The 69,529-nt window shown below is 54.1% G+C and overlaps 2 protein-coding genes across 7 annotated transcripts in view; one reads left to right on the top strand and one right to left on the bottom strand.

Annotated features, from left to right (window-relative positions):
* Window positions 1-968, bottom strand: part of LOC137319265 (WD repeat-containing protein 5-like) — a gene marked incomplete at its 3' end in the record, with an annotated part of 10,989 nt that extends 10,021 nt beyond the window's left edge. Inside the window, exon 1 of the mRNA XM_067981558.1 lies at window positions 809-968. The remainder of the gene's footprint in view (window positions 1-808) is intronic.
* A 28,326-nt stretch (window positions 969-29,294) lies between these two features.
* On the top strand, window positions 29,295-58,186 carry LOC137319264 (bromodomain-containing protein 3-like). 6 transcript variants are annotated; one of them, XM_067981552.1, is made up of 11 exons: window positions 29,295-29,392; window positions 33,684-33,813; window positions 34,693-34,892; window positions 36,478-36,849; window positions 38,653-38,781; window positions 39,726-39,962; window positions 42,688-42,989; window positions 44,665-44,963; window positions 47,613-47,711; window positions 52,119-52,247; window positions 57,537-58,186. In XM_067981552.1, the coding sequence occupies exons 1-11, from the start codon at window positions 29,345-29,347 to the stop codon at window positions 57,662-57,664; spliced, it is 2,073 nt and encodes a 690-aa protein (XP_067837653.1). In that variant the 5' UTR covers window positions 29,295-29,344; the 3' UTR covers window positions 57,665-58,186. The 6 variants fall into 6 exon arrangements, with proteins under 6 accessions (XP_067837653.1, XP_067837654.1, XP_067837655.1 ...); XM_067981553.1 differs by having other exon boundaries at window positions 39,726-39,926; XM_067981554.1 differs by lacking the exon at window positions 47,613-47,711.
* Window positions 58,187-69,529: the final 11,343 nt, after the last annotated feature.

A 69,529-nucleotide genomic window follows, 5' to 3' on the forward strand; every position in this document is an offset into this window, starting at 1 on the left:
CCACCACTCCTCCTCCTCTTCTCTCCAGCCCCCCCCCACCACCACTCCTCCTCCTCTCTCCAGCCCCCCACCACCACTCCTCCTCCTCCTCTCTCCAGCCCCCCCCCACCACCACTCCTCCTCCTCTCTCCAGCCCCCCACCACCACTCCTCCTCCTCCTCTCTCCAGCCCCCCACCACCACTCCTCCCTCCAGCCCCCCACCACCACTCCTCCCTCCAGCCCCCCACCACCACTCCTCCCTCCAGCCCCCCACCACCACTCCTCCTCCTCCCTCCAGCCCCCCACCACCACTCCTCCTCCTCCCTCCAGCCCCCCACCACCACTCCTCCTCCTCTCTCCAGCCCCCCACCACCACTCCTCCTCCTCTCTCCAGCCCCCCACCACCACCACTCCTCCTCCTCCTCTCTCCAGCCCCCCACCATCCCCCAAACGCAAGGGCACTGAGGCCAAATGAACTCTCCATACCCAACCCAGCCCCAGGTGGGGTCCGGACCCTCCGTTGTCCGCCTAACCAGGCAGGGTCTCTACATGGGCTTTTACACTGGGCTGGGAGCCATGGGGTCCCGAGTGCGGGGGCCGGGGGGTCCGGACGGTTCTTTCTAGCGGCTACAAAGCCGAATGTAAAGCTGGCCAGACGGGACAGAATCTCTTGCGCGAACCCGGTAAACAACGGGCCCGAGACTGGGGGGCTCGGGTAATTGATGCCCGGGCCGCAGTCCCTGGTCACAGGCGGAGCCGGGCCTGAGCCTCGGGCCCTCACACCGGGCCTGCAGCGGCCTCTCCTCCTCCCCCAGCCGCCGCTCTCACCTGGTGCTGGGCCCGCGCAGCCTGGGCCTGGCGCCGCCGCTCTCCCCCCGCAGCCTGGGCCTGGCGCCGCCGCTCTCCCCCCGCAGCCTGGGCCTGGCGCCGCCGCTCTCCCCCCGCAGCCTGGGCCTGGCGCCGCCGCTCCTTCAGCTCGATGTGGCGGGAGCACCCAGTGCGCCTGCGCCGCGCCAAACCCCGGGGCCCCGGCCAGCGATGAAGAGCCGAAGCGGCCAAGAGGAGACCTGTGGGCGGTGGCTCCCGAGACAGCGCCCCCCGCAGCTCCGGCAGCGCCAGGGAGCTGAGCCAAGTGGTCAGGTTAATTGCCAGATGTGGCCCCAGTTGTTCTGATCTGGAATGCGCTGCCTGAAAGGGCGGTGGAAGCAGATTCAATAATAACTTTCAAAAGGGAATTGGAGAAATACTGGAAAAGGGGCAGGAATGGCAGCTGAACATCCTGTTTACAGAGTTTTCAGACGAGATAGAGAGGGGGATAAAAAGGAGGGGGGGGGGGCTGGCAATATTAGTTAAAGAAACAATTACAGCTGTGAGGAGGGATGATATGTTAGAAGGATCGTCAAATGAGGCCATATGGGTTGAGCTAAAGAACAAAAAAGGGGCAGTCACACTGCTGGGCGTGTACTATAGACCCCCAAACAGTCAGAGGGAGATAGAAGAGCAAGTATGGAGGTAAATTTCTCTGAAGTGCAAAAACAGTAGAGCAGTAATAGTCAGGGATTTCAACCACCCGAATATTAACTGGGACACAAACAGTGTGAAGGGTATAGAGGGTGCAGAATTCTTCAATTGCATTCAGAAGAACTTTTTTAGCCAGTATATAGCAAGCCCAACAAGAGAGGGGGCAGTTCTGGATTTAGTTTTAGGTAATGAAGCTGGGCAGGTGGAAGGAGTATCAGTGGGAGAGTATTTTGCTGATAGTGATCATAATTCAGTTAGATTTAGCATAGTTATGGAAAAGGACAAAGATAGAACAGGAGTAAAAGCTCTCAATCGGGGAAAGGCCAATTTTACTAAGCTGAGAAGTGATTTAGCAAAAGTGGACTGGAAACAGTTACTTGAAGGTAAATCAGTGTCAGAGCAGTGGGAGGCATTCAGGGGGGAGATTCAAAGGGGTTCAGAGTAAACATGTTCCCACAAAGAAAAAGGGTGGGACTGCCAAATCTAGACCCCCTGGATGACAAGGAGCGAACAGGGTAAGATAAGGCAGAAAAGGGAAGCTTATGTCAGACATTGAGAGCTCAATACTGCAGAAAGCCTAGAGGAGTATAGAAAGTGCAGGGGTGAAATTAAAAAGGAAATTAGGAAAGCAAAGAGAGGGCATGAAAAAATATAGGCAAGTAAAAGCAAGGAAAACCCAAAAATGTTTTATAAATACATAAAGAGCAAGAGGATAACTAAGGAAAGAGTAGGGCCTATTAGAGACCAAAAAGGTAACCTATGTGTGGAGGCGGAAGATGTGGGTCTGGTTCTTAATGAATATTTTGCGTCTGTCTTCACAAAAGAGGGGAACGATGCAGAGATTGTAGTTAAGGAGGAGGAGTGTGAAATATTGGATGGGATAAACATAGTGAGAGAGGAAGTATTAATGGGATTAGCATCTTTGAAAGTCGATAAATCACCAGGCCCGGATGAAATGTATCCCAGGCTGTTAAAAGAAGCAAAGGAGGAAATAGCGGAGGCTCTGACCATCATTTTCCAATCCACCCTGGATACAGGTGTTGTGCCGGAGGATTGGAGGACTGCTAACATTGTACTGTTGTTTAAAAAGGGAGAAAGAGATAGACCGAGTAATTACAGGCCAGTCAGTCTAACCTCGGCGGTGGGCAAATTATTGGAATCGATTCTGAGGGACGTCATAAATCATCATTTAGAAAGGCACGGAGTAATCAAGGACAGTCAGCATGGATTTGTTAAGGGAAGAAACATAGAAAATAGGAGCAGGAGTAAGCCATTCGGCCTTTCGAGCCTGTTCCGCCATTCAATATGATCGTGGCTGATCCTCTATCTCAATACCATATTCCCGCTCTCTCCCCATACTCCTTGATGCCTTTTGTGTCTAGAAATCTGTCTAGCTCCATCTTAAATATATTCAGGGACTTGGCCTCCACAGTCTTCTGTGGTAGAGAATTCCACAGGTTCACCATCCTCTGAGTGAAGAAATTTCTCCTCATCTCAGTCCTAAATGTCCTACCCCGTATCCTGAGACTGTGACCCCTCGTTCTGGACCCCCCAGCCAGGTGAAACATCCCTGGTCGTGTTTGACTAACTTGTTTGTATTCTTTGAGCAGGTAACAAAGAAGGTCGATGAGGGTAACACTTTTGACGTAGTGTACATGGATTTTGGCAAGGCTTTTGACAAGGTCCCACATGGCAGACTTTCCACCATCGACAAGGCACAAGTCAGGAGTGTGAGGGAATACTCTCCACTTGCCTGGATGAGTGCAGCTCCAACAACACTCAAGAAGCTCGACACCATCCAGGACAAAGCAACCCGCTTGATTGGCACCCCATCCACCACCCTAAACATTCATTCCCTTCACCACCGGCGCACAGTGGCTGCAGTGTGTACCATCCACAGGATGCACTGCAGCAACTCGCCAAGGCTTCTTTGACAGCAACTCCCAAACCCGCGACCTCTACCACCTAGAAGGACAAGGGCAGCAGGCACATGGGAACAACACCACCTGCACGTTCCCCTCCAAGTCACACACCATCCCGACTTGGAAATATATCGCCGTTCCTTCATCGTCGCTGGGTCAAAATCCTGGAACTCCCTTCCTAACAGCACTGTGGGAGAACCTTCACCACACGGACTGCAGCGGTTCAAGAAGGCGGCTCACCACCACCTTCTCGAGGGCAATTAGGGATGGGCAATAAATGCCGGCCTCGCCAGCGACGCCCACATCCCATGAACAAATTTTAAAAAAAGACTGGTCAAAAAAGTAAAAGCCCATGGGATCCAAGGGAAAGTGGCAAGTTGGACCCAAAATTGGCTCAGTGGCAGAAATCAAAAGGTAATGGTTGACAGGTGATTTTGCGACTGGAAGGCTGTTTCCAGTGGAGTTCCGCAGGGCTCAGTACTCGGTCCCTTGCTTTTTGTAGTATATATTAATGATTTGGACTTAAATGTAGGGGGCATGAACAAGTTTGCAGAGGATACAAAAATTGGCCATGTGTTTGATAGTGAGGAGGAAAGCTGTCGACTGCAGGAAGATATCAATGGACTGGTCAGGTGGGCAGAAAAGTGGCAAATTGAATTCAATCCGGAGAAGTGTGAGGTAATGCATTTGGGGAGGGCAAACAAGGCGAGGGAATACACAATAAATGGGAGGATACTGAGAGGTGTAGAGGAAGTGAGGGACCTTGGAGTGCATGTCCACAGATCCCTGAAGGTAGCAGGACAGGTAGATAAGGTGGTTAAAAAGGCATACAGGATACTTTCCTTTATTAGTCGAGGCGTAGAATATAAGAACAGGGAGGTTATGCTAGAACTGTATAAAACATTGGTTAGGCCACAGCTTGAGTACTGAGTGCAGTTCTGGTCACCACATTACAGGAAGGATGTGATTGCACTAGAGAGGGTGCAGAGGAGATTTACGAGGATGTTGCCAGGACTGGAGAATTTTAGCTATGAGGAAAGATTGGATAGGCTGGGGTTGTTTTTGAACAAAGGAGGCTGAAGGGAGATTTAATTGAGGTGTATAAAATTATGAGAGGCCGAGATAGAGTGGATAGGGAGGACTTATTTCCCTGACCAGGGGGTAAGGATTTAAAGTAATTGGTAGAAGGATTAGAGGGGAGCTGAGGAGAAATGTTTTCACCCAGAGGGTGGTGGGGGTCTGGAACTCACTGCCTGAGAGGGTGGGAGAGGCAGAAACCCTCAACTCATTTAAAAAGTACCTGGATGTGCACCTGAAGTGCCGTAACCCACAGGGCTACGGACCAAGTGCTGGAAAGTGGGATTAAGCTGGATAGTTCTTTTTCGGCCGGCACGGACACAATGGGCCGAATGGCCTCCTTTTGTGCCGTAACTTTCTATGATTCTATGAAAAGGAGAAATTTCCCGGGCTACAGGGAAAGGGCAGGGGAGTGGGACTAATTGGATAGCTCTTTCAAAGAGCCGTCACAGGCACGATGGGCCGAATGGCCTCCTTCTGTGCTGAAAGATTCTGCGATGATCTGAGGACTGGTCCCCACCCCCAACCATTAACCTGTCCTTCACTTTATAGATGTTGACCTGCCTGCCCTGCACCCCTGGCATTTTCTGTTTTAAATTCCAGATTCACGGTTTGTACGTTTTATTGGCAAGAATCAGGCACTCATGGAGTTGGCACCTTCCCACAGGGAAGGCACGTTACTGTCACTCGGAGCCAAAGTAAGAATTCTTGGGACCATGGGCGCAAAAACATTCAGGGGACCCCTTCACACAATCCCCCTCCCCCTCACCGCCCCCGACCGTACCCACCCCAATGGAGATGGATGGGCTGCAAATAATGTGCCTCGACCGTCACTCCGTCCTCGACCGCCACTCCGTCCTCGACCGCCACTCCGTCCTCGACCGCCACTCCGTCCTCGACCGCCACTCCGTCCTCGACCGCCACTCCGTCCTCGACCGCCACTCCGTCCTCGACCGCACTTTTTTATTTTCCTGATTAGTTAATTTTGGAGTTTTGATATTTTAATTGCATCCTGTTGAGGTGATGAACCCCGTTGTATTTGAAATGTTTTGATTTAATCAGTGCCTTTCGGCCCGTGTGGAGGTGGTGCCTCTTTCACCCGAGTCCCTGTCTGTCCTCCGCCTGATGTACAGCTCACCACACCCTTCTGCAAAATGAAACTCTTTTCAGTAAAGCGCAGAACCTTATGATTGGAAAACAGTTTTGTGTAATGTCAGCCGGGGCTCAGGGGGTGTCACTCTCGTAGCCGAGTCTGACAATCGTGGGTTCAAGTCCCACTCCAGACACTTAAACCCATAATCCAGGCCGACACTCCCAGCGCAGTACCGAGGGAGCGCTGCACTGTCGGAGGGTCAGTCCCGAGGGAGCGCCGCACTGTCGGAGGGTCAGTCCCGAGGGAGCGCCGCACTGTCGGAGGGTCAGTACCGAGGGAGCGCCGCACTGTCGGAGGGTCAGTACCGAGGGAGCGCCGCACTGTCGGAGGGTCAGTACCGAGGGAGCGCTGCATTGTTGGGGGGTCAGTACTGAGGGAGCGCTGCACTGTCGGAGGGTCAGTACCGAGGGAGCGCTGCACTGTCGGAGGGTCAGTACTGAGGGAGCGCCGCACCGTCGGAGGGGCAGCACTGAGGGAGCGCCGCACTGTCGGAGGGGCAGCACTGAGGGAGCGCCGCACTGTCGGAGGGGCAGCACTGAGGGAGCGCCGCACTGTCGGAGGGGCAGCACTGAGGGAGCGCCGCACTGTCGGAGGGGCAGCACTGGGGGAGCGCCGCACTGTCGGAGGGGCAGCACTGAGGGAGCGCCGCACTGTCGGAGGGGCAGCACTGAGGGAGCGCCGCACTGTCGGAGGGGCAGCACTGAGGGAGCGCCGCACTGTCGGAGGGGCAGCACTGAGGGAGCGCCGCACTGTCGGAGGGGCAGCACTGAGGGAGTGCCGCACTGTCGGAAGGGCAGCACTGAGGGAGCGCTGCACTGTCGAAGGGTCAGTACTGAGGGAGCACTGCACTGTTGGAGAGGCCATCTTTTGGATGAGACGTTAAACTGAGGCCCTATCTGCCCTCTCAGATGGACATAAAAAATTCCACGGCCAGTATTTGAAGAAGAGCAGGGGGAGTTCTCCCCAGTGACCGGGGCCAATATTTATCCCTCAACCAACATCACTCAAGCAGATTATCTGGTCATTATCACATTGCAGTTTGTGGGATCTTGCTGTGCGAAAATTGGCTGTTGTGTTTCCTACATTACAACAGTGAGTACACTTTAATAGTACCTCGTTGGCTGTGAAGTGTTTTGGGATGTCCTGAGGTGGAGAGATGAACGATAGAAGTGGGAGTTCTTTCTTCTAATGGATTTATTGAAGGACATCTGATGCTTTCAGTAAAGATAAATGCACCTGTGCCATTGGTTGAAACTTTCAACCGGCACCTGGAGTCAACGTGAAAAAAAATCCCGCTGCTCGTGTTGGTAAATCTGTCCGGCTGCCAACTCTACACAGAGATCTGGAACACGGACCAGGAATGGCCCATGTTGAATATTAGACCTGTGCTGATTCCACGGACTGCAGTAACGGTGCCCGAGGTCCAGCAACAAAAATGGAAGAATCAGTCTGAGTTCCCACCACTGATCACGATCCAGTGAACCCAGAATCATAGAAAATTTACAGTACAGAAGGAGGCCATTCGACCCATCGTGTCCGCGCCGACCGAAAATGAGCCACCCAGCCTAATCCCACTTTCCCGCACTTGGTCCGTAGCCCTGTGGGTTACAGCACTTCAGGTGCACATCCAGGTACTTTTTAAATGAGTTGAGGGTTTCTGCCTCTACCACCCTTTCAGGCAGTGAGTTCCAGACCTCCACCACCCTCTGAGTGAAAACATTTCTCCTCAGCTCCCCTCTAATCCTTCTACCAATTACTTTAAATCTATGCCCCCTGGTCACTGACCCCTCTGCTAAGGGAAATAGGTCCTTCCTATCCACTCTATCTAGGCCCCTCATAATTTTGTACACCTCAATTAAATCTCCCCTCAGCCTCCTCTGTTCCAAAGAAAACAACCCCAGTCTATCCAATCTTTCCTCATAGCTAAAATTCTCCAGTCCTGGCAACATCCTCATAAATCTCCTCTGTACCCTCTCTAGTGCAATCACATCTTTCCTGTAATGTGGTGACCAGAACTGTACGCAGTACTCAAACTGTGGCCTAACTAATGTTTTATACAGTTCCCTACTGGGAACTGTGCCATCAGGTGGGGACTGGATCAGGCTCAGATGTGATGGCCCCTATAGCTGAATAGCCAGCCTGTACTTACCTTCTCGGCCCACACACAGCTGCTGACCACTCGTGTGTGGTGCTGAAGAGTGACCAAGGACCTTCCAGGAAGGATTAACACCTTCAGGAGGGAACTGGAAAAATGACTGTACTAGGATAAGCTCATCATAACAGAGCATGTCTTACAGTGCTCGTTAAATGTTTGAGTAACTGGATAGTTCTTTAAAAGAAGGTCTGTGTGGATCTGAATCTCACATAATCCGACACCTTCTAAAGGGACAAAGCAGTACACACCCCAGGGCCTCATTAACTCAGTCCTCTCTGGTTCCTTTGTTTTGTTTTAAAACCATTTTGCAAAGGGAACTTGAGAGGAGACATTTTGTGTAGAATTTCCCTGCAGTGACAGTGAGTGGAGAGTGCTCTCCTCCACCTTCAGTCTCGGAAGCAGCAGATCAAAGCATAAACCTCAGGAGCGGAGCCTCAGTCACTGCACAGACACCTCCTTTATAACACTGAGGAACCAGACCAGTATATTTCATCTTAATCTTTAAATTCCAAATTGATAAAGTCTGCAATATATTTGTTTCGGAAAAGACTGAGATCAAACAAGATTACAGGAACAGGAGGAGGCCATTCACCCCTCGAGCCTGTTCCCCATTCGATTAGATCAGGGCTGATCTGTATCTTAACTCCATTTACCCGCCTTGGTTCTGTAACCCTTAATCCCCTCACCCAACAAAAATCTATCAATCTCAGTTTTGAAATTTTCAATTGACCCCCAGCCTCAACAGCTTTTTGGGGGAGAGAGTTCCAGATTTCCACTCCCCTTTGTGTGAAGAAATGCTTCCTGACATAAAAATAAAATCATGCATAATAAATCCAACAGGGAATTCAGGAGAAACTTCTTTGCCCAGAGTGGTGAGAATGTGGAACTCACTCCCACAAGGAGTAGTTGAGGCGAATAGTGTAGATGGATTTAAGGGGAAGCTCGATTGGCACCCCATCCACCACCCTAAACATTCACTCCCTTCACCACCGGCGCACAGTGGCTGCAGTGTGTACCATCCACAGGATGCACTGCAGCAACTCGCCAAGGCTTCTTCGACAGCACCTCCCAAACCCGCGACCTCTACCACCTAGAAGGACAAGGGCAGCAGGCACATGGGAACAACACCACCTGCACGTTCCCCTCCAAGTCACACACCATCCCGACTTGGAAATATATCGCCGTTCCTTCATCGTCGCTGGGTCAAGATCCTGGAACTCCCTTCCTAACAGCACTGTGGGAGAACCGTCACCACACGGACTGCAGTGGTTCAAGAAGGCGGCTCACCACCACCTTCTCAAGGGCAATTAGGGATGGGCAATAAATGCCGGCCTCACCAGCGACGCCCACATCCCGTGATTGAATAAATAAAAAAACACATGATCGAAAAAGAAATAGAAGGAGATGGTGATAGGGTGAGATGAAGTAGGGAGGGAGGAGGCTCGTGTGGAGGATAAACACCGGGATAGACCAGTTGGGCCGAATGGCCTGTTTCAGTGCTGTAGTTTCAATGTAACTCGATGTAACCCCTGAACCGCCTGGCTCTAATTTTAAGGTTCTGCCCCCTTGTTCTGGACTCCCCCCACCAGGGGAAATAGTTTCTCTCTATCGACCCTATAAAATCCTTTAATCATCTTAAACACCTCGATTAGATCACCCCTTAATCTTCTACACTCGAGGGAATACAAGCCCAGTCTGTAAGAAAATAAGAAATAGGAGCAGGAGTTGGCCATTCAGCCCCTCGAGCCTGCTCCGCCATTCAATCAGATCATGGCTGATCTTCAACCTCAACTCCACTTTCCTGCCCGATCCCCATATTCCTTGATTCCCCCCGAGTCCAAAAATCTATCGATCTCAGTCTGGAATATACTCAACGACTGAGCATCCACAGCCCTCTGGGGTAGAGAATTCCAAAGATTCACCCTGCAACCTGTCTTCATAATTTAATAATTTATTTTATATTTATAAATTATATTTCATTATAAATTATACATATATGTAAAAATATAAATTATAATTCATAACTTAACCCTTTTAGCCCCGGTATCATTCTGGTGAATCTGCGCTGCCCCCCCTCCAAGGCCAATATATCCTTCCTGAGGTGCGGTGCCCAGAACTGAACCCAATATCTCCAGATGGGGTCTGAGCAGGGGTTTATATAAACTGGAACATCACTTCCTCCCCTTTGTATTCCAGCCCTCTGAGATAAAAGCCAACATTCCATTAGCTTTTCAAATTATTTTTTGTTCCTGTCCACTAGTTTTTAGCTTTTCCCCATAATCTCTCTGCTCCTCCACAGTTCCTGGCTTCTCACCATTTAGAAAATACTCTGATCTATCTTTCTTAGATCCAAAGTTATTCTCCATTCATTTAGTTTTTAGTGGTTCAATTTCATTCAATTGGAATTCAGTAATTTTGCTGTTCATCTGCAGGAAATCCAACAGCTGGTATTTAAATAGCACCTTCCACACAGGAAATCGCCGGAAACGTTCCACAGAACAGGAGGTCAGTGGATCGCGACCTGTGCAGGAGGGAGACTGTCCTGAGTTTGGGTTTTGCTGCAGGTGCCAACGCGGGCTCGGTGGGGTCAGTCACTCCCTTAATTGGACAGGTTGCCAGTTTCTAACGGAAGTTGGCTCCCGCCAGGGTGGATCTCTGAATCTTACTCCTTCAATCTCTCCATAATTCAAACTGGGATTGTCCAAGTCTTTTCTGTGGAGAAATGACCAAAGAATCCGAAACTCTTGGTATGTGTTTTAAGACAGCTTTTCAAGGATGGGGGATGGAGGTGGAGAGGTTTGGGGAGAGGCGGCCCTCAGTCAGCTGAAGGCTCTGCTACTAAAGGTGGGCAGAGGGCAGGGATGCACAGGAGACCAGGGTCAGAGGATGTGGAAAGGGACAGAAGGCTGTAGAAGGTTTGCTGAGATGGGGTGGGTGAGGTGCTTGAGGCATCGTCGATGAGAACAAGGATTTTAAAATTCAGTCAATTAGGGGAGGGGGAACCAATGAAGGTGAGCGGAGAGAGGCGAGGCCAGCTAGTGCCCAATGGGATTGGGGCAGCTGTACTTTGGACGATTTGGAGTTCATGGAAAGGAGTGACAGAGAAACCGGCGAGGAGGGGGCAGGGAGAGAGGCGGGGGGGGCGGGGGAGGGGGAGAGGCGGGGGGGCGGGGGAGGGGGAGAGGCGGGGGGGCGGGGAGAGAGCCGGGGGAGAGGGAGAGGCGGGGGGGCGGGGAGAGGGAGAGGCGGGGGGGCGGGGAGAGAGCCGGGGGGGGGGGGAGAGAGGCGGGGGGGGAGAGAGGCGGGGGGGGAGAGAGGCGGGGGGGGAGAGAGGCGGGGGGGAGAGAGGCGGGGGGAGAGAGGCGGGGGGGGGGGGGGGGGAGAGAGGCGGGGGGGGGGATGGAGAGGCGGAGGGGGGGGATGGAGAGGCGGAGGGGGGGGGGATGGAGAGGCGGAGGGGGGGGGGATGGAGAGGCGGAGGGGGGGGGGATGGAGAGGCGGAGGGGGGGGGATGGAGAGGCGGAGGGGGGGGGGATGGAGAGGCGGGGGTGGGGGGGAGGAGAGGCGGGGGGGTGAAGAGAGGCGGTGGGGGGGGGGGGGAGAGGCGGGAGAAAGGTGGGGAGGGGGCGGGGGATGCAGATTAGGGTTTTGACGGGGGGGGGGGGTGGGGAGGGATTATTCTCGTATTCCCGCTCTGTGTACTTCACCTCCTGTTGGCCGTGTCGATTGCTGCTCTGGTTATTTGGACATGTTGAATGTTGATTGAGTCAGAAATCTCGATTCACTTTCAGTTTCTTCCTTCACGACTTCCACTCCACTCGTGGAATTCCTGGGTCCCTATTTTTCCTTCCTGTGTGTAGCGCTTTACGCTGTCTGCATTAAATTCCATCTCCCCTTGTTCCTCCCACTTACATATTCTATCCAACTCATTCTGGCATTTCTGATCTCACTGCCCCTCCTAGTTTGTGATCATCTGCACATTTGATCAAACTGCATCGAATTTACAAATCCATGTCATTTATTTTAATTAGAAACTACAGTGATCCCAGCACCAGGCCCCGGGGCATCCGACTCAGTACACCAACAACAACTTGCATTTATATAGCGCCGTTAGCATCCTAAAAACATCCCAAGGAACTTCACAGGAGCCTTTAATAAATACTCATTTTTCTATCTTTTATCTTTTTCTTAGTGATTCCCAAGGTTTATCCCAGAACTCCACAGCTTTGAGCTTAACTCATTGCCTTTCATGTGGAACCTAATGCCTTCTTTTTGAATGATCAACGTCACAAGGAACAGGAGGAGGCCATTCAGCCCCTCGAGCCTTTTCTGCCATTCAAATAGATCATGGCTGATCTGTATCTTAAGTCCATTTACTCTCTTTGCTCCATATCCCTTGATAGCCTTACCCAATCGATCAATCTGTTTTGAAATTTTCAATTGACCCCCAGCCTCAACAGCTTTTTGGGGGAGAGAGTTCCAGATTCCCACTCCCCTTTGTGTGATGAAGTGCTTCCTGACATCACCCCTGAACGGCCTGGCTCTAATTTTAAGGTTCTGCCCCCTTGTTCTGGACTCCCCCCACCAGAGGAAATAGTTTCTCTCTATCGACCCTATCAAATCCTTTAATCATCTTAAACACCTCGATTAGATCACCCCTTAATCTTCTATACTCGAGGGAATACAAGCCCAGTCTGTGCAACCTGTCCTCGTAATTTAACCCTTTTACAACACATAGTAACTGGAGCAATTCATGTCGATCAGCTCCCAGGCTGCCTAGAGCAGGGTGACTGGGATGGGAATGACCACATCACCGTAATTTGAATATTATTCTGTTCTGTTTCTCTCCCCACCGTTTGCATCTTCACCAGCCAGAAAGGGGGGGATGCAAAATCCATGCAGAACCACAGCCAGTCACCAGATGTATAAAATGGTCTCGGGGACTCACTCTAGAAGTCATATAACCTGCTGACATGGACTATCTCAGCCAGGCAGTACATTGCCTGCTTTGGTCCTGACTCCTACTGACCAGGAAGCTGCCAGGTTTGATCACTGGTTTATTGAGTTACTTGTTGTTAGCCTGATGAAGGGGTTCATTTCTAGAGAAATAGAATTGAAAAGCAGGGAAGTTATGTTAAACTTGTATAGAACCTTGGTTCGACCACACTTGGAGCACTGTGAACAGTTCTGGTCTCCATATTATAAAAAGGATATAGAGGCACTGGAGAAGGTGCAAAAAAGATTCACAAGGATAACACCAGAACTGAGAGGTTATACCTACCAGGAAACATTGGACAGGCTGGGGCTCTTTTCTCTAGAGAATCCTGATGCCTGATCAGGAACAATCCCAGAATCCTTGTTTACAAGAGGAGTGGTACTGGATTCATCCAAAAATTCAGGAACGTTTAATCTTTTTTCTAGTTCTCTCCCCTCCTCTCCCTATAAAGTTGACATGGTGGAATGCACTGGTCCTAACCACCCCCAATACCTCACCAAAGTGGCCATGCTTGATGTCCAGAGAGCATGTCAGCAGGCCACTCAACCATGGAGGGCATCACATCGTGCATATACATTTTCCAGCAGGTGTCACTAGATGGCAGCCTGGAGCAGGACCCTGACCCAAACTAGAAATTAAACCTGGGTTAAGTTTGGGTTTGGACAGTGTTGGTCGGTCAGTCACTGCTTTAACCAGCTGAAACACAGCGTGAGCACTAATTCTGCTTTTTAAAAAGAATCAAAACTGAAAGCCGCAACAAAAATTTTTTTTTAAATAAAATAAAAAACCCAGAACTGAAATGTCCTAACAGCTTCATAGACTGCAGCTCCAGGAAAGGAACTGGCCCCAAACCTCCCTGATGAGAAACACGACTCCTGGAACAATGGGAGTGTCCGTCGCAGCCTGCTTTTCTGATTGCTCAGATAGAAGGTAATTGATCCAGAAAGTCCCCTGTCTACCAATCACTTTTTGGTGAATTGTTCCCCCTCCCCGGGAAATACCCCCCAAATAACTAACAATGATATTGATTTGCTTGCTCTTTGTAATTTCACAAGCTTTAGTGTTCTGGTCTGTCAGTCATTAAGAGCACTTTAAATCCCAGGAGGACGCTCAAACACTAACTTATACAAAGTCTATCCATCTATTTATCTATAACCTTTGCAGAGAATCCCTGAGGAGTTGTTGCAGGAAATGGAGAATTGCAAAGTAGGAAAACTGGAGAAAAGATGTAAAACAGGGCTCCCAATGCCCAGTGCTGTCCAACGAGTCACAAAACCACACAGGTCCCTATCCCATTCCTGGTCTGCACTGATTGTAATCAGGGCTCCAAAGGGTCTCAGCATTCCTGGGTTAGTGACTCCCACTCAAAACCGAGACCAAAACTTGCATTTATATAGCGTCTTTCACAACCTCATGACGTCTCAAAGCACTTTACAGCCAATGAAGTGATTTTGAAGTGCAGTCCCTATTGTAATGTAGGATAACGTGGCAGCCAATTTGTGCACAGCAAGGTCCCACAAACAGCAATATGGTAACGACCTGATAATCTGTTTTTGATGATGTTGGTTGAAGGAAAAATATTGGCCAGGACACTGGGGAGAACTCCCTTGCTCTTCTTCAAAATAGGGATCTTTTTCGTCCACCTGAGAGGGCAGACATCTCATCTGAAAGATGGTGCCCCTGACAGTGCAGCGCTCCCTCAGTACTGCACTGAAGTGTCAGCCAAAATTATGGGCTCAAGTCTCTGGAATGGGGCTCAAGCCCATGGCCTCCTGACTCAAAGACAAGGTTTATACAAGGAATAGTCACTCTGAAGGGAGCAGAGGCTGTGGAATGTTACCCCAGCAAGAGTTCCACCTTCAGGAGAGTAGGTGACAAAATTGGAGGGAAAAAGATTCAGAAACTTCAAACCTGACACAGTCATGACGAGCTTCAAAATTAAACAGAATATTCGAACAGGGCTATGGGTGGGGAGAAAGAGAGCAAGTCAGAAAGCCAGCACAGACACGATGGGCCGAAAGGCCACCTTCTGCGCTGTGAACTTGCACAATTCCACTGGCAGGAACTGGCTGCAAGAAACAGGGAGAGGAGCAGACCCGCCATCATGTAATGGAGCCGGGACTTGGCGCCAACACCACGATCCGAACGGACGGTTCGCATTCAGCCCGCACCGCACCCCACCCCACCGCGGAGCGGCTACCCCGGGAGCACCGAGTCCGGAGCACGGCCCCTCTCGGACCCCAAACCGACTCTTTTCCCCCATTTTCTTGCCGCTGCTTCGCTTTTTTTTTTCGCAGCTCCAAGCCTCCGGCGGGAGAGCCTGCGCCTGCGCGGCAGTGGCATGCTGGGAGTTGTAGTCCCCGCCCGGGGCGGCGCCGCTCTCCTGACCTCTGCCCCCGGGGCCGGAGAACTACACCTCCCATCGGGCCGCGCGCGGCCGGCGCAGGCGCAGTGTCTCGGCGGGCTCTGTATGTCGCCCCGGAGGATGCACTAACATTAGACCGGAGCCAGCGAGGCGGCCGCTCGGCACAACGCTCCGGAGCCGCGGGGGGAAGTACGGAATCTTACTCTAAACGTGTCTGCGCGCCCGGCGCCCGCTCTGGGCACAGCTCCAGGCGGGGGGTCCGTGCCCGGAGCCCGTGGGCCGCCGGCCGGCTCCAGCCGATACATTGTATCCCCGGGCCGCCGTGTAACAAAGCGGCCGATACATTGTATCCCCGGGCCGCCGTGTAACAAAGCGGCCGATACATTGTATCAGCTGCAGCTCCTCCGCTTCCAGGAGCCGGCCCCCGGCCCCCGGCCCCCACACCGCCCCCGGGTAAAGCTGGCAATATAACCCGGGCAATGAGGCCCGGGGGCCGGCGGCGGCAGCAGCGAGCGAGCGCCGGGGCCGATCCGCGGGAGGTGGCCGTCCCGCCCGCCATCTTTCGCAGCCGCACCGAGGGTGGGTGGGAGGCCCCGGTTACCGGGCTGCTCCACAACCGCTTGCTCCCAGTGGGCGGAGAGGAATAATCGCAGCTGGCCGCTGCGGGCGGGAGGGAGGGAGCCGGGCGACCGCGGCCCGGCAATGAATGAAGGAGGGAGGGAGGGAGCAGGCTGGGGATTGAGCCTCCGGCATCGGCTGCAAACAAACAAACATCTCGGTGTTTTCGGGGTAGCGGAGGCCTGTTCAGGTTAACAGTAAAACAGGAGGGAAAGTTTCCTCTTGTGTCCCATCTCCTGTCCTCATTTCAGACCAGCAGCTTCGAATCGATGAACGAACCCGACTGGTGAATAAAAACAAATCCCAAGTTCCAGGAATTTTGAATCCGTGACCAAACTTTTCAAAGAACAATAATTCTCACCGGTTTTCCCCCCTTCCCTTCTCCCTGCCTGGGACTATTGGAGGCTGGGCATCCCTCCTCAATCAGTGGTCAGTCTTCATGTGTAACCCGAGGCCAAGGTATTCGGCTGTGGGGGGAATCACTGTGAATCCCTGGGTCCACACATGCACGGTCGGGCAGGAGTCACTGCACGGTGATCAGGAGCTCTGGCTGATTCCACCGCCCCCCCCCCCCCTCCCTCCCTCCCTTTTTTTCTTAACGCCGAGGAGTGGAGACTTAACTGTTGTCCTAGCTGAGATCAGCGACCACCAGACTGGGGCTCGAATCAGGAGCCTGCCAGTTCTGTACAGCTGAGTGACTCACTGAAGGATTGGAGAATCTATCATTGTGTGTGATGTAAAATAATATGCAGCTTACTCACCCCTTCAGACTGATGCTGCCTTTAACTGCTGCTAGGCTCTTATTTTGGTTGCTGATTCCTGCACCCACACCATGATGTTTAGTTTAACGAAAAGTTTGAGGAATAGGCACAGCTTTGTTCAAACTATTGCAGATTCTGACACCATCACTGCACCAGAACTTTCCCCAGAATCACCCTGCTGTTTTTAAGGAATTTGTTTCTGTCTAAAGTAGGAAATCAATCAGAATGTCGCCTCTTAAGCAGGAGCTCTGTTTGGGGGGGGGGGGGTCTTTGACCATCTACCTGCTCAATAGGGACAACTGGATGAAGGGAGCATTTGCCCTCCCTAGTGAGGGAGGTGAGATCTCTTCTTTGTGATTGCTACTGGATTTCCAAATATCTATGAATGGGAATGGTTTTAATTGTAACAATTTAATGCATAGCAACAGGAGAAAGTCATTCAGCCCCTCAAACCTGTTCCACCATTCAATAACTGATCTGTATCTTAACTCCATTTACCTGCCTCGGTTCTGTAACCCTTAATCCCCTCATCCATCAAAAATCTATCAATATCAGTCTTGAAATTTTCAATTGACCCCAGCCTCAACAGCTTTTTGGGGGAGAGAGTTCCAGATTTCCACTCCCCTTTGTGTGAAGAAGTGCTTCCTGACATCACCCCTGAACGGCCTGGCTCTAATTTTAAGGTTCTGCCCCCTTGTTCTGGACTCCCCCCACCAGAGGAAATAGTTTCTCTCTATCGACCCTATCAAATCCTCATTTGTCTTCACTTTAACTAGATGAGAAAAAAATGGGAAAGTCTTTTTATTTTTAAATACACTTTATAAACCAAATGGGTTTTAATTAAAAATCCATGGTTGTGTTTTAGACAACTAACTGCAGGTAACAATTTAGATGATAAGCAGATATTGTGTTCCCTTGTTTCTTGGCTCTGGGTTCTGGAGGATGAGGAGCTGTGGGATTTGACTTGGATCCCAGGAGTGGGTTGCTGACACCTCGTTTGCAGATTTAGTTCTCGTGGGTTGACTCAGAGCCAGGACTAGAATCAGGGCCACTGGTTTACAATCAGTGAATGAGTCAAATTCCACGCTTATAATGTGAAATTGTATGAATTTATAAAAAAAACTGATGTTTTGCGATCACATTCTATGATTCAGTTCAATTTTCTATGCACAGGACTGCTGAAAACTATAATATCGATTGTACCCTGTGCATTCATATCACACCTTGAAAAGTAATAGAAATTTAAATGGGACCGATGATGCAGTATGTCAGGCACCGTGTTTCACAGTGTGGGTTCTGCGGTGCATCTTGATGGTGAATTGTGCGGTGTTTTGCGGGGTATTTGGCGGTGTGGGGTATTTGGCGGGGCATTTGGCGGTGTGCGGTGTTTTGCGGGGTATTTTGCGGTGTGCGGTGTTTTGCGGGGTATTTTGCGGTGTGCGGTGTTTTGCGGGGTATTTTGGCGGTGTGCGGTGTTTTGCGGGGTATTTGGCGGTGTGGGGTATTTGGCGGGGTATTTGGCGGTGTGCGGTGTTTTGCGGGGTATTTTGCGGTGTGCGGTGTTTTGCGGGGTATTTTGCGGTGTGCGGTGTTTTGCGGGGTATTTGGCGGTGTGCGGTGTTTTGCGGGGTATTTGGCGGTGTGCGGTGTTTTGCGGGGTATTTGGCGGTGTGTGGTGTTTTGCGGGGTATTTGGCGGTGTGTGGTGTTTTGCGGGGTATTTGGCGGTGTGTGGTGTTTTGCGGGGTATTTGGCGGTGTGTGGTGTTTTGCGGGGTATTTGGCGGTGTGCGGTGTTTTGCGGGGTATTTTGGCGGTGTGCGGTGTTTTGCGGGGTATTTGGCGGTGTGTGGTGTTTTGCGGGGTATTTTGGCGGTGTGCGGGGTATTTGGCGGTGTGCGGGGTGTTTGGCGGTGTGCGGGGTGTTTGGCGGTGTGCGGGGTGTTTGGCGGTGTGCGGGGTGTTTGGCGGTGTGCGGGGTGTTTGGCGGTGTGCGGGGTGTTTGGCGGTGTGCGGGGTGTTTGGCGGTGTGCGGGGTGTTTGGCGGTGTGCGGGGTGTTTGGCGGTGTGCGGGGTGTTTGGCGGTGTGCGGGGTGTTTGGCGGTGTGCGGGGTGTTTGGCGGTGTGCGGGGTGTTTGGCGGTGTGCGGGGTGTTTGGCGGTGTGCGGGGTGTTTGGCGGTGTGCGGGGTGTTTGGCGGTGTGCGGGGTGTTTGGCGGTGTGCGGGGTGTTTGGCGGTGTGCGGGGTGTTTGGCGGTGTGCGGGGTGTTTGGCGGTGTGCGGGGTGTTTGGCGGTGTGCGGGGTGTTTGGCGGTGTGCGGGGTGTTTGGCGGTGTGCGGGGTGTTTGGCGGTGTGCGGGGTGTTTGGCGGTGTGCGGGGTGTTTGGCGGTGTGCGGGGTGTTTGGCGGTGCGCGGGGTGTTTGGCGGTGCGCGGGGTGTTTGGCGGTGCGCGGGGTGTTTGGCGGTGCGCGGGGTGTTTGGCGGTGCGCGGGGTGTTTGGCGGTGCGCGGGGTGTTTGGCGGTGCGCGGGGTGTTTGGCGGTGCGCGGGGTGTTTGGCGGTGCGCGGGGTGTTTGGCGGTGCGCGGGGTGTTTGGCGGTGCGCGGGGTGTTTGGCGGTGCGCGGGGTGTTTGGCGGTGCGCGGGGTGTTTGGCGGTGCGCGGTGTTTTGCGGGGTATTTTGGCGGTGCGCGGTGTTTTGCGGGGTATTTTGGCGGTGCGCGGTGTTTTGCGGGGTATTTTGGCGGTGCGCGGTGTTTTGCGGGGTATTTTGGCGGTGCGCGGTGTTTTGCGGGGTATTTTGGCGGTGCGCGGTGTTTTGCGGGGTATTTGGCGGTGTTTTGCGGGGTATTTTGGCGGTGTGCGGTGTTTTGCGGGGTATTTTGGCGGTGTGCGGTGTTTTGCGGGGTATTTTGGCGGTGTGCGGTGTTTTGCGGGGTATTTGGCGGTGTGCGGTGTTTTGCGGGGTATTTGGCGGTGTTTTGCGGGGTATTTTGGCGGTGTGCGGTGTTTTGCGGGGTATTTGGCGGTGTGCGGTGTTTTGCGGGGTATTTAGCGGTGTTTTGCGGGGTATTTTGGCGGTGTTTTGCGGGGTATTTTGGCGGTGTTTTGCGGGGTATTTGGCGGTGTGCGGTGTTTTGCGGGGTATTTTGGTGGTATGTGGGCAGCACAGAGTCTATGAAATGCCTGAAAGTTGGGGGCACCTATGAAATACATCATCATCATCCCCTGAAATCAGTTAAGCCCCATCAAATTGTGAGTTCCTCCTCACCTCAGACTGTGCAACCTGTACCCGGAAACCAGCGCTAATGCACCAAAAATCACTCCAAACCCGATGGCCAAACCTGGTGCCTGTTTCTAAAGCCGAATGTATCGTTTATGGAACAAGGATTCTAATTGGGGTTTGCAGTTAAGGATTTGGATAAGTTGCATAACAGGGTTAAAAATGTCAAATGAAATGTCGAACTGTGAGATGAGAAGTAATGGCACATTGGATAAAAATGTGTTTGACACAATTATATAATGAATGGAATAGAATCAGCAGTGGGAGATTTAGGACAGGGAGTCACGAGGATGAATGTCACAGTTGAAGTCTAGATCTGTGAGGTAGTTAAAAAAGCTATCCCACCATTGGCGGCCGTGCCTTCAGCTGCCTGGGCCCTAAGCTCTGGAATTCCCTCCATAAACCTCTCCGCCTCTCTCTCCTCCTTTAAAACCCTCCTTAAAACCTACTTCTTTGACCAAGTTTTGGTCGCCTGTCCTAATGTCTCCTCCTTTGGCTCGGTGTCAATTTTTGTCTGATAACACTCTTGTGACTTGCTTTGGGACGTTTTACTACGTTAAAAGGCACAATATAAATGCAAGTTGTTGCAATAGGTTGCTGTGATATTTCGCCAAACAGTGGGATATAAGTGCAGAGGTTGTCCCATACTTTATAATGCACTAAACTGAGTTGAGCTGGTGTGCTGTGTTCCACCCTGGTCACTGTGTTACAGAAAGGACATTGGTGAGGGCACCAAAAATGATCCATAGGAACAGGAGGAGGCCATTCAGCCCCTCAAGCCTATAACATAGGAACAGGAGGATGTTTAAGAAAGGAGGGAGAGAGAAAACAGGAAACTATAGGCCAGTTAGCCTGACATCAGTCGTCAGGAAAATGCTGGAATTATTATTAAGGAAGTAGTAACAGGGCACTTGGAAAATCATAATATGATTAGGCAGAGTCAACACAGTTTTATGAAAGGAAAATCATGTTTGACCAATCTTAGTTTTCTGAGGGTGTAACCAGCAGGGTAGATAAAGGGGAACCAGTGGATGGAGTATATTTGGATTTTCAAAAGACATTCGATAAGGTGCCACATAAAAGGTTGTTACACAAGATTAGGGCTCATGGGGTTGGGGGTAATATATTAGCATGGATAGAGGATTGGTTAACGGACAGAAAACAGAGAGTAGGGATAAACGGGTCATTCTCAGGTTGGCAGGCTGTAACTAGTGGGGTGCCGCAAGGATCAGTGCTTGGGCCTCAGCTATTTACAATCTATATTAATGAATTAGATGAAGGAACCGAGTGTAATGTATCCAAATTTGCTAACAATACAAAGCTAGGTGGGAAAGTAAGCTGTGAGGAGGACACAAAGAGGCTGCAAAGGGATATAGACAGGTTAAGTGAGTGGGCAAGAAGGTGGCAGATGGAGTATAATGTGGGGAAATGTGAGGTTATTCACTTTGGTTGGAAAAATAGAAAAACAGAATATTTTTTAAATGGTGAGAAACTACTAAATGCTGGTGTTGAGGGATTTGGGTGACCTCGTACAAGAAACACAAAATGTTAACATGCAAGTACAGCAAGCAATTAGGAAGGCAAATGGCATGGTGGCCTTTATTGAAGGGGATTGGAGTACAAGAGTAAGGAAGTCTTACTACAATTGTACAGGGCTTTGGTGAGACCTCACCTGGAGTACTGCGTACAGTTTTGTTCTCCTTACCTAAGGAAGGATATACTTGCCTTCGAGGCGGTGCAACGAAGGTTCACTAGATTAATTCCTGGGATGAGAGGGTTGTCCTATGAGGAGAGATTGGGTAGAATGGGCTTATACTCTCTGGAGTTTAGAAGAATGAGAGGTGATCTCATTGAAACAAATAAGATTCTGAGAGGCTGTTTCCCTTGGCTGGAGAGTCTTGAACTAGGGGGCATAGTCTCAGGATAAGGGATTGGCCATATAAGACTGAGATGAGGAGGAATTTCTTCACTTGGGTTGTGACTCTTTGAAATTCTCTATCCCGGAGGGCTGTGGATGCTCAGTTGTTGAATATATTCAAGGCTGAGATTGATAGATTTTTGGACTCTAGGGGAATCAAGGGAAATGGGGATCGGGCGGGAAAGTGGAGTTGAGATCGAAGACCAGCCATGATCTGATTGAATGGTGGAGCAGGCTCGAGGGGCCGAATGGCCAACTCCTGCTCCAATTTCTTATGTCCTTATGTAAGAGGAGGCCGTTCAGCCCCTCAAGCCTGTAACATAGGAACAGGAGGAGGCCATTTAGCCCCTCAAGCCTGTAATGTAAGAGAGAGGGCACAGGTGTGATGGGCCAAATGGGGAAAGGGCAGGAGAATTGGACGTTGGGGAGAGCTCTTTCAGAGAAAGGGCACAGGTGCGATGGGCTGAATGGCCTCCTCCTGTGCTGTAACATTCTTCAATTCTTTAATACTTCATAGTCAGACAGAGGACATGTCTTTAAATTAGTGAAAAGTTAATTAGGAGGAACTCCTTTATCTGGAGTGGCAGAGGCAGGAACATCAGGGACTTTCAAAACACAGCTGGGTACCTCGGTGAGAGATTGGAGTGCTAATGGGAGGAGGTGGGTGAGGTGGGTGGATGGGATTTAATTGTCCCAAACTTCATGTCCCATGTCCAGTTTCCCCTGCGGAGTAGCATGTGTGTAGCTGCAATATGCAGAGACAGACGCAAGTCTAGACACTGAGCGTCAGTGGGATACTGAACTGTGGGAGGCTTCGCTGCTGACACTGTCCTTACCCGACTCCCACACACGGTCGATCAGCATTCAGGAGCAGCAGCCCTGGCTGTTCCCCTGCCCCACTCCTAGCCAGGGCACTGAGGCCGATTACGGCATTCCCATTGGCCAGCCCAGGGGCATCGGCCCGTACTCTGGCACTCCGGGTTACGGTGATGATTGCTGTTGCTAGGCGATGAGGTGACCCCTCTGACCAAAAGGGGAGGCAGGGGGGGAAGAGAACTGAGCAGGAAGCTATGGAATATTGCTGGGTGGGGGGATCGGAATCCTGACATAGTGAGAGTGAATGTTTGGACCAGTCTTCAGGCAGGAGGTGGGAGTGAAATGCAGAGTATCCGAGCGCACAGGTGCAGAGAGGCCTGGATGGTGGTGTCAGTGAAGGGGAAAAATTATCTTCAGATAGAAAAACAACTTTGGAGCAGCAGAGAGAGTATTGTCGCAGGGTGGAGTCTGACCTCAACACTTCCCATTCCCTAATTCACAGTTGCTGAGGCCAATTACAGCCAGCCCGCCCCCTCTTCTCCCCCTCTCCTCCTCTTCTCCCCCTCTCCTCCCCCTCTCCCCCTCTTCTCCCCTTCTCCCCCTCTCCCTCTCCCCCCTCCCCTCCCCTCCCCCCTCCCCTCTCCCCCTCCCCCCCTCCCCCTCCCCTCCTCCCCTCTCCCCCTCCCCTCGCCCTCCCCTCCCCCCTCTTCTCCCCCTCCCTCTTCTCCCCCCTCTCCCTCTTCTCCTCCTCTCCCTCTTCTCCCCAAATACAGTGCCCCATTACCCTCCCCTTCCCCTCCCCCTCCCCCCATTACCCATCCTGGCTGAGATTGGTGAACAACACAGATTGGGGATTTGATCTGGGATGTTTGCCCCGGGTCCTTGCAGTGCTGCTTCTCTAGATGAGTTTACGAGGGTTCCTTCCCCTTTCAGCGACTACTTTGGGTTATTTTTGGTTCTGTGTGTTGCGTGTCTCTGTGTGTTGCGTGTCTCTGTGTGTTGCGTGTCTCTGTGTGTTGCGTGTCTCTGTGTGTTGCGTGTCTCTGTGTGTTGCGTGTCTCTGTGTGTTGCGTGTCTCTGTGTGTTGCGTGTCTCTGTGTGTTGCGTGTCTCTGTGTGTTGCGTGTCTCTGTGTGTTGCGTGTCTCTGTGTGTTGCGTGTCTCTGTGTGTTGCGTGTCTCTGTGTGTTGCGTGTCTCTGTGTGTTGCGTGTCTCTGTGTGTTGCGTGTCTCTGTGTGTTGCGTGTCTCTGTGTGTTGCGTGTCTCTGTGTGTTGCGTGTCTCTGTGTTGCGTGTCTCTGTGTTGCGTGTCTCTGTGTTGCGTGTCTCTGTGTGTTGCGTGTCTCTGTGTGTTGCGTGTCTCTGTGTGTTGCGTGTCTCTGTTGCGTGTCTCTGTTTGTTGCGTGTCTCTGTTTGTTGCGTGTCTCTGTGTTGCGTGTCTCTGTGTTGCGTGTCTCTGTGTTGCGTGTCTCTGTGTTGCGTGTCTCTGTGTGTTGCGTGTCTCTGTGTTGCGTGTCTCTGTGTGTTGCGTGTCTCTGTGTGTTGCGTGTCTCTGTGTTGCGTGTCTCTGTGTGTTGCGTGTCTCTGTGTGTTGCGTGTCTCTGTGTTGCGTGTCTGTGTGTTGCGTGTCTGTGTGTTGCGTGTCTCTGTGTTGCGTGTCTCTGTTGCGTGTCTCTGTTGCGTGTCTCTGTTGCGTGTCTCTGTGTTGCGTGTCTCTGTGTTGCGTGTCTCTGTGTTGCGTGTCTCTGTGTTGCGTGTCTCTGTGTTGCGTGTCTCTGTGTTGCGTGTCTCTGTGTTGCGTGTCTCTGTGTTGCGTGTCTCTGTTGCGTGTCTCTGTTGCGTGTCTCTGTTGCGTGTCTCTGTTGCGTGTCTCTGTGTTGCGTGTCTCTGTGTGTTGCGTGTCTCTGTGTGTTGCGTGTCTCTGTGTGTTGCGTGTCTCTGTGTGTTGCGTGTCTCTGTGTTGCGTGTCTCTGTGTTGCGTGTCTCTGTTGCGTGTCTCTGTGTTGCGTGTCTCTGTGTTGCGTGTCTCTGTGTTGCGTGTCTCTGTGTTGCGTGTCTCTGTGTTGCGTGTCTCTGTGTTGCGTGTCTCTGTGTTGCGTGTCTCTGTGTTGCGTGTCTCTGTGTTGCGTGTCTCTGTGTTGCGTGTCTCTGTGTTGCGTGTCTCTGTGTTGCGTGTCTCTGTGTTGCGTGTCTCTGTGTTGCGTGTGTCTGTGTTGCGTGTGTCTGTGTTGCGTGTGTCTGTGTTGCGTGTGTCTGTGTTGCGTGTGTCTGTGTTGCGTGTGTCTGTGTTGCGTGTGTCTGTGTTGCGTGTGTCTGTGTTGCGTGTGTCTGTGTTGCGTGTGTCTGTGTTGCGTGTGTCTGTGTTGCGTGTGTCTGTGTTGCGTGTGTCTGTGTTGCGTGTGTCTGTGTTGCGTGTGTCTGTGTTGCGTGTGTCTGTGTTGCGTGTGTCTGTGTTGCGTGTGTCTGTGTTGCGTGTGTCTGTGTTGCGTGTGTCTGTGTTGCGTGTGTCTGTGTTGCGTGTGTCTGTGTTGCGTGTGTCTGTGTTGCGTGTGTCTGTGTTGCGTGTCTCTGTGTTGCGTGTCTCTGTGTTGCGTGTCTCTGTGTTGCGTGTCTCTGTGTTGCGTGTCTCTGTGTTGCGTGTCTCTGTGTTGCGTGTCTCTGTGTTGCGTGTCTCTGTGTTGCGTGTCTCTGTGTTGCGTGTCTCTGTTGCGTGTCTGTGTGTTGCGTGTCTGTGTGTTGCGTGTCTGTGTGTTGCGCGTCTGTGTGTTGCGCGTCTGTGTGTTGCGCGTCTGTGTGTTGCGCCTCTGTGTGTTGCGCCTCTGTGTGTTGCGCCTCTGTGTGTTGCGCCTCTGTGTTGCGCCTCTGTGTTGCGCCTCTGTGTTGCGCCTCTGTGTGTTGCGCCTCTGTGTGTTGCGCCTCTGTGTGTTGCGCGTCTGTGTGTTGCGCGTCTGTGTGTTGCGCCTCTGTGTGTTGCGCCTCTGTGTGTTGCGCCTCTGTGTGTTGCGCCTCTGTGTGTTGCGCCTCTGTGTGTTGCGCCTCTCTGTTGCGCGTCTGTGTGTTGCGCGTCTGTGTGTTGCGCGTCTGTGTGTTGCGCGTCTGTGTGTTGCGCGTCTGTGTGTTGCGCGTCTGTGTGTTGCGCGTCTGTGTGTTGCGCGTCTGTGTGTTGCGCGTCTGTGTGTTGCGCGTCTCTGTGTTGCGCGTCTGTTGCGCGTCTGTGTGTTGCGCGTCTGTGTGTTGCGCGTCTGTGTTGCGCGTCTGTGTTGCGCGTCTGTGTTGCGCGTCTGCGTTGCGTGTCTCTGCGTGTTGCGTGTCTCTGCGTGTTGCGTGTCTCTGTCAATTAATCCCTTGAGTACGTAGGGCAATGTGGGGTGATTCGAGCGGCCAATCTCCGCCCCTAACGGGCTGGCCCCCTGGGGCTAGATCCTATTAACATGCAAATCTCGGCTTGTTTGGTGATTTAAAGGTCTATACATAATTTTTATGAAAGTTGTTGTGAGTTAACTGAGATCTGTTGGGAGTCTCTCGTTGCCCTTGCTGCCTCAGTCCCAGCTTGGTTTGTAAATTAACACGAGGTGCTGCTTCTAAGCATTCTGGTGCCAGCACAGTCCCGAGTTTGCTTTTGGTGGTGGGTAGTATGTTATATGGTGATGTACCCAGGGCCTGCTGTTCTCAGGAGCTCACCTGGAGCCAGGTATCACTGCAGTTCCCATCCATGGCCAAATGCCATAGTTTCCCCCCTCCCCACACTTCACCTGGCAGAATAATTTACCCAGTTGCAGCGAGACTCGTTGGTGCTTCTCTGCTTCCAACACCCTCCTTTAACTGGGTGGATGTCATGTCAATCCCCATGGAGCCCTCTAACGTGACGTGTGTTGCATGACCCCTTCTCGTGTTGCATGTTTTGAGTCACGCCTCTTGACATTCTAACGTGGCCCTTTGTTCCCACAGGTTGCTCGGCGAGGGCTGGAGATGGGATTTGTGTCCCATTCGGGGAGTGAAGAGCAAAGAGGAGAGTTCAGAGGTTGCCACTGATGTGTGAGGTGTCACGGAGCCCGCAGATGTCAGCAGTAGTTCCAGCTCCCCAGCCACTGGCCTCTGTTGGGACAGTTCTTGCTTCACCCCCAGAGGTTATGAACCCCAACAAGCCTGGCCGTGCGACTAACCAGCTCCAGTACATGCTGAAAGGAGTGGTGAAAACCCTGTGGAAACACCAGTTTGCCTGGCCTTTCCATCACCCAGTCGATGCTCATAAACTTAACTTGCCGGTAAGTCACGCTCTTTGCTCCAGAGTTGGCAATGTGAGCGATGTTCGTGTAAAGCAGACAGTTTATTTATTTAGATTATGGGCCAATGGCTCAGTGAGTAGATACTCCGCCCGGTATGGTACTGAGCGATACGGAGGATTCCCGGTCCCACCACCCCCCCCCCCCCGGTCTGAGTTTGCTGATCTCAGCTACAGGGGCGGTAACGGTAGTGACAATTGGACTCAGTACCCCTGAGTTATGGGGGAGGGGGGGGGTTGGAAATCAACCAGGGTTCCTGCTCCTGGTCACTGCCCAGTGACCCCTGCTGCACAGTGCATGTGTGAGGACACTGGATGTAAGAATGTCAGTGCATAGGGATGGTGGGTGGGTGTTGATTAAAATCCAGCTCGCAGGTGTAAAAAGTGATTGAAAAGAATAATAGGATCCATTGCAAGAGATAAAGAATATAAAAGGAAGGAAGTGAGACTGCAGTTAGACAGATGCTCGGCAGACCTCACTGGGAATTCTGCGTTCAGTTCTGGTGTCCCACCGTGGGCCTTGGAGAAAGTCCAGTCAGGATTCACCAGCAGGATGTATGGGATGAGGGGACTGCGTAAACCTGGTGTATATTCCTGGGGATGAGGGGGCTAAGGTGTGATCTGAATGAGGTGTTTAAAATAATGAAAGGGATTGACGGGGTAGATGGGGAACGACCTTTCCTCCAGTCGGGGAGTCCGGAAGAAGGGGACAGAATCTCAGAATTCCAGCTGAGTCGGTTAGAAGCAAATGCAGAAAAAAATCATCTTCACACAAGGGCTGTGAGAATGTGTGAGGTGAGTGTGTCAGTGGGTGGGTGGAGGTGTGAGGTGAGTGTGTCAGTGGGTGGATGGTGGTGTGAGGTGAGTGTGTCAGTGGGTGGATGGTGGTGTGAGGTGAGTGTGTCAGTGGGTGGATGGAGGTGTGAGGTGAGTGTGTCAGTGGGTGGATGGTGGTGTGAGGTGAGTGTGTCAGTGGGTGGATGGAGGTGTGAGGTGAGTGTGTCAGTGGGTGGATGGTGGTGTGAGGTGAGTGTGTCAGTGGGTGGGTGGAGGTGTGAGGTGAGTGTGTGAGTGGGTGGATGGAGGTGTGAGGTGAGTGTGTGAGTGGGTGGATGGAGGTGTGAGGTGAGTGTGTCAGTGGGTGGATGGAGGTGTGAGGTGAGTGTGTCAGTGGGTGGATGGTGGTGTGAGGTGAGTGTGTCAGTGGGTGGATGGAGGTGTGAGGTGAGTGTGTGAGTGGGTGGATGGAGGTGTTAGGTGAGTGTGTCAGTGGGTGGATGGAGGTGTGAGGTGAGTGTGTCAGTGGGTGGGTGGAGGTGTGAGGTGAGTGTGTCAGTGGGTGGATGGAGGTGTGAGGTGAGTGTGTCAGTGGGTGGATGGTGGTGTGAGGTGAGTGTGTCAGTGGGTGGGTGGAGGTGTGAGGTGAGTGTGTCAGTGGGTGGATGGAGGTGTGAGGTGAGTGTGTCAGTGGGTGGATGGAGGTGTGAGGTGAGTGTGTCAGTGGGTGGATGGTGGTGTGAGGTGAGTGTGTCAGTGGGTGGATGGAGGTGTGAGGTGAGTGTGTCAGTGGGTGGATGGTGGTGTGAGGTGAGTGTGTCAGTGGGTGGATGGAGGTGTGAGGTGAGTGTGTCAGTGGGTGGATGGTGGTGTGAGGTGAGTGTGTCAGTGGGTGGGTGGAGGTGTGAGGTGAGTGTGTGAGTGGGTGGATGGAGGTGTGAGGTGAGTGTGTCAGTGGGTGGATGGAGGTGTGAGGTGAGTGTGTCAGTGGGTGGATGGTGGTGTGAGGTGAGTGTGTCAGTGGGTGGGTGGAGGTGTGAGGTGAGTGTGTCAGTGGGTGGATGGAGGTGTGAGGTGAGTGTGTCAGTGGGTGGGTGGAGGTGTGAGGTGAGTGTGTCAGTGGGTGGATGGTGGTGTGAGGTGAGTGTGTCAGTGGGTGGATGGTGGTGTGAGGTGAGTGTGTCAGTGGGTGGATGGAGGTGTGAGGTGAGTGTGTCAGTGGGTGGATGGTGGTGTGAGGTGAGTGTGTGAGTGGGTGGATGGAGGTGTGAGGTGAGTGTGTCAGTGGGTGGATGGAGGTGTGAGGTGAGTGTGTCAGTGGGTGGATGGTGGTGTGAGGTGAGTGTGTCAGTGGGTGGATGGTGGTGTGAGGTGAGTGTGTCAGTGGGTGGATGGAGGTGTGAGGTGAGTGTGTCAGTGGGTGGATGGAGGTGTGAGGTGAGTGTGTCAGTGGGTGGATGGAGGTGTGAGGTGAGTGTGTCAGTGAGTGGATGGAGGTGTGAGGTGAGTGTGTCAGTGAGTGGATGGAGGTGTGAGGTGAGTGTGTCAGTGAGTGGATGGAGGTGTGAGGTGAGTGTATTAATGTGCAGGAAATGTACCTGGAGTTTTCTTGCAGGATATTAAGTGGTTTTTTGAAACATCTTACTTCCAGGATTATCATAAAATGGACATGGGAACGATAAAGAAAAGATTAGAGAACAATTATTACTGGAGTGCGAGTGAGTGTATGCAGGACTTCAACACCATGTTCACCAACTGCTACATCTACAACAAGGTAATGCATATACAATATAAATACTTTATATATGGTCACGCCCCCCGTCGGTCACGCCCCCCGTCGGTCACGCCCCCCGTCGGTCACGCCCCCCGTCGGTCACGCCCCCCGTCGGTCACGCCCCCCGTCGGTCACGCCCCCCGTCGGTCACGCCCCCCGTCGGTCACGCCCCCCGTCGGCCACGTTGTCTATTGCCAAAAAGTTTCAAGAAACAAAGGTGGTTGGATGGGATGTTGAGGTGAACTGTTGCGCAGCACGTACCTGAGCCATAATATCTGCAGCATCTGAACTGACCTGTGTATGAACTCCCACATTGTTTAATTAACAAGTAAACTTTGTGGCCTTAAAGGGGCACTCCCCTACACAGTTGCAGAATAATGCCTTTTATACGGCACAATGTTCCTGTTCTCATAAAACCGCACGTCCTTCAAACCTGTGAACAGTTAGGAAATAAATAGGAAAGCCGGTCATTTCCTGCTATTTTTCCTAACCTATAAACCCTGGCCTCTCCCTAGGAGCAGGAGCTGCCAATCTATGGAAACCTCACTGAACAATTAGCCGAGAGATGTTACAATTCGGATCACTTCCCCTTAAGGAGTAGCCAAGTCGTGACCTTAAAGGGGCAGGCTAGGTTAAATGCTGTTACCGTGGCAACTGTCCCAGGCCCCCCTCCCCCCCCGGCGGATCTCTCTCAACAGAGTAATGTAAATGGTAAATAATCCAAACCAGTCAACATAAACCAGGATGCTGGGACTAGGCATCGAGAGAGAGGGTCTCTCATCAGAGCATCTGGCCTGGAAACACTAAACTGTCGTCTCTTTCAGGTGCTGAGGGGGGAAAGCGTGTTTCCAGAACCTTCCTTTCTTATTTCATGCTAGTTTGTGTGGTGGATTTCTCTCTCTCATGTCCTGGAAAATCATAGAATCGTTACAGAACAGAAGGAGGCCATTCGGCCCATCGCGCCCATGCCAGCTCTTTGTAAGAGCAATCCAGTTAGTCCCACTCCCCCGCTCTTTCCCCGTAGCCCTGCAAATTTTTTCCCTTCAAGTATTTATCCAATTCCTTTCAGGCAGTGCATTCCAGATCCTAACCACTCGCTGCGTAAAAAAGTTTTTCCTCATGTCACCTTTGTTTTTTTTGCCAATCACCTTAAATCTGTGTCCTCTGGTTCTCGACTCTTCCACCAATGGGAACAGTTTCTCTTCATTTACTTTATCTAAACCCTTCATGATTTTGAACACCTCCATCAAATCTCCTCTCAACATTCCCTGCTCTAAGGAGAACAATCCCAGTTTCTCCAGTCTATCCACGTAACTGAAGTCCCTCATCCCTGGAACCATTCCAGTAAATCTCCTCTGCACCCTCTCTAAAGCCTTCACATCCTTCCTAAAGTGCGGTGCCCAGAACTGGACACAATACTCCAGCTGTGGCCGAACCAGTGTTTAATAAAGATTCAACATAATTTCCTTACTTTTGTACTCTATGCCTCTATTTATAAAGCCCAGGATTCCGTATGCTTTTTTAACCACTTTCTCAACCTGTCCTGTATCCCCCTTTAGAATTGTGCCCTTCAGTTTATATTGCCCCTCCTCGTTCTTCCTGTCAAAATGTATCACTTCACACTTCTCTGCATTAAATTTCATCTGCCACATGTCCGCCCATTCCACCAGCCTGTCTATATCCTCTTGAAGTCTATCACTATCCTCCTCACTGTTCACTACACTTCCAAGTTTTGTGTCATCTGCAAATTTTGAAATTGTGCCCTGTACACCCAAGTCCAAGTCATTAATATATATCAAGAAAAGCAGTGGTCCCAGCACCGACCCCTGGGGAACACCACTGTACACCTCCCTCCAGTCCGAAAAACAACCGTTCACCACTACTCTCTGTTTCCTGGCCCTTGGCCAATTCTGTATCCATGTTGCTACTGCCCCCTTTATTCCATGGGCTTCAATCTTGATGATAAGCCTACCGTGCGGCACTTTATCAAATGCCTTTTGAAAGTCCATATACACAACATCCACCGCATTGCCCTCATCGACCCTCTCTGTTACCTCATCAAAAAAACTCCATCAAGTTAGTTAAATACGATTTGCCTTTAACAAATCCGTGCTGGCTTTCCCTAATCAATCCACACTCGTCCAAGTGACTATTAATTCTGTCCCGGATTATCGTTTCTAAAAGTTTCCCCACTGAGGTTAAACTGACTGGCCTATAGTTGTTGGGTTTATCCTTACACCCTTTTTTGAACAAGGGTGTAACATTTGCAATTCTCCAGTCCTCTGGCACCACCCCCGTATCTAAGGATGTTTGGAAGATTATGGCCAGTACCTCCGCAATTTCCACCCTTACTTCCCTCAGCAACCTAGGATGCATCCCATCCAGACCGGGTGACTTATCTACTTTAAGTACAGCTAGCCTTTCTAGTACTTCCTCTTTATCAATTTTTAGCCCATCCAGTATCACAACTATATCTTCCTTTACTGAGACTCTAGCAGCATCTTCTTCCTTGGTAAAGACAGATGCAAAGTACTCATTTAGTACCTCAGCCATCCCTCTGCCTCCATGAGTAGATCTCCTTTATGGTCCCTAATCGGCCCCACCCCTCCTCTTACTACCCGTTCACTGTTTACAGCCTGTAGAAGACTTTTGGATTCCCTTTTATGTTGGTCGCCAGTCTATTCTCATTCTCTCTCTTTGCCCCTCTTACTTCCTTTTTCACTTCCCCTCTGAACTCTCTATATTCTGCCTGGTTCTCACTTGTGTTATCAACCTGACATCTGTCATATGCCCCTCTTTTCTGCTTCATCTTACTCTCCATCTCTTTCATCATCCAGGGAGCTCTGGCTTTAGTTGCCCTCCTTTCCCCCTCGTGGGAATGTGCCTAGACTGTACCCGAACCATCTCCTCTTTAAAGGCCGCCCATTGTTCAATTACAGTTTTGCCTGCCAATCTTTGATTCCAATTTACCCGGGCCAGATCTGTTCTCAACCCAATGAAATTGGCTCTCCTCCAATTAAGTATTTTTACTCTAGATTGCCCCTTGTCCTCTTCCATAGCTAATCTAAACCTTAAGATACAATGACCACTGGTCCCTAAATGTTCCCCCACTGACACTTGACCCACTTCATTCCCCAGAACCAGATCCAGCAATGCCTCCTTCCTCGTTGGGCCGGAAATGTACCGATCAAGGAAATTCTCCTGAACTCACTTCAGAAATTCTTCCCTCTGTCTGCCCTTTACACTATTTCTATCCCAGTCTATATTAGGATAATTGAAGTCCCCCATTATCACTACTCTATGGTTCTTGCATCTCTTTCTAATTTCCCTGCAAATTTGCTCCTCTATCTCCTTCCCACTACTTGGTGGCCTATAGAATACACCCAGTAGTGTAATGGCACCTCTATTGTTTCTTAACTCTAACCAAATAGATTCTGTCCTTGACCCCTCCAGGACATCCTCTCTCTCCAATACTGCAATATTCTCCTTAATCAATACTGACCTTCCCCCCCCCCCCCCCCCCCCCGCCTCCTTTCTTCTCTATCTTTCCTGAACACCTTGTATCCAGGATTATTTAGTTCCCAATCCTGCCCTTTTTTGAGCCAGGTCTCCGTTATCGCCACAGCATCATATTCCCATGTGGCTATTTGTGCCTGCAGCTCACCGACCTTGTTTACCGCGCTTTGTGCGTTTACACACATGCACCGCAAACCAGTCTTAGACTTTCCTGTATTCTCTCTTAGTCTGAGAAACTGGGATTGTTCTCCTTCCAGCAGGGAAGGTTAAAGGGAGATTTAATAGAGCTGTTTAAAATCATGAGGGGTTTTGATAGAGTAAATAAAGAGAAACTGTTTCCAGTGGCAGGAGGGTCGGTAACCAGAGGACACAGATTTAAAATAATTGGCAAAAGAACCAGAGGGGAGATGAGGAAAATGTTTTTTTTTTACGCAGCGAGTTGTTCTGATCTGGAATGCACTGCCTGAAAGGGCGGTGGAAGCAGATTCAATAATAACTTTCAAAAAGGAATTGAATAAATACTTGAAGGGAAAAAATTTGCAGGGCTCTGGGGAAAGAGCAGGGGAATGGGACTAATTGGATAGCTCTTTCAAAGAGGTACAGGCACGATGGGCCGAATGGCCTCTTTCTGTGCTGTGTGACCCCCCTCTCCTCCCCCGGGGTCAGCGTGTGAGTGATATGATGTGATTGTGTGGCGGCTGTCCTATGGGTTAATTCATTGCCGCCCCCACTCCTCCATTGTGTCCCCTTTTCGAGCTCCGCTCCTCTTTCGCAGCCCGGCGATGACATCGTGTTGATGGCACAGACCTTGGAGAAGATCTTCCTGCAGAAAGTCGCGCAGATGCCCCAGGAAGAGGTGGAACTGATGCCCTCAGTGCCAAAGGGCAAAGGTCGAAAGCAACCAGGTAAGAAGAGGTTTCTGCTGTGCACGATAGAGATTTGGTATTAATGTCGTAACCTGGGGTTTAAATTAAAGTAGTATTTCCCTGGATAGTGGTTCCTGGGGTTCGGACAGTGGCCCCGTGTCCCTGGTCTCTGCTGAGGCAACGGACCTCAGGCAGCTGCAGGGCCATGGCTTCAGGATGGGGCAATCCGGTCTGCCGTGCCGGGATCGGCTGTGATCCGGTCTGCCGTGCCGGGATCGGCTGTGATCCGGTCTGCCGTGCCGGGATCGGCTGTGATCCGGTCTGCCGTGCCGGGATCGGCTGTGATCCGGTCTGCCGTGCCGGGATCGGCTGTGATCCGGTCTGCCGTGCCGGGATCGGCTGTGATCCGGTCTGCCGTGCCGGGATCGGCTGTGATCCGGTCTGCCGTGCCGGGATCGGCTGTGATCCGGTCTGCCGTGCCGGGATCGGCTGTGATCCGGTCTGCCGTGCCGGGATCGGCTGTGATCCGGTCTGCCGTGCCGGGATCGGCTGTGATCCGGTCTGCCGTGCCGGGATCGGCTGTGATCCGGTCTGCCGTGCCGGGATCGGCTGTGATCCGGTCTGCCGTGCCGGGATCGGCTGTGATCCGGCTCACCGTGCCAGTGGGCCTGCCTCTGACTGAATCACAGCAAAGTGCGTGACAGAGCTCTGCCTGCCAGCAGTTGGCCAAAGGCGGAGTGAGGCACCGAGCTCAGGACGGTGAAAGTGATGCCGGGGACCCGATTGCTCCACCAGGGACATTGACCCCGTACTGACCCTGGCACGAGTTTACCTGACGTCAGTTTAAGTGTTGACTAGTTTTGATTGGGAGGTGTCCTGTTTCTTACCCCTCGGTGTGCTGCCGCTGTTTCTCTGCAGGAATGCAGCAGGTGGCCGCAGTGTCTTCAGCCAGTGAACCAACGCCATTCCCAGTAGCTCCTCCCGGGACCTCTCCGACTCCAATCATCATCTCGACTCCGGTGCCAACCATCATGCCCACCCAGGTCACAGCCGCTCCGGCTCAGTCCTCCAGCCCGATGATGCCAGTGATCCCTCCGCCAGCACAGCCGGTCACCAAGGTAACGGCCCCACCCCGCCTCGAACTGCGACTATCGGCCGGCCTGTCATCGTACTGCGATCTGCTTACACCAGGGCTCTGCACAGGCAGCGAGAGATTTGGATTTAAAGCAGGATTTGTTTCTGTGATATTACTGGTGTCGCTCTGTATGTGGATGCAGCATCAGGCCAAACGGACCAGGAAGCTCTCGGCTCCAATCCCCAGTCTGTGGGCTGGTCTCAGACATTTCTATCTCCCCGAGTGTTGGTCATGGCTCAGTGGGCAGCACTCTCACCTCTGGGTCAAGGTTGTGGGTTTGAGTCCCACTCCAGAAACTTGAGCCCATTATCCAGGCTGACACTCCCAGGTCAGTACTGAGGGAGCGCCGCACTGTCGGAGGGTCAGTACTGAGGGAGCGCTGCACTGTCGGAGGGTCAGTACTGAGGGAGCGCTGCACTGTCGGAGGGTCAGTACTGAGGGAGTGCCGCACTGTCGGAGGGTCAGTACTGAGGGAGCGCCGCACTGTCGGAGGGTCAGTACTGAGGGAGCTCTGCACTGTCGGAGGGCCAGTACTGAGGGAGTGCTGCACTGTCGGAGGGTCAATACTGAGGGAGCTCTGCACTGTTGGAGGGCCAGCACTGAGGGAGCGCTGCACTGTCGGAGGGGCAGATGGGACATTAAACTGAGGCCCCGTCTGCCCCCTCAGGTGGATGTGAAAGATCCCACGGCCACTATTTGAAGAAGAGCAGGGGCATTCTCCCCGGTGTCCTGGACAATATTTATCCCTCAACCAACATCATTAAAAAAAAGATGATCTGTGGATTGTCACATTGCTGTTTGTGGGATCTTGCTGTGCAGAAATTGGCTGCCGTGTTTCCCACGTTACACCAGTGAGCACACTGCTAAAGTACTGCATTGGAGGGATGTCCTGAGGTGCTGAGAGGCGCTGCATAAATTCAAGACCTTTCCTCTTGTCCTGAAGATGCTGCTTTCCTGGGTCACGGTCCCACAGGCAGCCTATGGCTCTGAGCCCAAGTGGCCAATCTTCCTGTGTTTGATGGGACAGTGTAGAGGGAGCTTTACTCTGTATCTAACCCTGTACCTGCCCTGGGAGTGTTTGATGGGACAGTGTAGAGGGAGCTTTACTCTGTATCTAACCCTGTACCTGCCCTGGGAGTGTTTGATGGGACAGTGTAGAGGGAGCTTTACTCTGTATCTAACCCTGTACCTGCCCTGGGAGTGTTTGATGGGACAGTGTAGAGGAAGCTTTACTCTGTATCTAACCCTGTACCTGCCCTGGGAGTGTTTGATGGGACAGTGTAGAGGGAGCTTTACTCTGTATCTAACCCTGTACCTGCCCTGGGAGTGTTTGAAGCTTCCATCAGGGACACATATTCCATTTGTCAACTTGGCAGATGCAAAAGAAAAGTTTTCCAGAAACACTCACTGATCAGATCCAGTGTGGAGTGAATGTGAATTGTTTTAGTAGCTGAGGTGGATCCTGTGCGAATGGAGGTTGATTTCTGCGGTGGTTTTGTGGATGTGAGCTGGCAGCTTCTCAACCGGTCGCGTTATTTGTATCAAAGTGTTTTGTTTCTTTGTTCCAGAAAAAAGGCGTTAAGCGGAAAGCAGACACGACGACGCCAAGCACCTGTGCCATTGCCGCCAGCATCGCCGATTCCCCTCCCCCGCCCTCTGCGGACTCCAAACCCGCCAAACTGGTGTCCCGGCGGGAGAGCGGGCGGCCCATCAAAGCCCCACGGAAAGACCTGGAGGACGCGGAGACGCCGCATCACCTGGGGAAGAAAGGCAGGCTGACAGAGCACCTGAAGCACTGCGACAGCATCCTGAGGGAGATGGTGTCCAAGAAACACGCAGCCTATGCCTGGCCCTTCTACAAACCCGTGGACGCAGAGGCCCTGGAACTTCATGATTATCACGAGATCATTAAGCACCCAATGGACCTCAGCAGCGTAAAAGTACGCGTCGTCCCCCACACCCCTGGGTCAAGTCCCCCCCTCTTTCCCCCCCCCCCCCCCCCCCCCCCCCCCCAGGCGTCATGGGCGGAGGGGCCAGGCGGGTGAGGGGCTGGGCGGAGGGGCCAGGCGGGTGAGGGGCTGGGCGGAGGGGCCAGGCGGGTGAGGGGCTGGGCGGAGAGGCCAGGCGGGTGAGGGGCTGGGCGGAGGGGCCAGGCGGGTGAGGGGCTGGGCGGAGAGGCCAGGAGGGTGAGGGGCTGGGCGGAGAGGCCAGGAGGGTGAGGGGCTGGGCGGAGAGGCCAGGAGGGTCAGGGGCTGGGCGGAGAGGCCAGGAGGGTGAGGGGCTGGGCGGAGGGGCCAGGAGGGTGAGGGGCTGGGCGGAGAGGCCAGGAGGGTGAGGGGCTGGGCGGAGAGGCCAGGAGGGTGAGGGGCTGGGCGGAGGGGCCAGGAGGTTGAAGGGCTGGGCGGAGGGGGTCGGGCTGGGCGGAGGGGGTCAGGCGGAGGCGGGTGAGGGTTAGGGGCTGGGGGGAGGGGTGAGGGTTAGGGGCTGGGTGAGGTCAATGTCACTTGCGAGCTGCCTCACTGAGTCCATGACCTGATGCAACTGGAATCTGGAAATCACTTTCATTCAGCAACACAAAGAAAGACTGACTCCCATTTAAATGGCGCCTTTCATGACCTCAGGACGTCCCAAAGCGTTTTCCAGCCAGTTTTACTTCCCGGCCAATTTTCTTTTCCACTGTCTTCCACCAGCCCAGTGTGAAATGGACTGTCGATTCCTCTTCAACCTTTTGTGCACTTTCACCTCTCTGTAAGGTTTGAGGTGCATCTGTCACACTTCCGCTGTCACGCATTGTGACGTGTGCGAATATCTGAGTCACACATTGTAAAAAGTTTCGATAGTGAAAGAAAGCCATTTCAAATCTACAGAAAAACCTCCCAACAACACAACATGCTTAAGGACTCGGGATGACCCACAGAGCAATTAGTCTCTTACTGACCACGGTGTTACAGCAATTAGTCCTTGTTGCCTTCAAGGGACAGGCTGGTTCACACATGGCCCGGCAGATGAATATCACATGGTATGGTCACATGATGTAAAGCACAAAACAGTGTATCATGTGACTTACAGTGTGTTATAGATCTATAAAAGTGCTGCATCTAATGATGTAACAGATGCCCCTCAGGAAGGATATATTGGCCTTGGAGGGGGTGCAGCACAGATTCACCAAAATGATACCGGGGCTAAAAGGGTTAAATTACGAGGACAGGTTGCACAGACTGGGCTTGTATTCCCTCGAGTGTAGAAGATTAAGGGGTGATCAAGATGATTAAAGGATTTGATAGGGTCGATAGAGAGAAACTATTTCCTCTGGTGAGGGGAGTCCAGAACAAGGGGGCAGAACCTTAAAATTAGAGCCAGGCCGTTCAGGGGTGATGTCAGGAAGCACTTCATCACACAAAGGGGAGTGGGAATCTGGAACTCTCTCCCCCAAAAAGCCGTTGAGGCTGGGGGTCAATTGGAGCTTTGAAAACTGAGACCGATAGATTTTGTTGGGTGAGGGGCTCAGACAGCAGAATCCCAGTGAACATTAGTGTGTCAAAATCTCCAAATTGTTTGAATCTCATTTCTTGTCTGAGTTGATGGGAAGCTGTTATATCCCATCGTTGCTGATATTTCAGTCAGGTGTTGTATTTGTTCCCAGGGTTCTGGGATAGGAGGTTCTGCCGCAGTTTGGTGTCTGGGTCTTGGTTCTGGAACAATCTGTTGGTGATGCCGAGTTTTTATTCTGCCCTCTTTTGCAGAAAAAGATGGACAGTCGGGATTACCAAGATGCACAGGGATTCGCTGCCGATATCCGATTAATGTTTTCCAACTGCTACAAGTACAACCCTCCAGATCATGAGGTGGTGGCAATGGCCAGGAAACTGCAGGTAATGTCGCGGCCCCCGACCCCGGCCACACCCCGTCACTCATGTTACACACGGTCTCTTTCATTACTATCGGCACTCCAGTTACACATTGCTACCCCTCCCACTGAGATCAACCGACTCAGCACAGGCAGGGGCTGGAAACTGGCTCGTGCCTGCAGAGTGAGCCTCAGAACCGGCTCTGGGCAGGGCATTTACCCAGCGAGCGCCAGGGCCACTGATTATCCTTGTGGACGTGGAACTGAGACAAAGTGAAACACCGTCAGGGAACTGATCTCCTGTCAATTGTATCGATCGTTGCTCATAGTGAATGGATTTTACGTGTATTGAGCCTGTTAGTGTGGGAGGGGGAGGGAGGGCGGGCAGGACGGAGGGAGGGCGGGATGGGAGAGGGCGGGAGGGAGGGGCGGACGGAGGGAGGGAGAGGCTGGATGGGAGAGGGAGGAGGGGCGGAGGGCGGGCGGAGGGAGGGAGGGAGGGAGGGAGGGAGGGCGGGGCGGGAGGGCGGGCGGAGGGAGGGCTGGATGGGAGAGGGAGGGAGGGCGGTGCGGGGCGGAGGAAGGGAGGGAGGGAGGGACGGGCGGGAGGGCGGGGAGGGCTGGATGGGAGAGGGCGGGAGGGCTGGATGGGAGAGGGAGGGCGGGCGGAGGGAGGGAGGGGGAGGGCAGAGGGAGGGAGGGAGGGAGGGAGGGCGGCGAGCTTTAACGGCCATTTCTAGTTGTAATAATGAAGGTTGAGGTGACAAAGAATGTGTTAAACAGCAGCTCAGTTCCTGGAGCTCGGTTCCCAGCGACTGAGACTCCGTGTGATCTGCAGCAGGAATTCCAGCAATTTGCACATTTCATTGCAGAAAATATAGTTGAAAAGGCCGCGATCCTGTGGTGAAATGATGAGGTGAAACTTCCTTCACCGTCGGCTGATTGTTCACCTGTTTGGTTTTCTCTCAGGACGTGTTCGAAATGAGGTTTGCGAAGATGCCAGACGAGCCGGTTGATGCCTCCCCTCCCCCTCCACCTCCCCCGCCTCCCCCGATCGTGGCCAAGCCTAAAGCCTCCTCAAGCGACAGCAGCCAGGAAACCTCGTCCAACTCCAACAGCTCGGACTCTGAAGAGGAGCGAGCGAACCGCCTGGCGGAACTGCAGGAGCAGGTGGGTGTCGGCAACCCCTCCACTCAAAGGAACATGGTAGCTATCCGCACAATATCTTTACATTCTTCCTGCTTTATCTAACATTTCTTGTCCACGTGTAACAGCAGCGCTGACCACTGTCCCGAGGGGCTGCCAGAGGCCAGTAGCGCTGACCACTGTCCCGAGGGGCTGTCAGAGGCCAGCAGAGAGATTTATTTCAATAGAACTACTGCAGATTAACGGCTTCGGTGGAAAGGATTGTCAAACTCAACGTCATAGGGGGCCGCTCCGCCACAGAGCCCGGGCCGCTCCGCCACAGAGCCCGGGCCGCTCCGCCACAGAGCCCGGGCCGCTCCGCCACAGAGCCCGGGCCGCTCCGCCACAGAGCCCGGGCCGCTCCGCCACAGAGCCCGGGGCCGCTCCGCCACAGAGCCCGGGCCGCTCCGCCACCGAGCCCGGGCCGCTCCGCCACCGAGCCCGGGCCGCTCCGCCACCGAGGCGGGGGGAGGCCGGGCCGCTCCGCCACCGAGCCCGGGCCGCTCCGCCACCGAGCCCGGGCCGCTCCGCCACCGAGCCCGGGCCGCTCCGCCACCGAGCCCGGGCCGCTCCGCCACCGAGCCCGGGCCGCTCCGCCACCGAGGCCCGGGCCGCTCCGCACCGAGCCGGGCCGCTCCGCCCACCGAGCCCCGGGCCGCTCCGCGACAGAGCCCGGGCCGCTCCGCCACCGAGCCCGGGCCGCTCCGCCACCGAGCCCGGGCCGCTCCGCCACCGAGCCCGGGCCGCTCCGCCACCGAGCCCGGGCCGCTCCGCGACAGAGCCCGGGCCGCTCCGCCACCGAGCCCGGGCCGCTCCGCCAGCGAGCCGGGGCCGCTCCGCCAGCGAGCCGGGGCCGCTCCGCCAGCGAGCCGGGGCCGCTCCGCCAGCGAGCCGGGGCCGCTCCGCGAGGAACATGTGACTTTGAACCGATTTTTCCTCACCTCTGTTGTAGACTCATTGATAGAGATCGATTATTCTGATTAGGCATTGACTCGATTATCGTCATATCAGTGAGTACCCATGTGGGAGAAGGGGAACCAGACAGGCCTCGGGGCTGCCTTTGTCTAGGAATTCCTGCGTTCCAGATGAGTTTGTTTATTTTTAGTCCCTCTCCCCGCTCCCACTAATTTTCTTCTCCTGAAGGCGTTGACTCTTACTGGGGTCCACAGGCACTGGCTCCCCACCAGCGCCTCACCCAAGGGCCCATGTGTGAGTCTGGACAGTGACTGTGGGCAGGCTCATCAAATGGGGAAGGCTCTGCCTACCCCAGCCCTCTCCTCATCCAAGATCCGTACATGGACTGGAACGGTGATCAGGAGCAGGACCCTGACCCTAACACAGGGGCATTGAGTGACACCATGATTAACCCAGCACACTGTGGCTCAGTAGCAGGTTGGGTCAGTCACCCCTGTCAGCCATTAGGGAATGGCTGAAGGGAAGACTCGCATTTATATAGCACCTTTCACCACCCCTCAGGATGTCCCAATGTACTTTTTAAAGTGTAGTCACTGTAGGAAACATGGCAGCCAATTTGCGAACAGCAAGATCCCACAAACAACAATGTGATGAAGACCAGATAATCTGTTTTAGTGATGTTTAAAGATAAATATTGTCCAGGACATTGGGGAGAACTCCACTCATTTTCTTCAAAATAGCGTCATGGGATCTTTTACATCCACCTGAGAGGGCAGGCGGGGCCTCAGTTTAACGTCTCATCTGAAAGACGGCACCTCCAACAGTGCAGCACTCCCTCAGCACTGACCCTCCGTTGGTGCAGCGCTCCCTCAGTACTGACCCTCCGACAGTGCGGCGCTCCCTCAGTACTGACCCTCCGACAGTGCGGCGCTCCCTCAGTACTGACCCTCCGACAGCGCAGCGCTCCCTCAGTACTGACCCTCCGACAGCGCAGAGCTCCCTCAGTACTGACCCTCCGACAGCGCGGCGCTCCCCGCAGTACTGACCCTCCGACAGTGCAGCACTCCCTCAGTACTGACCCTCCGACAGCGCGGCGCTCCCTCAGTACTGACCCTCCGACAGTGCGGCGCTCCCTCAGTACTGACCCTCCGACAGCGCAGAGCTCCCTCAGTACTGACCCTCCGACAGCGCGGCGCTCCCTCAGTACTGACCCTCCGACAGCGCGGCGCTCCCTCAGTACTGACCCTCCGACAGTGCGGCGCTCCCTCAGTACTGACCCTCCGACAGTGCGGCGCTCCCTCAGTACTGACCCTCCGACAGTGCGGCGCTCCCTCAGTACTGACCCTCCGACAGTGCGGCGCTCCCTCAGTACTGACCCTCCGACAGCGCGGCGCTCCCTCAGTACTGACCCTCCGACAGCGCAGCGCTCCCCTCAGTACTGACCCTCCGACAGCGCAGCGCTCCCTCAGTACTGACCCTCCGACAGCGCGGCGCTCCCTCAGTACTGACCCTCCGACAGCGCAGCGCTCCCTCAGTACTGACCCTCCGACAGCGCAGCGCTCCCTCAGTACTGCACTGGGAGTGTCGGCCTGGATTATGGGCTCAAGTCTCTGGAGTGGGGCTTGAACCCATGACCTTTGACTCATAGGGGGAGAGTGCTACCCACTGAGCCAAACCTGACTCTTGGTGCAACTGATTTATGTTTTCAAACGGGGAGATGGTGAGCTGACTGACATATTCTCGCCCGTGAAGTTCTTAGCTCAGTACCAGTGTAAAAGCTGCAGGATTTCCTCGATAATTTTGATTTTAATTGTACTTGTCCTCTCCTCAGCTGAAAGCCGTTCATGAGCAGCTGGCAGCATTGTCTCAGGCTCCAGTCAGCAAACCAAAGAAGAAGAAGGAGAAGGAGAAGGAAAAAGAGAAGGAGAAGGAGAAGGAAAAAGAGAAAGAGAAGGAGAAGGAGAAGGAAAAAGAGAAAGAAAAGGAGAAGGAAAAAGAGAAAGAGAAGGAGAAAGAGAAGAAGGAGAAAAAAAAGAAGGAAAAACACAAAGTGAAGGCAGAGGAGAAGAAGGGGAAGTCCTCGCAGACGGCCAAACAATCACAGTCGAAGAAGCACGGCAGCAAGAGGCCCAGGTACAGACCCCAAAACAATGGCTCAATCAGCAGTGATTGTGGAGACGGAAACTGGAAGTGGGGAAGTGTTAAATCTATAAATAGAGGCACAGGATACGAAAGCAAGGAAGTTAAGCTGAATTTTATAAATCACTGGTTCGGCCCCAGCTGGAGTATTGTGTTCAATTCTGGGCACCACATTTTAGGAAAGATGTGAAGGCCTTAGAGAGGGTGCAGAGGAGATTTACTAGAATGGTTCCAGGGATGAGGGACTTCAGTTATGTGGAGAGACTGGAGAAGCTGGGATTGTTCTCCTTAGAGCAGAGAAGGTTAAGGGGGAAATTTAAAATCATGAAGGGTTTTGATAGAGTAAATAAGGAGAAACTGTTTCCAGTGGCAGGAGGGTCGGTAACCGGAGGACACAGATTTAAGGTAATTGACAAAAGAACCAGAGGGGAGATGAGATTTTTTACGCAGCGAGTTGTTCTGATCTGGAATGCGCTGCCTGAAAGGGCGGTGGAAGCAGATTCAATAATAACTTTCAAAAGGGAATTGGATAAATACTCGAAGGGGAAACATTGCAGGGCTCTGGGGAAAGAGCAGGGAATGGGACTAATTGAATAGCTCTTTCAAAGAGCCAGCACAGGCACAATGGGCCGAATGGCCTCCTTCTGTGCTGTAACATTCTCTGAAATCAATTCTCCTCGATGGAGGGGGGTTTGGGGTTGTGACATTTCACACCTGACTACGAGAGGAATCTCAACCTGACGTGAACTTGTCGCCCACGACATTGCATGGCCCCAACACGCCCGTGAGTCGAGGGCGTAACACGGTGGGGGGGTGGGAGTGGTGGTCCCACAAGGTGTGAGGGGATCGTAGCAATTCCCTGCGGGAGAATGTTCCGGTGAGTCTCTTGTAAAAAAGGGAGACTGTGCTGTCACCGAGAGGAAAGATGAGAGGAGTGGAGCCCACGGGAGGGGAGGGGAGGGGAGCCCACGGGAGGGGAGGGGAGGGGAGTGGAGCCCACGGGAGGGGAGGGGAGCCCACGGGAGGGGAGGGGAGGGGAGCCCACGGGAGGGGAGGGGAGGGGAGAGGAGTGGAGCCCACGGGAGGGGAGGGGAGGGGAGTGGAGCCCAGGGGAGGGGAGGGGAGTGGAGCCCACGGGAGGGGAGGGGAGGGGAGTGGAGCCCACGGGAGGGGAGGGGAGCCCACGGGAGGGGAGGGGAGGGGACGAAGCATCGTCTCTGCCACAGTCGGAGAGAGAGTGGGAATTTCCTGTCTGAGCAGTGATGTGTAACGGGCCAATGTTTAATCAGACGGGGTTTTAAGCAGAAGTATTTATAGAAACAGAAAAAGGCCCATTTAGACCCAACAAACTAATCCTTCCTCACAGAGCAACTGCAGATTCCTCAACCCCACCTTCTCACCATCTATCCCTAGCCTTTAATTTGTTCTATCTCCAGAAACACATCTAATTTTCTCCAGACCCCATGAAGTCTTATCAACTTCACTGTCCATCTCTGGGAACATATCCCACAATTCAGTGGCCCCCTTGAGTGATAAAATTCCCCCCGACCTCCGTTCTTACTCTTAAAGTCTTCATTTTTAATTTTTGTCCTCGGAGACGCGGCTCTCCGTGAATACACGTTCCTTCTCCTTTTGGTGCAGAATATTTCTGTCATTTCCTTGTACTCAGGCCCCTGAAGAAGATGGCGAAGCAAACCGCAGCGGCGCAGGTTTGCGACTCTGACGAGGAGGAGGAGGCTCAGCCGATGTCCTACGACGAGAAACGGCAGCTCAGCCTCGACATCAACAAGCTGCCAGGTGAAAAACTGGGCCGTGTGGTTCACATTATTCAGTCGAGGGAACCTTCTCTCAGGGACTCCAACCCCGACGAGATTGAAATAGACTTTGAAACGCTGAAGCCCACGACTCTGCGAGAGCTGGAGCGATATGTCAAATCATGTTTACAGAAAAAGCAAAGGAAACCATACAGTAAGTGTGAATGTTTGGGGCTTGTAATATTACGATGGATTGTCAGAGTTTGGGGCTTGTAATATCACACATGGGTCATGCACTTTTGGGAATCATAATATCACGATGCTCATTATGTGTTTGGGGCTTGTAATATTACAATGGGTCATATGAGTTTGGGGTTTGTAATATTTTGATGGATTGTGTGTGTTTGGCGCTTGTAATATTACGATGGGTTGTGTGAGTTTGGGGCTTGTAATATTATGATGGGTTGTGTGTTTGGGGCTTGTAATATTATGATGGGTTGTGTGTTTGGGGCTTGTAATATTATGATGGGTTGTGTGTTTGGGGCTTGTAATATTATGATGGATTGTGTGTTTGGGGCTTGTAATATTATGATGGGTTGTGTGTTTGGGGCTTGTAATATTATGATGGGTTGTGTGTTTGGGGCTTGTAATATGGGGATTGTGAGTTTGATTTGCATGATTTGGGTTTTACATTCATTCTCCCCACCCCCCCCCCTTCTGAAAGGGTCGGGGAGAATCCCGAACCGTGCCCAGTCCCCGTGTTTCATGTGTCTCCTTAACTGAGAGTGGCAATGCACTATTCGACTTTGGGAGACATCACAGAGCCCCATCCTGTTCTCACCCACCATTTTAACAGACTGGATAACGATCAGGGCCGGGAGTGCTGACCCAGAGGGCACTCAGACCAATTACAGCTCCGCAACCCACTCGGCACAGACCGGAGACAGAAGTCGGCCTTTCCTGCCCTGTGTGGGATTGATATCGTTCCAGGCGGTGCACTGGGAAACAGAGCCACAGGGCAGAGGACAGTCGATTGGAGTCTCACAACCAACTTAAGGAAAAAGTTATCGAACCTGCTTTGAGTCTATGGTCACTGTTCCTGTCTCAGTTAATACTCGCAAGGCGAGTGTTGATCAAAGTAATCAGGAAACAATTGCGTAGTAAAGGTTCCCAAGGTTTATTTTCACTCCCTGCTGGCTTTGATCAGACTCCTCAGGTATTTTTCCCGGGTCAGTCTGCGGAGCGCAGTCCATTTTATGGCCATAAGGGGGCACCGGATGGTAAACAGCTCCTGGTCAGACAGGAGGTTCAAACCCCCTCCCCCCTGGCCAGTGTCCTCTCTCCCCCCCCCCCCCCCGGTCAGTGTCCTCTTCCCCCCCCCCCCCCCCTTGGCCAGTGTCCTCCTCCTCCCCCCCTCGGCCAGTGTCCTCCTCCTCCCCCCCCGGCCAGTGTCCTCCCTCCCCCCCCCCCCCACCGGCCGGTGTCCTCCACCTCCCCCCCCCCCCCCCCCCGGCCAGTGTCCTCCTCCTCCCCCCCCCCCGGCCAGTGTCCTCCTCCTCCCCCCCCCCCCGGCCAGTGTCCTCCTCCTCCCCCCCCCCCCGGCCAGTGTCCTCCTCCTCCCCCCCCCCCCGGCCAGTGTCCTCCTCCCCCCCCCGGCCAGTGTCCCCCTCCCCCCCCCGGCCAGTGTCCTCCTCCTCCCCCCCCGGCCAGTGTCCCCCTCCCCCCCCCCCGGCCAGTGTCCTCCTCCTCCCCCCCCGGCCAGTGTCCGCCTCCCCCCCCCCGGCCAGTGTCCTCCTCCTCCCCCCCCAGCCAGTGTCCTCCTCCCCCCCCCTCGGCCAGTGTCCTCCTCCTCCCCCCCAGCCAGTGTCCTCCCCCCCCCCCCCCCCCCCCCCGGCCAGTGTCCCTCCCCCCCCCCCCCCCCCCCCGGCCGGTGTCCTCTACCTCCCGCCCCCCCCCGGCCAGTGTCCTCCACCTCCTCCCCCCCCCGGCCTGTGTCCTCTACCTCCCCGCCCCCCCGGCCGGTGTCCTCCACCTCCCCCCGACCCATCTCCTCCCCCCCCCCTCCCCCCGTCCCGTGTCCTCCACCTCCCCCCGACCCATCTCCCCTCTCTTTCTTCCTCCCGGCCCATTTCTCCTCTCCCCCGCCACAGCCCACCTCCCCTCCCCCCTCTCTTCCCCCTCCCCCCAACCCCGGCCCGTCTCTCTCCCCTTCTCCACCCTCCCCCCTCTCCACCCTCTCCCCTCTCCACCCTCTCCCCTCTCCACCCTCCCCCCTCTCCACCCTCCCCCCTCTCCACCCTCCCCCCTCTCCACCCTCTCCCCTCTCCACCCTCCCCCCTCCACCCCCCCTCTCTGTCTCTCTTCCCCCCTCCGTCCCACTAATGTCCCTTTAGGGAAGGAAACCTGCCGTCCTTACCCAGTCTGGGCCTATATGTGACTCCAGTCCTACACCAATGTCGTTGACTCTGAACTGTCCTGTGATTGGCCTCTCAAACCCTTCAGTTGTAACAAACCAGAAGGGCAACTGGGGACGGGCAGTAAATGCCAGCCTTGCCAGCGCCGCCCACCTCCCGAGAATGAATGATATTTTTTTGTTTTGTGTGTGATGGTTCTGGCATCGTATTCTGTACTGCGTGGGCTGGTGATACTGGTGGAGATTCACGTCCTGTGACACCCGGGTCCTTCTTCCTGCTCCGCAGCCTTGGGCATGCAGCCTGCGTGTTGGACACACGGGTAACGTTACGTGACCTGTGTTAGACGACACCTGCCAGGCGTGGACTCATCCGCCACTGCATCTGGATCTGCTTGTAATCTATTTTTCTCATCTAAGGTCCTTATCTTTGTTTCAACCACAAACTTGCAGATAGCTTCCCTGACTCCTTCATTGGTAGAGATGGTGAAGAGCAGCAGGCCCAACACCGATCCCTGTGGGACTCCACTAGTAACCGGCCCCCGTTACCAGGTATACAATGTCAACCGGGTTACCAGCTCCATCAACCTAGTAACTTCCTCCAAAAAAAAAAAACCAACCATGTTACTGAGACTTCACTTCCTTTCCCAGAAGCCGTGTTGAGGACCTCCGATAACCCCTGTCCAGTCAGTCAGATGGCGAGTCGCGAATAATCCCTTCGAGGAACTGGCCGCCCTCTGTCAATATTGACACTCCGTGGGGCTGCCTCTGGACCAGGGAACAATCCCAGATCCCACCAGACTCATAAAATACCCGGGCAAGGGGGCTCCCATTACATTCAGTCCCAACCCACCAGGAACTTCAAATCTATTCGTCCTGTGTCCAGTGTTCAGGTGTCGGCCGGGGCTCAGTGAGGAGGAACTCTCGCCTCTGGGTCAGAAGGTCGTGGGTTCAAGTCCCCACTCCAGAGACTTGAGCCCATAATCCAGGCTGAGGGAGCACTGCACTGTCGGAGGGTCAGTGCTGAGGGAGCGCTGCACTGTCGGAGGGTCAGTGCTGAGGGAGCGCTGCACTGTCGGAGGGTCAGTGCTGAGGGAGCGCTGCACTGTCGGAGGGTCAGTGCTGAGGGAGCGCTGCACTGTCGGAGGGTCAGGACTGAGGGAGCGCTGCACTGTCGGAGGGTCAGTACTGAGGGAGCACTGCACTGTCGGAGGGTCAGTGCTGAGGGAGTGCTGCACTGTCGGAGGGTCAGTACTGAGGGAGCGCTGCACTGTCGGAGGGTCAGTACTGAGGGAGCACTGCACTGTCGGAGGGTCAGTGCTGAGGGAGCGCTGCACTGTCGGAGGGTCAGTGCTGAGGGAGCGCTGCACTGTCGGAGGGTCAGGACTGAGGGAGCGCTGCACTGTCGGAGGGTCAGGACTGAGGGAGCGCTGCACTGTCGGAGGGTCAGTACTGAGGGAACGCTGCACTGTCGGAGGGTCAGTACTGAGGGAGCGCTGCACTGTCGGAGGGTCGGTGCTGAGGGAGCGCTGCACTGTCGGAGGGTCGGTACTGAGGGAGCGCTGCACTGTCGGAGGGTCGGTACTGAGGGAGCGCCGCACTGTCGGAGGGTCAGTACTGAGGGAGCGCTGCACTGTCGGAGGGTCAGTACTGAGGGAGCGCTGCACTGTCAGAGGTACCGTCCTTCGCATGAGACTTAAGCCGAGGCCCCGTCTGCCCCCTCAGGTGGATGAGAAAGATCGTACGGCCACTATTTCGAAGAAGATCGGGGAGTTCTCCCCGGTGTCCTGGGGCCAATATTTATCCCTCAACCAACATCACTAAAATAGATGGTCATTTATCACATTGCTGTTTGTGGGATCTTGCTGTGCGCAAATTGGCAGCTGCATTTCCTACATTACAACAGTGACTACACTTCAAAAAGCACTTCATTGACTGTAAAGTGTTTTGGGGCACCCTGAGGCCATGAAAGGCGCTATAGAAATGGGCGTCTTTCTTTTTCAAGTCTATTTCCGTGCATCTGATGTATTTTGTACACGCTGGGTTCACCTGACCTGGAACCAGAAATTTACCAGCAACTGCAATTGCTCATTACTTGGTCAAGAATAGTTACCTGGATTTCGACCTTACAGTACAGCGAGTTTTAGAGCAATGGCCTGAAAGGGCCAGTCCAGGTTAGCGGCTAAACCCCATGACAGGGCCGCCTGTGAGAAATGCCACAGGGGGTCTGCTGGTAAATTAATTTTCAAAATACGGTTTCCTAGGTTACACGTTGCAGTCCTGTCAGTGTCATTCACGGTGTTAAAATTCTCTGGGATTCTTAAACATTAACGCTGCTCCATGTTAATTGAGTTTTTAATCCATCTCACTATTATAATTTCATATCTCCAATCATTTTGTTTCCAATTTTTCTTCTTGATACTCCCACTCCGCTTCAGAAGGCACCGACTCTCACTGGGGTACGGGTCCCATAGACACTGACTCTCACTGGGGTACGGGTTCCACAGACACCGACTCTCACTGGGGTACGGGTCCCACAGACACTGACTCTCACTGGGGTACGGGTTCCACAGACACTGACTCTCACTGGGGTACGGGTCCCACAGACATCGACTCTCACTGGGGTACGGGTCCCACAGACACCGACTCTCACTGGGGTACGGGTCCCACAGACACCGACTCTCACTGGGGTACGGGTCCCACAGACACCGACTCTCACTGGGGTACGGGTCCCACAGACACCGACTCTCACTGGGGTACGGGTCCCACAGACACCGACTCTCACTGGGGTACGGGTCCCACAGACACTGACTCTCACTGGGGTGCGGGTCCCACAGACACTGACTCTCACTGGGGTACGGGTCCCACAGACACTGACTCTCACTGGGGTACGGGTCCCACGGACACCGACTCTCACTGGGCTACGGGTCCCACGGACACCGACTCTCACTGGGGTACGGGTCCCACGGACACCGACTCTCACTGGGGTACGGGTCCCACAGACACTGACTCTCACTGGGGTACGGGTCCCACAGACACTGACTCTCACTGGGGTACGGGTTCCACAGACACTGACTCTCACTGGGGTACGGGTCCCACAGACACTGACTCTCACTGGGGTACGGGTTCCACAGACACTGACTCTCACTGGGGTACGGGTCCCACAGACACTGACTCTCACTGGGGTACGGGTCCCACAGACACTGACTGCCCATTCTTCATGTGAGCGTGAATAAGTGTGAGCAGGTGGTTTATGGGAGTGATGATAGCAGAGCCTGGGAGGGGGGGGTGGGGGGAGGGGGCTTACTGATTGGGATCAGGGGCTGGGCTGCAGGCTGTTTTCCTTTGCCCCTCTCTATAACCCAGGGCAGTCTGGCCAATTGAACAAATTTTGTTGCTCATTTTCTGATGCCTTCTGCATTTGTAATTCGGCATGTTTTTTCTGGTTTGTATTTGGGTTGTGGGCCGTGTACGAGTGACTGCCTTGCTTAGGCCCCTTCAATAGTGGCATTAACATTAAACCAGACAATGTGGACTCGACTCGGTGATTTCACAACAGTCCGGCGTTAATGGTCATCTATTGGGTGCTCACAACAATTTACCAGGTTTATTGAGTTTTTCTTGGTGAGATAAAAAGAGAGTCTGATGCAGTGATTGTGGGACTGACACGGGGGGGTTTGAGAGTTCAAACCCCCCCGTGTCAGTCCCACAATCACTGCATCAGACTCTCTTTTTATCCGTCAAGTGTGGTGTTAGTTAAGGTGAAAAATATTAGAAGAATTCACTGCTCTCTGAATTGTTCCATTCATCCCCACCAAAACAACCAGAACAGGCATACCTGGCGGCACTCCCTCAGCACTGACCCTCCGACAGCGCGGCGCTCCCTCGGCGCTGACCCTCCGACAGCGCGGCGCTCCCTCGGCGCTGACCCTCCGACAGCGCGGCGCTCCCTCGGCGCTGACCCTCCGACAGCGCGGCGCTCCCTCGGCGCTGACCCTCCGACAGCGCGGCGCTCCCTCGGCGCTGACCCTCCGACAGCGCGGCGCTCCCTCGGCGCTGACCCTCCGACAGCGCGGCGCTCCCTCGGCGCTGACCCTCCGACAGCGCGGCGCTCCCTCGGCGCTGACCCTCCGACAGCGCGGCGCTCCCTCGGCGCTGACCCTCCGACAGCGCGGCGCTCCCTCGGCGCTGACCCTCCGACAGCGCGGCGCTCCCTCGGCGCTGACCCTCCGACAGCGCGGCGCTCCCTCGGCGCTGACCCTCCGACAGCGCGGCGCTCCCTCGGCGCTGACCCTCCGACAGCGCGGCGCTCCCTCGGCGCTGACCCTCCGACAGCGCGGCGCTCCCTCGGCGCTGACCCTCCGACAGCGCGGCGCTCCCTCGGCGCTGACCCTCCGACAGCGCGGCGCTCCCTCGGCGCTGACCCTCCGACAGCGCGGCGCTCCCTCGGCGCTGACCCTCCGACAGCGCGGCGCTCCCTCGGCGCTGACCCTCCGACAGCGCGGCGCTCCCTCGGCGCTGACCCTCCGACAGCGCGGCGCTCCCTCGGCGCTGACCCTCCGACAGCGCGGCGCTCCCTCGGCGCTGACCCTCCGACAGCGCGGCGCTCCCTCGGCGCTGACCCTCCGACAGCGCGGCGCTCCCTCGGCGCTGACCCTCCGACAGCGCGGCGCTCCCTCGGCGCTGACCCTCCGACAGCGCGGCGCTCCCTCGGCGCTGACCCTCCGACAGCGCGGCGCTCCCTCGGCGCTGACCCTCCGACAGCGCGGCGCTGGGAGTGTCGGCCTGAATTATTTGCTCAAGTCTCTGGAGTGGGTCTCGAACCCACGACCTTCTCATTCAGCTGAAAGGAAGAATTCTATTTTGTAAAAAAGCAGATTGTGCACTGTCCTGGTTAATGAGATTACTAGTTTCATTTTTGGACCAGTTTTATTTAACCATTTACTTGTTTTAATTTAGCAGCACCATCGAAAAAGAGCGCGGGTAAAACAAAGGAGGAGCTGGCTCTGGAGAAGAAGAAGGATCTGGAAAAACGATTGCAGGACATGAGTGGGCAGCTTAATCACAGCAAGAAACCCAACAAGAAAGGTCAGCACTCCAGCCCCTGCCGGGGAGGGACACTGGCATCGGGTCACCAACAGTTTTGTTGGGTCAGGGTATCGAGGGATATGGGGCAAAGGCAGGTAAATGGAGTTGAGGTACAGATCAGACATGGTCTATTTAAATGGCGGAACAGGCACGAGGGGCAGAATGGCCTCCTTCTGTTCCTATGTTTCCAATACCAGCTGAAAGATTTGCCGAGCAGTGACGAAGCTGCTCTAAAGATTTGTGGAGTGGAGGGAGGGTGAGTGGATTCTCCGATTCCCCGTTTCGCTCCTCAGCGGCGGGGGGGTCCGGGCGGGCGGGCGGTAGGGTCCGGGCGGGGGGGGGGTGCGGGCGGGTGGGCGGTGGGGTCCGGGCGGGCGGTGGGGTCCGGGCGGGAGGGGGGTGCGGGCGGGCGGTGGGGTCCGGGCGGGGGGGGTGCGGGCGGGGCGTGGGCTGCGGGCAGGGGGTGCGGGCGGGCGGGCGGTGGGGTCCGGGCCGGCGGGGGCTGCGGGCAGGGGGTGCGGGCGGGCGGGCGGTGGGGTCCGGGCGGGAGGGGGTGCGGGCGGGGGGTGAGTTACTGGGAAGAGTCCAGGATGGGGAACAATCGGGGGACCAGGCAGCTCGCTCACACACCCTGGTGGCCGGTCCATGAATAGCAACAGCCAGTCGTCTTGTAACGGTCAGGATTTGTGTGGCTGAGGAGATGGGGTGAAATTAAAGGGGAATGTCCTCCTGATTGCCCCATGCCCTCTACCCCAGCCCGAGGGCTTCAATTGTTGGTTTCCTGGCTGCGTCCTCCTGTACTGCCCCTCATTCCAATACCTTTCCCCTGGTTATGGCAGTCCCTTTACTGACCCTGAATTCTCCACCCCCCACCCCTCCCCCCCCAAAACTTGCGGAGGGTGTATCTCCGCTTAACCCCGATTCTCTTGCTCCACCTCACCGATCGTTATAACAGACCATTAGAAACAGGTGGGGGTGGGGAGGGGAGCTTGGCTGTGATACTTCCACAGCTGAATATCCTGCCAGTCACTGCCTGGCCTCTCGCAAGAAGAGTGGTCCCTTGTTGAGCTACCAGGTGGTGCCCAGCATTTGTGGGTCCCGTATTCCAGCGAAAGACCTGTCCCCAAAGTGATTTCTAACATAAGAACATAAGAAATAGAAACAAGAGTCGGCCACACGGCCCCCTCGAGCCTGCTCCGCCATTCAATCAGATCATGGCCGATCTTCGACCTCAACTCCACTTTCCCGCCCGATCCCCATATCCCTTGATTCCCCAGAGTCCAAAAATCTAACGATCTCAGTCTTGAATATACTCAATGACTGAGCATCCACAGCCCTCTGGGGTAGAGAATTCCAAAGATTCACAACCCTCGGAGTGAAGAAATTCCTCCTCATCTCAGTTTTAAATGTCCGACCCCTTATCCTGAGACTATTCCCCCTAGTTCAAGACTCTCCAGTCAGGGGAAACATCCTCTCAGCATCTACCCTGTCAAACCCCCTCAGAATCTTCTATGTTTCAATGAGGTCACCTCTCATTCTTCTCAACTCCAGAGAGTATCGGCCCATTCTACTCAACCTCTCCTCATAGGACAATCCTCTCATCCCAGGAATCAATCTAGTGAACCTTTGTTGCACCGCCTCTAAGGCAAGTATATCCTTCCTTAGATAAGGAGACCAAAACTGTACACAGTACTCCAGGTGAGGTCTCACCAAAGCCCTGTACAATTGTAGTAAGATTTCCTTACTCTTATACTCCAACTCCCTTGCAATAAAAGCCAACATGCCATTTGCCTTCCTAATTGCTTGCTGTACCTGCATGCTAACTTTTTGTGTTTCTTGTACGAGGACACCCAAATCTCTTTGAACACCAACATTTAATAGTTTCTCACCATTTAAAAAAATTTTGTTTTTCTATTTTTCCTACCAAAGTGAATAACCTCACATTTCCCCACATTATACTCCATCTGCCACCTTTTTGCCCACTCACTTAACCTGTCTATATCCCTTTGCAGACTCTTTGTGTCCTCCTCACAGCTTACTTTCCCACCTAGCTTTGCATCGTCAGCAAACTTGGATACATTACACCCGGTCCCTTCATCTAAGTCATTAATATAGATTGTAAATAGCTGAGGCCCAAGCACTGATCCTTGCGGCACCCCACTAGTTACAGCCTGACACCCTGAGAATGACCCGTTTATCCCTACTCTCTGTTTTCTGTCCGTTAACCAATCCTCTATCCATGCTAATATTTTACCCCCAACCCCATGAGCCCTTATCTTGTGTAACAACCTTTTATGTGGCACCTTATCGAATGCCTTTTGAAAATCCAAATATACTCCATCCACTGGTTCCCCTTTATCTACCCTGCTAGTTACATCCTCAAAAAACTGTAATAAATTTGATAAACACGATTTCCCTTTCATAAAACCATGTTGACTCTGCCTAATCATATTATGATTTTCTAAGTGTCCTGTTACCACTTCCTTGATAATGGATTCCAGCATTTTCCCGATGACTGTGTCAGACTAACTGGCCTGTAGTTCCCTGTTTTCTCTCTCCCTCCTTTCTTGAAAAGCGGGGTTACATTTGCTACCTTCCAATCCGCTGGGACCGTTCCAGAATCTAGGGAATTTTGGAAGATCAAAACCAATGAATTCACTATCTCTGCAGCCACCTCTTTTAGAACCCTCGGATGTAGGCCATCAGGTCCAGGGGATTTATCAGCTTTTAGACCCATTATTTTCTCCAGTACTTTTTCTTTACTGATATTAGTTGTTTTAAGTTCCTCACTCTCATTAGACCCTTGGTTTCCCACTATTTCTGGTATTTTTTGTGTCTTCTACTGTGAACAGATACAAAATATTTGTTTAATGTCTCTGCCATTTCCTTATTCCCCATTATAATTTCTCCTGTCTCAGCCTCTAAGGGGCCAATGTTTACGTTCGCTAATCTCTTCCTTTTTACATACTTGTAGAAGCTCTCACAATCTGTTTTGGTGTCCATACTTAAGAAAAGACATACTTGCTCTCGAGACAGTACAAAGAAGGTTCACTCGGTTAATCCCGGGGATGAGGGGGCGGACATGTGAGGAGAGGTTGAGTCGATTGGGACTCTACTCATTGGAGTTCAGAAGAATGAGAGGCGATCTTATTGAAACATATAAGATTGTGAAGGGGTTTGATCGGGTGGATGCAGTAAGGATGTTCCCAAGGATGGGTGAAGCTAGAACTAGGGGGCATAATCTTAGAATAAGGGGCTGCTCTTTCAAAACTGAGATGAGGAGAAACTTCTTCACTCAGAGGGTAGTAGGTCTGTGGAATTTGCTGCCCCAGGGTGCTGTGGAAGCTACATCATTAAATAAATTTAAAACAGAAATAGACAGTTTCCTCGAAGTAAAGGGAATTAGGGGTTATGGGGAGCGGGCAGGAAATTGGACATGAATTTAGATTTGAGGTTAGGATCAGATCAGCCATGATCTTATTGAATGGCGGAGCAGGCTCGAGGGGCCGATTGGCCTACTCCTGCTCCTATTTCTTATGTTCTTATGTTCTTATGTTTATATTTCTTGCTAGTTTACTTTCATATTCTATTTTCTACCTTTCTATCAATTTTTTGGTCATCCTTTGCTGGTTTCTAAAACTCTCCCAATCCTCAGGTTTACCACAATTCTTTGCAACGTTATAGGCCTCTTTTAATCTAATACTATCCTTAAACTCTTAGCCACAGATGGATCATTTTTCCCGTGGAGTTTTTATTTCTGAATGGAATGTCTATTCGTTGAGAATATTGAAATATTTCTTTAAATGTTTGCCATTGCTTATCTACCGTCAAACCCTTTAATCTAATTTCCCAATCTACCTTAGCCAACTCGCCCCTCATACCCATGTAATTGGCTTTATTTACGTTTAAGACTCTAGTTTCGGACTTAAGCATGTCACTCTTAAACTCAACATGAAATTCTATCATATTATGATCACTCTTCCCCAGAGGATCCTTTATTATGAGATTACTAATACACAATTACACAATATCTCATTACGCAATACAAGATCGAAAATAGCCTGTTCCCTGGTTGATTCCACAATGTATTGTTCTAGGAAACTGTCTCGAATGCATTCCATGAACTCGTTCTCCAGACTACCTTTGCCAATTTGATTTGCCTAGTCTATATGGAGATTAAAGTCCCCCATGATTATTGCATTACCTTTGTTACAAGCTCCTGTTATTTCTTGATACTCTGTCCAACGGTGTTGCTACTATTAGGGGGCCTATAAACTACTCCACCAGTGTTTTCTGCCCCTTGTTATTTCTTATCTCTTCCCAGACTGATTCTACTTCCTGATCTTCCGAGCCCAGATCCTTTCTCACCACTGTCCTTGTGTCATCCTTTATTATCAGGGCTACACCCCCTCAATTCCATTCTGCCTGACCTTTCTAAACGTTTCTGATGAGATGGCATTGAATACAAAAGCAAGGAAGTTATGCTAAACCTTTATAAAACACTGGTTAGGCCCCAGCTGGAATATTGTGTCCAATTCTGGGCACCGCACTTTAGGAAGGATGTGAAGGCCTTAGAGAGGGTGCAGAAGAGATTTACTAGAATGGTACCAGGGATGAGGGACTTTAGTTATGTGGAGAGACTGGAGAAGCTGGGATTGTTCTCCTTAGAGCAGAGAAGGTTAAGGGGAGATTTGATCGAGGTGTTCAAAATAATGAGGGGTTTTGATAGAGTAAATAAGGAGAAACTGTTTCCAGTGGCAGGAGGGTCGGTGACCAGAGGACACAGATTTAAGGTAATTGGCAAAAGAGCCAGAGGGGAGATGAGGAAACATTTTTTACACAGTGAGTTGTTCTGATCTGGAATGCGCTGCCTGAAAGGGCGGTGGAAGCAGATTCAGTAATAACTTTCAAAAGGGAATTGGATAAATACCGGAAAAGGGAAAATTTGCAGGGCCATGGGGAAAGAGCAGGGGAGTGGGACTAATTGGATAGCTCTTTCAAAGAGCCGGCACAGGCACGATGGGCCGAATGGCCTCCTTCTGTGCCGTAACATTGTATACCGCTGGGTCAAAATCCTGGAACTCCCTTCCTAACAGCACTGTGGGAGAACCTTCACCACACGGACTGCAGCGGTTCAAGAAGGCGGCTCACCACCACCTGAGGGGGTGACTGGGGAATGGGTAATAAATGCCGGCCTCGCTACCAACGCCCACGTCCCGAGAACGAATAATAAAAGCGTCTGTTGCTGTGTTCCTGGCTCTAAGCATCGGGTGTTTTTTTTCCCAACAGTGGAGAAGTCGGACCCGGGACAGGGAGGAGGTCCCTCCAGGCTCAGTGGAAGCAGCAGTTCATCCTCTGATTCGGGCAGCACCAGTTCCAGCGGGTCGAGCTCCTCCGACACCAGTGAATCCGAATAGACCTTGCAATCCGGGCTCTTGACGTACAGTTTATGCACCGAGGGCTCGCCCTGCTCCCCCGGCCTGCACAACCGGAACCTTACCTCACAGGCTGTTATGGTTGTGCTTTTTTTTTTAATGACACAACCTGAGGAGAGAGAACCTGCCAGGCACATCCCATCGAGGATCGTTCACCCAGCATACGACCGCACGAGTGAGTGTGACTGTGAGTGTGCCAGAGTGTGAGCGCGCGTGTGTGTGTGTGTGTGTGTGTGTGTGAGAGACCTAGAGTGTGCGTGCGTGTGTATATACCTAATTTATTCACATCCCGGACAAAGAAATGATCTCGGGACGAATGGGAGAAGGTGCCGTGCAGGATCCTGTTGAGTGGTGTGGCCTGTGACCTGAGAGATTGGACATCTCTCCCCTGTTTACACTGGTGGTGCACAGGCTGACCGCTTTCTGACACTTTGGGTGCTCTGTATTTACCTGTTTCCATCTGTACTGTTTCTTAAGGACTTTTGTCATTTTATTTTGGGTGATAGGAGGGATGGGAGGGGGAGGGGGGTCCATTGTACAGAGGAGGGGCTAAAAGTTTAGGGTTCAGGGGTTCAAAAAGGCAGTTTCAGATACCTCCACCCCCTTCAGAGATAAACAGGATGGATTGTGGGGGTGCTGTTTTAAGACTAAAAGAGACTTGAAAATCATGGTTATATTTTTACCTGCTCCATTTGTGGGCAACTGGGAGTGTCCTGTAAGTTGAACAGAACTTATCGAGTGTTTTTCATTTTTACCCTTTCAAACACTTCATTCTTTCAATCAGAGACGAGCAATGAAGCACAGCAATCCTGGAGCTGGAAGGTAATGTATTGGTGGATAATACTGAGATTGTGAGCTCCTGTCCCTCGGGTTACTGTCTGCGAGCTCCTCGCGCTCTCGCTCTCTCTCTCTCTCTCTCTCTCTCTCCATTACTGTCTGCGAGCTCCTCTCCCTCGGGTTACTGTCTGCGAGCTCCTCGCGCTCTCGCTCTCTCTCTCTCTCTCTCTCCGTTACTGTCTGCGAGCTCCTCTCCCTCGGGTTACTGTCTGCGAGCTCCTCGCGGTCTCGCTCTCTCTCCGTTACTGTCTGCGAGCTCCTCTCCCTCGGGTTATTGTCTGCGAGCTCCTCGCGCTCTCGCTGTCTCTCTCTCTCTCGGGTTACTGTCTGCGAGCTCCTCGCGCTCTCGCTGTCTCTCTCTCTCTCCATTACTGTCTGCGAGCTCCTCTCCCTCGGGTTACTGTCTGCGAGCTCCTCGCGCTCTCGCTCTCTCTCTCTCTCTCCATTACTGTCTGCGAGCTCCTCTCCCTCGGGTTACTGTCTGCGAGCTCCTCTCGCTCTCGCTCTCTCTCTCTCTCTCTCCGTTACTGTCTGCGAGCTCCTCGCGCTCTCGCTCTCTCTCTCTCTCTCTCCGTTACTGTCTGCGAGCTCCTCTCCCTCGGGTTACTGTCTGCGAGCTCCTCGCGCTCTCGCTCTCTCTCCGTTACTGTCTGCGAGCTCCTCTCCCTCGGGTTATTGTCTGCGAGCTCCTCGCGCTCTCGCTGTCTCTCTCTCTCTCGGGTTACTGTCTGCGAGCTCCTCGCGCTCTCGCTGTCTCTCTCTCTCTCCATTACTGTCTGCGAGCTCCTCTCCCTCGGGTTACTGTCTGCGAGCTCCTCGCGCTCTCGCTCTCTCTCTCTCTCTCCATTACTGTCTGCGAGCTCCTCTCCCTCGGGTTACTGTTTGCGAGCTCCTCTCGCTCTCGCTCTCTCTCTCTCTCTCTCCGTTACTGTCTGCGAGCTCCTCGCGCTCTCGCTGTCTCTCTCTCTCTCTCCATTACTGTCTGCGAGCTCCTCTCCCTCGGGTTACTGTCTGCGAGCTCCTCGCGCTCTCGCTCTCTCTCTCCGTTACTGTCTGCGAGCTCCTCTCGGGTTACTGTCTGCGAGCTCCTCTCCCTCCGGTTACTGTCTGCGAGCTCCTTTCTCTCTCTCTCTCTCTCTCTTACTGACTGCGAGCTCCTCTCTCGCTCCCTTACTGACTGCGAGCTCCTCTCTCTCTCTCTCTCTCCATTCCTGGCTGCGAGCTCCTCTCTCTCTCTCTCTCTCTCTGCATTCCTGACTGCGAGCTCCTCTCTCTCTCTCCATTCCTGGCTGCGAGCTCCTCTCTCTCTCTCTCTCTCTCTCTCCATTCCTGACTGCGAGCTCCTCTCTCTCTCTCTCTCTCCATTCCTGACTGCGAGCTTCTCTCTCTCTCTCTCTCTCTCTCCATTCCTGACTGCGAGCTCCTCTCTCTCTCTCTCCATTCTTGACTGCGAGCTCCTCTCTCTCTCTCTCCATTCCTGACTGCGAGCTCCTCTCTCTCTCTCTCCATTCCTGACTGCGAGCTCCTCTCTCTCTCTCTCCATTCCTGACTGCGAGCTCCTCTCTCTCTCTCCATTCCTGACTGCGAGCTCCTTTCTCTCTCTCCATTCCTGACTGCGAGCTCCTCTCTCTCTCTCCATTCCTGACTGCGAGCTCCTCTCTCTCTCCATTCCTGACTGCGAGCTCATCTCTCTCTCTCTCTCTCTCTCTCCATTCCTGACTGCGAGTTCCTCTCTCTCTCTCCATTCCTGACTGCGAGCTCCTCTCTCTCTCTCTCTCTCACACTGACTGCGAGCTCCTCTCTCTCTCTCTCTCTCTCTCCAGTCCTGACTGCGAGCTCCTCTCTCTCTCTCTTGCTCCGTTACTGACTGACTGCGAGCTCCTCTCTCTCTCTCTCCCTGTTGCTGACTGCGAGCTCCTCTCCCTCTCTCCGTTACTGACTGCGAGCTCCTCTCTCTCTCCATTACTGACTGCGAGCTCCTCTCTCTCTCTCCGTTACTGACTGCGAGCTCCTCTCGTTCTCCATTCCTGACTGCGAGCTCCTCTCTCTCTCCATTCCTGACTGCGAGCTCCTCTCTCTCTCTCTCTCTCTCCGTTACTGACTGCGAGCTCCTCTCCCTCTCTCTCTCTCTCCGTTACTGGCTGCGTGCTTCTCTCTCTTTCAATTCCTGACTGCGCGCTCCTTTCTCTCTCTCTCCGTTACTGACTGCGAGCTCCTCTCTCTCTCTCTCTCTCTCTCTCCATTCCTGACTGCGAGCTCCTTTATCTCTCTCTCTCCATTCCTGACTGCGTGCTTCTCTCTCTCCGTTACTGACTGCGAGCTCCTCTCTCCGTTACTGACTGCGAGCTCCTCTCTCCGTTACTGACTGCGAGCTCCTCTCTCTCTCCATTCCTGACTGCGAGCTCCTCTCTCTCTCCGTTACTGACTGCGAGCTCCTCTCTCTCTCTCCATTCCTGACTGCGTGCTTCTCTCTCTCCGTTACTGACTGCGAGCTCCTCTCTCCGTTACTGACTGCGAGCTCCTCTCTCTCTCCATTCCTGACTGCGAGCTCCTCTCTCTCTCTCTCCATTCCTGACTGCGAGCTCCTCTCTCTCCATTCCTGACTGCGAGCTCCTCTCTCTCTCTCCATTCCTGACTGCGAGCTCCTCTCTCTCTCTCCATTCCTGACTGCGAGCTCCTCTCTCTCTCCATTCCTGACTGCGAGCTCCTCTCTCTCTCCATTCCTGACTGCGAGCTCCTCTCTCTCTCCATTCCTGACTGCGAGCTCCTCTCTCTCTCTATTCCTGACTGCGAGCTCCTCTCTCTCTATCTCTCTCTTTCCATTCCTGACTGCGAGCTCCTCTCTTTCTCCATTACTGACTGCGAGCTCCTCTCTCCCCAATCCTGACTGCGAGCTCCTCTCTCTCTTTCTCCATTACTGACTGCGTGCTCTGTCTCCCTTGGTTACTGATCACTCGTTTGGTTACTGTGTTCTCCTACGTTGCTCGTTTAATGACCACATGCTGCCATCTTACTTGGTTTCTGGTTGTATGCTACTGTCTCACTCAGTTTATTGATCAATTCCTGGTTTCTTTCGTTGGAGCAAATGTATTTTTTAATACTTTATTTTAATATTTTTTATGGCTGCAGCACGGATGGTTTGAGAGCTAAATTGCTGAACTTTTAACAGGCATTGTCCCAGTTGCAGAGGTCCCGAGCTGGGACACTGACAGAAACTTAAACCTCACACCAGGCTTCCCTGGTTTGGTTTCTCAAACTTTTCCTTTCCCCTGACACTCATCTTTTATGTATTGTGCATGCAGGTTTACGGTAACTCCTAATATTTTTTAATGCTGTTTACAGTTATAATTTTAAATTCTGTTGATAGAAAATGTTAGGTACAAGTTGATGTAGTGATTGCTTATTGTATGAAGCAACGTATCAGCACTGGGTGCCCCACTGAAACTAAAACTACTCAATAATGCCTCACCTTTCATTATTTTGTTTCTTTGATTGTTGACATTCAGAGGAGGGGGTGATGTGGGGCCCACAGTGTGAGGCCCACAGGTTTCATAATAAATTCCAAAAGTATGCTGACATATGTTTCTCTGTTGTACCTCTCTCTCGTACCTCCCTCCCTCTCTCTGTGAGTCCCTCCCTCCCTTCATCTCCCTCCCTCCCTCCCTTCATCTCCCTCCCTCCCTCCCTCCATCTCCCTCCCTCCCTCCCTCCCTTCATCTCCCTCCCTCCCTCCCTCCCTCCCTCCCTCCCTCCCTTCATCTCCCTCCCTCCCTTCATCTCCCTCCCTCCCTCCCTCCCTCCTTCCCTCCCTCCCTCCCTCCCTCCCTCCCTTCATCTCCCTCCCTCCCTTCATCTCCCTCCCTCCCTCCCTCCCTCCCTTCATCTCCCTCCCTCCCTCCATCTCCCTCCCTCCCTCCATCTCCCTCCCTCCATCTCCCTCCCTCCATCTCCCTCCCTCCATCTCCCTCCCTCCATCTCCCTCCCTCCATCTCCCTCCCTCCATCTCCCTCCCTCCATCTCCCTCCCTCCATCTCCCTCCCTCCATCTCCCTCCCTCCATCTCCCTCCCTCCCTCCGTCTCCCTCCCTCCCTCCGTCTCCCTCCCTCCGTCTCCCTCCCTCCATCTCCCTCCCTCCCTCCCTTCATCTCCCTCCCTTCATCGCCCTCCCTCCCTCCCTTCATCGCCCTCCCTCCCTCCCTTCATCGCCCTCCCTCCCTCCCTTCATCTCCCTCCCTCCCTCCCTTCATCTCCCTCCCTCCCTCCCTTCATCTCCCTCCCTCCCTCCCTTCATCTCCCTCCCTCCCTCCCTTCATCTCCCTCCCTCCCTTCATCTCCCTCCCTCCCTCCCTTCATCTCCCTCCCTCCCTCCCTTCATCTCCCTCCCTCCCTCCCTTCATCTCCCTCCCTCCCTCCCTTCATCTCCCTCCCTCCCTCCCTTCATCTCCCTCCCTCCCTCCCTTCATCTCCCTCCCTCCCTCCCTTCATCTCCCTCCCTCCCTCCCTTCATCTCCCTCCCTCACTCCCTTCATCTCCCTCCCTCCCTCCCTTCATCTCCCTCCCTCCCTCCCTTCATCTCCCTCCCTCCCTCCCTTCATCTCCCTCCCTCCCTCCCTTCATCTCCCTCCCACCCTTCATCTCCCTCCCTCCCACCCTTCATCTCCCTCCCTCCCTCCCTTCATCTCCCTCCCTCCCTTCATCTCCCTCCCTCCCTCCCTTCATCTCCCTCCCTCCCTCCCTCATCTCCCTCCCTCCCTCCCTTCATCTCCCTCCCTCCCTCCCTTCATCTCCCTCCCTCCCTCCCTTCATCTCCCTCCCTCCCTCCCTTCATCTCCCTCCCTCCCTCCCTTCATCTCCCTCCCTCCCTTCATCTCCCTCCCTCCCTCCCTTCATCTCCCTCCCTCCCTCCCTTCATCTCCCTCCCTCCCTCCCTTCATCTCCCTCCCTCCCTCCCTTCATCTCCCTCCCTCCCTCCCTTCATCTCCCTCCCTCCCTCCCTTCATCTCCCTCCCTCCCTCCCTTCATCTCCCTCCCTCACTCCCTTCATCTCCCTCCCTCCTCCTTCATCTCCCTCCCTCCCTCCTTCATCTCCCTCCCTCCCTCCCTTCATCTCCCTCCCTCCCTCCCTTCATCTCCCTCCCACCCTTCATCTCCCTCCCTCCCACCCTTCATCTCCCTCCCTCCCTCCTTCATCCCTCCCTCCCTTCATCTCCCTCCCTCCCTCCCTTCATCTCCCTCCCTCCCTCCCTTCATCTCCCTCCCTCCCTCCCTTCATCTCCCTCCCTCCCTCCCTTCATCTCCCTCCCTCCCTCCCTTCATCTCCCTCCCTCCCTCCCTTCATCTCCCTCCCTTCATCTCCCTCCCTTCATCTCCCTCCCTCCCTCCCTTCATCTCCCTCCCTCCCTCCCTTCATCTCCTCCCTCCCTCCCTTCATCTCCCTCCCTCCCTCCATCTCCCTCCCTCCATCTCCCTCCCTCCATCTCCCTCCCTCCCTCCCCTCCCTCCATCTCCCTCCCTCCATCTCCCTCCCTCCATCTCCCTCCCTCCCTCCCTCCGTCTCCCTCCCTCCCTCCCTTCGTCTCCCTCCCTCCCTTCATCTCCCTCCCTCCCTCCCTTCATCTCCCTCCCTTCATCTCCCTCCCTTCATCTCCCTCCCTTCATCTCCCTCCCTTCATCTCCCTCCCTCCCTTCATCTCCCTCCCTCCCTTCATCTCCCTCCCTCCCTCCCTTCATCTCCCTCCCTCCCTCCCTTCATCTCCCTCCCTCCCTCCCTTCATCTCCCTCCCTCCATCTCCCTCCCTCCCTCCCTTCATCTCCCTCCCTCCCTCACTTCATCTCCCTCCCTCCCTTCATCTCCCTCCCTCCCTTCATCTCCCTCCCTCCCTTCATCTCCCTCCCTCCATCTCCCTCCCTGCCTTCATCTCCTCCCTCCATCTCCCTCCCCCTCCCTCCCTCCTCCATCTCCCTCTCTCCCTCCCTCCATCTATCTCCCTCTCCCTCCCTCCATCTCCCTCCCTCCCTCCATCTCCCTCCCTCCCTCCATCTCCTCCCTCCCTTCATCTCCCTCCTCCCTCCCTTCATCTGCCTCCCTCCCTCCCTTCATCTGCCTCCCTCCCTCCCTTCATCTGCCTCCCTCCCTCCCTTCATCTCCCTCCCTCCCTTCCTCCTCCCTTCCTTCATCTCCCTCCCTTCCTTCATCTCCCTCCCTCCTTTCATCTCCCTCCCTTCATCTCCCTCCCTCCCTCTCCCTCCCTTCCTCCCTCCCCTCCCTTCCTCCCTCCCCCTCCCTTCCTCCCTCCATCTCCCTCCTTCATCTCCCTCCCTTCATCTCCCTCCCTCCCTCCCTTCATCTCCCTCCCTCCCTCCCTTCATCTCCCTCCCTCCCTTCATCTCCCTCCCTCCCTCCCTTCATCTCCTCCCTCCTTCCTTCATCTCCTCCCTCCTTCCCTTCATCTCCCTCCCTCCCTCCCTTCATCTCCCTCCCTCCCTCCCTCCCTCTCCCTCCCTCTCCCTCCCTCTCCCTCCCTCCCTACATCTCCCTCCTTCATCTCCCTCCTCCCTCCCTTCATCCCTCCCTCCTCCCTCCCTTCATCTCCCTCCCTCTCTCCAGCTCCCTTCATCTCCCTCCCTCTCCCTCCTCCCTCTCTCCATCTCCCTCTCTCCATCTCCCTCTCTCCATCTCCCTCCCTCCATCTCCCTCCCTCCATCTCCCTCCTTCCATCTCCCTCCTCCATCTCCCTCCCTCCATCTCCCTCCCTCCATCTCCCTCCCTCCATCTCCCTCCCTCCATCTCCCTCCCTCCATCTCCCTCCATCTCCCTCCCTCCATCTCCTCCATCTCCCTCCCTCCATCTCCCCTCCTCCATCTCCCTCCCTCCATCTCCCTCCCTCCATCTCCCTCCCTCCATCTCCCTCCTCCCTCTCCCTCCCTCCATCTCCCTCCCTCCCTCTCCCTCCCTCCATCTCCCTCCCTCCATCTCCCTCCCTCCATCTCCCTCCCTCCATCTCCCTCCCTCCCTCCCTTCATCTCCCTCCCTTCATCTCCCTCCCTCCCTCCCTTCATCTCCCTCCCTCCCTCCCTTCATCTCCCTCCCTCCCTCCCTTCATCTCCCTCCCTCCCTCCCTCCCTCCCTTCATCTCCCTCCCTCCCTCCCTTCATCTCCCTCCCTCCCTTCATCTCCCTCCCTCCCTCCCTTCATCTCCCTCCCTCCCTCCCTTCATCTCCCTCCCTCCTCCCTTCATCTCCCTCCCTCCCTCCCTTCATCTCCCTCCCTTCATCTCCCTTCATCTCCCTCCCTCCCTCCATCTCCCTCCCTCCCTCCCTTCATCTCCCTCCCTCCCTCCATCTCCCTCCCTCCCTCCTTCATCTCCCTCCCTCCCTCCCTTCATCTCCCTCCCTCCCTTCATCTCCCTCCCTCCCTCCCTCCCTCCCTTCCTTCATCTCCCTCCCTCCCTCCCTCCCTTCCTTCATCTCCCTCCCTCCCTCCCTCCATCTCCCTCCCTCCCTCCCTCCCTACATCTCCCTCCCTCCCTCCCTCCTCCCTCCCTCCCTCATTCTCCCTCCCTTCATCTCCCTCCCTCCCTCCTTAATCTCCCTCCCTTCATCTCCCTCCCTTCATCTCCCTCCTTCCCTCCCTCCTCCCTCCCTCCCTCCTCCCTCCCTTCACCTTCATCTCCCTCCCTTCATCTCCCTCCTTCATCTCCCTCCTTCATCTCCCTCCCTTCATCTCCCTCCCTTCATCTCCCTCCCTCCATCTCCCTCCCTCCCTCCATCTCCCTCCTCCCTCCATCTCCCTCCCTCCCTTCATCTCCCTCCCTTCATCTCCCTCCCTCCCTCCCTCCTCCCTCCCTCCCTCCCTCCCTCCCTCCCTTCATCTCCCTCCCTCCCTCCCTTCATCTCCCTCCCTCCCTCCCTTCATCTCCTCCCTCCATCTCCCTCCCTTCATCTCCCTCCCTCCCTTCATCTCCCTCCCTTCATCTCCCTCCCTCCATCTCCCTCCCTCCCTTCATCTCCCTCCCTTCATCTCCCTCCCTTCATCTCCCTCCCTTCATCTCCCTCCCTCCCTTCATCTCCCTCCCTCCATCTCCCTCCCTCCATCTCCCTCCCTTCATCTCCCTCCCTCCCTCCCTTCATCTCCCTCCCTTCATCTCCCTCCCTCCCTTCATCTCCCTCCCTCCCTTCATCTCCCTCCCTCCCTCCCTTCATCTCCCTCCCTCCCTCCCTTCATCTCCCTCCCTCCCTCCCTTCATCTCCCTCCCTCCCTCCCTTCATCTCCTCCCTCCCTCCCTTCATCTCCCTCCCTCCCTCCCTTCATCTCCCTCCCTCCCTCCCTTCATCTCCCTCCCTTCATCTCCCTCCCTTCATCTCCTCCCTTCATCTCCTCCTTCATCTCCCTCCCTCCCTCCCTTCATCTCCCTCCTCCCTCCCTTCATCTCCCTCCCTCCCTCCTTCATCTCCCTCCCTCCCTCCCTTCATCTCCCTCCCTCCCTCCCTTCATCTCCTCCCTCCCTCCCTTCATCTCCTCCCTCCCTCCTCCCTCCCTCCCTCCCTTCCTTCATCTCCCTCCCTCCCTCCCTTCCTTCATCTCCCTCCCTCCCACCCTCCCTACATCTCCTCCCTCCCTCCCTTCATCTCCCTCCCTCCCTCCACTCCCTCCTCCCTCCTTCATCTCCCTCCCTCCCTCTCCCTCCCTCCCTCCCTTCATCTCCCTCCCTTCATCTCCCTCCCTCCCTCCCTTCATCTCCCTCCCTCCTCCCTTCATCTCCTCCCTCCCTCCCTCCCTCCCTTCATCTCCCTCCCCCTCCCTTCATCTCCTCCTTCATCTCCCTCCCTCCTCCCTCCCTTCATCTCCCTCCCTCCTTCATCTCCCTCCCTCCCTTCATCTCCCTCCCTCCCTTCATCTCCCTCCCTTCATCTCCCTCCCTCCCTTCATCTCCCTCCCTTCATCTCCCTCCTTCATCTCCCTCCTTCCTCCATCTCCCTCCCTTCATCTCCTCCCTTCATCTCCCTCCCTCCCTCCCTCCCTTCATCTCCCTCCCTCCATCTCCCTCCGTTCATCTCCCTCCCTCCCTTCATCTGCCTCCCTTCATCTCCCTCCCTCCCTTCATCTCCCTCCCTTCATCTCCCTCCCTTCATCTCCCTCCCTTCATCTCCCTCCCTTCATCTCCCTCCCTTCATCTCCCTCCCTTCATCTCCCTCCCTTCATCTCCCTCCCTTCATCTCCCTCCCTCCCTTCATCTCCCTCCCTTCATCTCCCTCCCTCCCTTCATCTCCCTCCCTTCATCTCCCTCCCTTCATCTCCCTCCCTTCATCTCCCTCCCTTCATCTCCCTCCCTTCATCTCCCTCCCTTCATCTCCCTCCCTTCATCTCCCTCCCTTCATCTCCCTTCCTCATCTCCCTCCCTCAATCTCCCTCCCTCCCTCCCTCCATCTCCCTCCCTCCCTCCCTCCCTCCATCTCCCTCCCTCCTCCCTCCATCTCCCTCCATCTCCCTCCCTCCCTCCCTCCATCTCCCTCCCTCCCTCCATCTCCTCCCTCCCTCCATCTCCTCCCTCCTCCATCCTCTCCTCCCTCCCTCCCTCCCTCCCTCCCTCCCTCCATCTCCCTCCCTCCCTCCATCTCCCTACCTCCCTCCATCTCCCTCCCTCCCTCCATCTCCCTCCCTCCCTCCATCTCCCTCCCTCCCTCCATCTCCCTCCCTCCCTCCATCTCCCTCCCTCCCTTCATCTCCCTCCCTTCATCTCCTCCCTCCCTCCCTCCCTTCATCTCCTCCCTCCCTCCCTCCATCTCCCTCCCTTCATCTCCCTCCCTCCCTTCATCTCCCTCCCTTCATCTCCCTCCCTCCATCTCCCTCCCTCCCTTCATCTCCCTCCCTCCCTTCATCTCCCTCCTCCCTTCATCTCACTCCCTCCCTTCATCTCCCTCCCTCCCTTCATCTCCCTCCCTCCCTTCATCTCCCTCCATTCATCTCCCTCCCTTCATCTCCCTCACTCCATCTCCCTCCCTCCATCTCCCTCCATCTCACTCCCTCCATCTCACTCCCTCCATCTCCCTCCCTCCATCTCCCCCCCTCCATCTCCCTCCCTCCATCTCCCTCCCTCCATCTCCCTCCCTCCATCTCCCTCCCTCCATCTCCCTCCCTCCATCTCCCTCCCTCCCTTCATCTCCCTCCCTTCATCTCCCTCCCTCCCTTCATCTCCCTCCCTCCCTTCATCTCCCTCCCTCCCTTCATCTCCCTCCCTCCCTTCATCTCCCTCCCTCCCTTCATCTCCCTCCCTCCCTCCCTTCATCTCCCTCCCTTCATCTCCCTCCCTTCATCTCCCTCCTCCCTTCATCTCCCTCCCTCCCTCCCTTCATCTCCTCCCTCCCTCCCTTCATCTCCCTCCCTCCCTCCCTCCCTTCCTTCATCTCCCTCCCTCCCTCCCTCCCTTCCTTCATCTCCCTCCCTCCCTCCCACCCTCCCTACATCTCCCTCCCTCCCTCCCTTCATCTCCCTCCCTCCCTCCCTTCATCTCCCTCCCTCCCTCCCTTCATCTCCCTCCCTCCCTTCATCTCCCTCCCTTCATCTCCCTCCCTTCATCTCCCTCCCTTCATCTCCCTCCCTTCATCTCCCTCCCTTCATCTCCCTCCCTCCCTCCCTTCATCTCCCTCCCTCCCTCCCTTCATCTCCCTCCTCCATCTCCTCCCTCCATCTCCCTCCCTTCATCTCCCTCCCTCCCTCCCTTCATCTCCCTCCCTTCATCTCCCTCCCTCCCTTCATCTCCCTCCCTCCCTTCATCTCCCTCCCTCCCTCCCTTCATCTCCCTCCCTCCCTCCCTTCATCTCCCTCCCTCCCTCCCTTCATCTCCCTCCCTCCCTCCCTTCATCTCCCTCCCTCCCTCCCTTCATCTCCCTCCCTCCCTCCCTTCATCTCCCTCCCTCCCTCCCTTCATCTCCCTCCCTTCATCTCCCTCCCTTCATCTCCCTCCCTTCATCTCCCTCCCTTCATCTCCCTCCCTTCATCTCCCTCCCTCC

This window comes from Heptranchias perlo, unplaced genomic scaffold (genome assembly GCF_035084215.1).
Source record: "Heptranchias perlo isolate sHepPer1 unplaced genomic scaffold, sHepPer1.hap1 HAP1_SCAFFOLD_789, whole genome shotgun sequence".
In the NCBI taxonomy this organism is placed as follows: Eukaryota; Metazoa; Chordata; class Chondrichthyes; order Hexanchiformes; family Hexanchidae; genus Heptranchias; species Heptranchias perlo.

Excerpts from the sequence above, each read along its gene's own strand:
- LOC137319264 (XM_067981552.1), top strand. The coding sequence starts at position 29,345 with ATGCAGGACTTCAACACCATGTTCACCAACTGCTACATCTACAACAAG. Across the intron at positions 38,782-39,725 it reads CAATGGCCAGGAAACTGCAG|GACGTGTTCGAAATGAGGTT; the intron begins GTAATGTCGCGG and ends GTTTTCTCTCAG. Across the intron at positions 47,712-52,118 it reads TAACCGGCCCCCGTTACCAG|CAGCACCATCGAAAAAGAGC; the intron begins GTATACAATGTC and ends GTTTTAATTTAG.